General features: G+C 41.7%; 4 protein-coding genes across 4 annotated transcripts; 2 read left to right on the top strand and 2 right to left on the bottom strand.

The window, feature by feature from the left end:
* Positions 1-27,596: 27,596 nt before the first annotated feature.
* LOC306894230 (CCN family member 1) lies at positions 27,597-32,646 on the top strand. Its single transcript, XM_079456594.1, has 5 exons — positions 27,597-27,732; positions 28,414-28,627; positions 29,492-29,896; positions 30,300-30,478; positions 31,052-32,646. The coding sequence occupies exons 1-5, from the start codon at positions 27,682-27,684 to the stop codon at positions 31,355-31,357; spliced, it is 1,155 nt and encodes a 384-aa protein (XP_079312720.1). The 5' UTR covers positions 27,597-27,681; the 3' UTR covers positions 31,358-32,646.
* Positions 32,647-32,763: 117 nt separating this feature from the next.
* On the bottom strand, positions 32,764-36,431 carry ddx39ab (DEAD (Asp-Glu-Ala-Asp) box polypeptide 39Ab). Its single transcript, XM_079457144.1, has 9 exons — positions 36,313-36,431; positions 35,303-35,511; positions 35,095-35,222; positions 34,679-34,955; positions 34,471-34,589; positions 34,191-34,322; positions 33,756-34,010; positions 33,526-33,673; positions 32,764-33,436 (listed from the first exon to the last, which is right to left on the bottom strand). The coding sequence occupies exons 2-9, from the start codon at positions 35,508-35,510 to the stop codon at positions 33,420-33,422; spliced, it is 1,284 nt and encodes a 427-aa protein (XP_079313270.1). The 5' UTR covers position 35,511; positions 36,313-36,431; the 3' UTR covers positions 32,764-33,419.
* Positions 36,432-36,648: 217 nt separating this feature from the next.
* Positions 36,649-42,592, bottom strand: LOC306894515 (volume-regulated anion channel subunit LRRC8D). The gene is made up of 6 exons (XM_079457143.1): positions 42,483-42,592; positions 41,352-42,200; positions 40,500-40,750; positions 39,759-40,136; positions 37,946-39,196; positions 36,649-36,976 (listed from the first exon to the last, which is right to left on the bottom strand). Exons 2-5 carry the CDS (start codon positions 42,195-42,197, stop codon positions 38,092-38,094), a joined length of 2,580 nt encoding a protein of 859 aa, XP_079313269.1. The 5' UTR covers positions 42,198-42,200; positions 42,483-42,592; the 3' UTR covers positions 36,649-36,976; positions 37,946-38,091.
* A 6,085-nt stretch (positions 42,593-48,677) lies between these two features.
* Positions 48,678-53,702, top strand: LOC306893588 (uncharacterized protein). Its single transcript, XM_079455519.1, has 7 exons — positions 48,678-48,780; positions 49,170-49,294; positions 50,128-50,345; positions 50,417-50,565; positions 50,882-51,019; positions 52,182-52,347; positions 52,851-53,702. The coding sequence occupies exons 3-7, from the start codon at positions 50,144-50,146 to the stop codon at positions 53,060-53,062; spliced, it is 867 nt and encodes a 288-aa protein (XP_079311645.1). The 5' UTR covers positions 48,678-48,780; positions 49,170-49,294; positions 50,128-50,143; the 3' UTR covers positions 53,063-53,702.
* The last annotated feature ends 18,120 nt before the right edge of the window (positions 53,703-71,822 follow it).

Below are 71,822 nucleotides of genomic sequence, written 5' to 3'. Positions count from 1 at the left end.
GTCAATCACTGTTGGTGTGAACTGGAGATGTTAGAGAAGGATTCAGATGAGTCTTTATCCAGGAGCGGAGGCGCCATTTTAAAAGATACTGTCACACATACACACGTATATTTACTTTAAGGAAACAAGGTTTTGCTGATGTTGCTGTTTCAGCAGGACATTGAGACTTTAATTCACCAGATTACAATGTATAGTCGAGATATTTATGAGAAATAACATTCAAATGTATTATTGCTCTTAGATTTGAACTGCTGTGCTAAACAGACGTGTTTCAATGACACACACAGATATTCAAACGTTCTTTTGAAGCACAATATTCGCGTCTATTCTTGTCATAGAGGTCAGGGTTCAGGGTTGATGACGTTAAAAATCCTTACGTCAAATACTTTAAATAACAGAGGGAAACCTCATGACACGGGACATGCCAATGCCTGGAGCGTCACTTCCGGGTCTGTACCGCGGGACATCGAAAACGTTCAATTATAATATTACATGTAATATTCGTGCACGCGCATGAATCATCCGTTCCTCTCAGAGCTTCAACTGCAGTGATCGCGAGCTCTGAACTTTTCTCCTGTAAACGCCGTTACTTCCGCATACTCGAATCACACATGATCGACACCACAGCAGCTTGTTTTTAACGCGTATATATGGTCCATACCTTTCATCTGTGCCCATAGGACCCGACTTCAGTTGCGCTACAACACAATACAACAGCCGCTGTTCCCGCTCATTAGTTTGAACAACAGATTCGCCTCGTAGGTTAACACTCACTTGTGATTGGCTGAATGTGACTTCACTCAAATCTATGTAACAAACCAGAGAACGTGGGCGGGAATATGGCGGTGTGTCGAATCTGCACTGGTGAGTCCTGGTAAGTAATAACTCTGCGAATGAATCCGCATCTACGTTTTAAAGGAGAAATTATTTCGCTGTTTTTGAAGCTTTGAGTATGTTTTGGGGTGTTTGACTTTATATAAAAACGCTTTATATTTCAAGTCTATTTTAGACATAAGACCTCGTCAGCTTAACCAATCAGAGCGTTTCGGAAGGAGGACTTTACATAGACCCGAAGAAATCCAGTTGTTTCGTTAGAAGAGTGAAATGTAAAGCTTTTATTTGATTAGAAACATGAACATCCATTGTTAAACACCCAAAACATATTAGCCTATATCGGTTTAAACATTCAACTGCATTATGCTTAGTGTTTATTTCTAACTTTAACTGTCATTGAACGCAGGGATGGACTGTAATGAATCTTTAGGTAGTTTATTCAATTTGAACCAACAAGTTTTCAATTCGATTAAAAACTGATCTCAGAATGAATCAGTTCTGTTCGGTTCACAATAAAAATCGATTTCATTCAAAATAACTCGGTTTAACAACTCAATTCAGTAATTTCCAGATTTCACCAATTACAACTAAGCACAAACCTATTTCAAGTCATCAGAATGAGCACAAAAACTGAGGTTTACCTTTTAATGTAATTGAATGGTGCGTTTTAAATGACAAATACTAATTCTGCATTTATCTCACATCTGTTTTGTGAGGACATTTGCATGAGAGTTGAAGATATCAGCATAATGAAGGAGGTGAAATGAGAACTATGGGTCTGGAATAATGACAGCTGTTAACACATAGCGTCTTTATGCACAGTTTGACAATTAAGCTTAATAAGATGAACTGTCTAGCGGTTAGGATTCCTGGTTTTCACCCAGGTGGCCTGGGTTCGACTCCCGGTATGGGAAACCACCATTTCATTTACCATAGCAATGGGAGCACAGATGATGCAGTGTCTATGGCGCTGCACTCCGTGCTCACACATCTGGACAATAAGGACACTTGTGCACGCATGCTGTTTGTAGACTTCAGCTCTGCATTCAATATCGTCATCCCTTCCAAGCTAATCATCTAACTTGGAAACCTAGGCATTAACAACTCTACCTGCAACTGGATTATGGATTTCTTGAGGAACAGGCCTCAGCTTTTGACAAATAGGCCACATCTGCTCCGCCACCATCACCCTCAACACTGGTGTACCACAGGGCTGCATACTGAGCCCCTTTCTCTACTCCCTTTTCACACTCGACTGCAGGCCTGTGAACGGATCTAACTCCATCAAGTTTGCAGACGATACAACAGTGATTGGTCTCATCAGCAACAACGATGAGACTGCATACAGGGAGGAGGTCCGGCACCTGGTCACATGGTGCTCAGACAACAACCTGCTCCTTAACACCCTCCAAGACAAAGGAGATCATCGTGGACTTCAGGAAGGTGAAAGGAGGCACACACACGACCCCATCCACATTAATGGGATGTCTGTTGAACGTGTTTCCAGTTTTAAGTTCCTGGGGACTCATATTTCGGAGGACCTGTCCTGGACCACCAACACCTCAAGAAGGCTCACCTGTGTCCCTTCTTTCTGTGTCGAGCTTGCAGCATTCTCAAGGACTCCTCTCACTCCGCTCATAGACTGTTTACTGTCCTGCCTTCCGGTAGGCGCTTCCGGTGCCTCCGAACCAGCAGACTAAGAAACAGCCTTTTTCCCAGAGCGGTTTCATTATTGAACTCTGCTCCCCACTGATTCCACTACCCCTCATACCTTTAACTTCAATGCTGCTATAACATTGTTTACATTGCACTACAGGGCTGCCATGCATGACTGAACTGTACACACCAGTTCTTCATGTTATCTGCTCTACCGGACTGTTTACATACACACAGCATCATTTGCACTCTATACTGCTCACGTGCACACCAGAAATACTATACTGAATGCTCATTTGCACTAATGGACCACTTTCATAACTGCACTAACTTATCTACTGCACTGTAACTTCGATAACTGCATTAACTTATCTACTGCACTGTAACTTCAATAACTGCATTAACTTATCTACTGCACTGTAACTTCAATAACTGCATTAACTTATCTACTGCACTGTAACTTCAGTAACTGCACTAACTTATCTACTGCACTGTAACTTCAATTACTGCATTAACTTATCTACTGCACTGTAACTTCAATAACTGCATTCACTTATCTACTGCACTGTAACTTCAATAACTGCATTCACTTATCTACTGCACTGTAACTTCAATAACTGCATTAACTTATCTACTGCACTGTAACTTCAATAACTGCACTAACTTATCTACTGCACTGTAACTTCAATAACTGCATTAACTTATCTACTGCACTGTAACTTCAATAACTGCATCAACTTATCTACTGCACTGTAACTTCAATAACTGCATTAACTTATCTACTGCACTGTAACTTCAATAACTGCATTAACTTATCTACTGCACTGTAACTTCAGTAACTGCATTAACTTATCTACTGCACTGTAACTTCAATAACTGCATTAACTTATCTACTGCACTGTAACTTCAATAACTGCACTAACTTATCTACTGCACTGTAACTTCAATAACTGCATTGACTTATCTACTGCACTGTAACTTCAATAACTGCATTCACTTATCTACTGCACTGTAACTTCAATAACTGCACTAACTTATCTACTGCACTGTAACTTCAATAACGGCATTCACTTATCTGCTGCACTGTAACTTCAATAACTGCATTAACTTATCTACTGCACTGTAACTTCAATAACTGCATTGACTTATCTACTGCACTGTAACTTCAATAACTGCATTGACTTATCTACTGCACTGTAACTTCAGTAACTGCATTAACTTATCTACTGCACTGTAACTTCAATAACTGCATTGACTTATCTACTGCACTGTAACTTCAATAACTGCATTCACTTATCTACTGCACTGTAACTTCAGTAACTGCACTAACTTATCTACTGCACTGTAACTTCAATAACTGCATTAACTTATCTACTGCACTGTAACTTCAATAACTGCATCAACTTATCTACTGCACTGTAACTTCAATAACTGCATTAACTTATCTACTGCACTGTAACTTCAATAACTGCATTAACTTATCTACTGCACTGTAACTTCAGTAACTGCATTAACTTATCTACTGCACTGTAACTTCAATAACTGCATTAACTTATCTACTGCACTGTAACTTCAATAACTGCATTAACTTATCTACTGCACTGTAACTTCAATAACTGCACTAACTTATCTACTGCACTGTAACTTCAATAACTGCATTGACTTATCTACTGCACTGTAACTTCAATAACTGCATTCACTTATCTACTGCACTGTAACTTCAGTAACTGCACTAACTTATCTACTGCACTGTAACTTCAATAACGGCATTCACTTATCTACTGCACTGTAACTTCAATAACTGCATTAAATGATCTACTGCACTGTAACTTCAGTAACTGCACTAACTTATCTACTGCACTGTAACTTCAATAACGGCATTCACTTATCTACTGCACTGTAACTTCAGTAACTGCACTAACTTATCTACTGCACTGTAACTTCAATAACGGCATTCACTTATCTACTGCACTGTAACTTCAATAACGGCATTCACTTATCTGCTGCACTGTAACTTCAATAACTGCATTCACTTATCTACTGCACTGTAACTTCAGTAACTGCACTAACTTATCTACTGCACTGTAACTTCAATAACGGCATTCACTTATCTACTGCACTGTAACTTCAATAACTGCATTAAATGATCTACTGCACTGTAACTTCAATAACTGCATTGACTTATCTACTGCACTGTAACTTCAATAACTGCATTAACTTATCTACTGCACTGTAACTTCAGTAACTGCATTAACTTATCTACTGCACTGTAACTTCAGTAACTGCATTAACTTATCTACTGCACTGTAACTTCAATAACTGCATTAACTTATCTACTGCACTGTAACTTCAATAACTGCACTAACTTATCTACTGCACTGTAACTTCAATAACTGCATTGACTTATCTACTGCACTGTAACTTCAATAACTGCATTCACTTATCTACTGCACTGTAACTTCAGTAACTGCACTAACTTATCTACTGCACTGTAACTTCAATAACGGCATTCACTTATCTACTGCACTGTAACTTCAATAACTGCATTAAATGATCTACTGCACTGTAACTTCAGTAACTGCACTAACTTATCTACTGCACTGTAACTTCAATAACGGCATTCACTTATCTACTGCACTGTAACTTCAGTAACTGCACTAACTTATCTACTGCACTGTAACTTCAATAACGGCATTCACTTATCTACTGCACTGTAACTTCAATAACGGCATTCACTTATCTGCTGCACTGTAACTTCAATAACTGCATTCACTTATCTACTGCACTGTAACTTCAGTAACTGCACTAACTTATCTACTGCACTGTAACTTCAATAACGGCATTCACTTATCTACTGCACTGTAACTTCAATAACTGCATTAAATGATCTACTGCACTGTAACTTCAGTAACTGCACTAACTTATCTACTGCACTGTAACTTCAATAACTGCATTAACTTATCTACTGCACTGTAACTTCAATAACTGCATTCACTTATCTACTGCACTGTAACTTCAATAACTGCATTAACTTATCTACTGCACTGTAACTTCAGTAACTGCACTAACTTATCTACTCCACTGTAACTTCAATAACTGCATTCACTTATCTACTGCACTGTAACTTCAATAACTGCATTCACTTATCTACTGCACTGTAACTTCAGTAACTGCACTAACTTATCTACTGCACTATAACATTATTAACTGCATCTACTCCTCTATTGCACTATAACTTGTCTCGTCTATTGCACTCACCTATTGCACTGCAACTTTAATAGCTAATGTCTATAACTTATGCACACTTAAGTCACTTGCGCTATTGTTTAGTATAAATTATTATCTGTTCAAAGCCACCTGTACATTAATGTTCATAGTATATAGTCATCTGTATATATTGTTCATAGTGCATACCTACTGTTATATTTTCATAAGTACATACCTACTGTTAAGTATTTTCATTTGTCAATGCCCACTGTATAATATTTCCCTAATATTGTATTCTGTATTTATCCACTGTATCCTCCACTTCCTAATTGCACTGTACAAGGAGGGAGCCCAAAAATATAAATATAGGTTCCCATGAGATATAAATACATTCACATTAATTTAATAAACCCATGGCTGGAGTAATTTTCAATTTCTCTATCAATTTATTGTAAATAATGTAAAGATCATTCCGCTTGAGTTTAGCAGGAGTGTGCTTACATAAACATTGAATGATGTCTATCTGTAATGTGGAGTCAGAGACGTTCGGATCCTTATGCAGTATTTTATTAAAAAGAATGGTCAAACGGGCAGAGGTCAGAGAACAGCGCCAGGTATGTCAGGGGATATCCAAAAACACTAACAAGCAGAGGTCAGGGCAGGTCATCACAGTCGGTTTAAGCAATCCGAGATCAAAAACAACAGGGACCACTCTGAAATGTCAGACAGGCTTAACAAGACTTTACGTTGATTCATTCTCTCCTTTGCTTACTACAGCTTTAATCCTCTAAGTAGCATGGCCTTGAAAACTAACGGTACTGTTTCACGAGTTCGCCCTCGCCAATAAACAGCTCCTTGTTGGGATAGATGGTAAAGCATGGGAATGCAGGTTATGCGTATTTGGTGTGTTGTACAGGGAGTGGGCTCCGAGCTCGCCGGATCTATCCGAACCCGGAGCACTCTACCCTGCTCAGAGCAAGTGCTCCGGTTTCGAAACCGGCTCGAGCCCAGAACACACCCCCCCCCCCCCCCGAGGGTCCTGCGGGACTTTAGAGAAAATGAGATGAGCTGGGGTGGAAGAGGGATTGTTGGAAGCTCGGGCCCCTGCGGGGGCGGTCGCTGCTGCGATACTGGCTTCATTGCTGGTGGTGCCTGCTGCTACAGAGCACTTGTTGGAAGCTCGGGCCCCTGCGGGGGCCGGTTGCTGCTGCGGTACTGTCTCCATGGCGAGTGGTGCAGTCTTCGAGACTTTGAGAACAACGTCGTGAGATGGAAGCGCTGGCTGCCTTGTTAACAAACTGTATTGTGGTGCCGCCTTCAGCAAAGAAGACTGGCTCAGCCGAGCCCCAGATGTGAGAACCATCTCCTCCGAAGGCGTTCCTGGGTGACAAAGCTGGACAACTGCGACACCTGCTTGAGTCGATTGGTCCGAAGGTGATGCGATCTTCAGGGAGTCATGCGTCAAAGTGGCTGAGGTTTGAACTAACATCCGAGACTATCAGATGATACGGGAAAGGAGTGTTTGCTGGGCTTCCCTGAGGAGCGACAGGTCTGTCCGGATGAAGCTTCTAAAAGCCTCAGATGACCATCGGCCTAGGGCTTGGATCTGCGGCTGGGATAGGCCCTTTTGGGCGGCTGTGGTAGCTGCGCCTATGCGGAAGGAGTGACCGGAAAAGTTGTCTGCTGGGATGCCAGATTGGAGCAGGACGGCTTTGAGGTGCTTCTGAAACCAGTCGATGAAGAGGGGATCCGATAAGGCCGCTGACCGGGGTTGTCTGTAGCGAAGGTAGGCTAGGAGGGTTCGATACGGCTGAATCGGTGAATTGATGTTGAAAACGTAGACGAAATGGCCTCTCCTGGTCTGGTCAGTCTTACTTTGCTTAATCGAGTAAGAAATCGTCTCCGAATCCAGCACCTGGAGGTCATTCATGGTGGGGTGAACTAAAGGGTTGAATTTGGATGTGGTGGTGATCTCTGAGCATCGTAGAAAGCCGAACAACGCCAATGTGAACATGGCGTCAAGTGTGCGGGCAACATGTGTGGAGTGATATCCCTTGCGGAGGATGGAGATGCATTTGGTGAGAAACTCCAAGGTAATGTGCCTCCTAGCGTCCTGACGGGCGGGTTGGGATCTTCGTATGCCTTGGATAACCATTGATGTTTGGGAGTTTGCTATGGCCGGTGACGGGGAGTTGAAAATCAATTTATGGAAGAACTGGAGTCCGCTGAGGTAACCTCTGATGGAGCTGGCCTGAAGGTTTTTTGCAGTGTTGAGAAATGAGATGTATGAGGTAATTGTGAGGAGAGAACATTCTGGGAAGGGAATGCTGAAAGCCTGGTGAAACGATCTGAAGCTTCTCCACGCCGTGAGGTATGATTGCAGGGTCCTGGGGGAAACTGCCTTAGTTATGGAATTGAGATTAGATTAGATTCAACTTTGAGAGAGGCATCGAGAGGCGTTTGCAGTGGGTGATTCACTGGAAGATCAACTCCGGATAAGGTTGTACAGGAATAGGCCTGGGGTCCGCTTCGAGCGCCAGCAGCCTGGACTTCTGCCAAAATCTGCGCTCTGATGTTGCTGGAGACTGGTGGAGGTTCCATCACATGCGCGTGTGGAGGCGCTGGCATCGCAGCGGCTGTGGCCAATGAAAACGTGGGGCGTGTCTGTTGAAGAGAGAGAATGGCAGCCGTTTACGCGTTATGCGGCGACAAGCTCGTGCTAGCGTTGGCAGTGGCGCCGAAGATATGAGGCCCAGGGACTGAGGCCTGTGACTCTAACGGAGGCAGCCTCACGCTAGAAATCAATTCCGGCGCCGCGGGCCAAGATCCAGGGGCGGGAAAAGCGAATCTAATGGCGGCCGCTTGTGCGTCTAACGGAGATAGGCTTGTGGTAGCGGTGGCAGCAGTGTCAAGGAATTGTGGTACGGAGACCAGCGCTTGTGTCCCCAGCGGAGGCAGCCTCGCACTGGGGAGCCAAGAGCCCGGGCGGGCAAGGCGAATCTAATGTCGGGCGTTTGTGCGTGTAACGGAGACATGCTTGCGCTAGCGGCGGCGCCAAAGAATTGTCCAGAGACCAGCGGTTGTATCCCCACCGGAGGCAGCCTCACGCCTGAGACGTATGGGTGAGCCAGGGCTCCTGAGAGTTGCCGGCCAGCCTGGACGGAGGTGCTCGATCGGGATATCCGTGGCTTCTAGCATGACCTGAGCGCTTCCAAGACTTGCCGAAGGCTTGCTGCGTCGGCTTGAGTGAGGGAGGCCATGCCGAGCCGCGGAGGTAGATTGCCCGTGCCTGGAATGGACGGGACCCCGAGCCTGGCTCGTTATTGACAGCCGATCGTGCCAACCTCATCGAGGGGACGTCAGCCTGGGACGACACGTAGAGGGTGTAGAGCTCTAGTTTCGACATCCGCCTGCTGAACGTCCGCGTTGGCAAGGGCCAGACGAAGGCTCTGGATCGTCCACTTGCTGCATGCAGATATCTTGGGGAGCGCAGAGGCGTATGATGACTCCGGTGAATGAGGTGGCGATCGTGCCGGTGGGAGCGATGACAAACCCTTCCTTTTAGATGCATGCCGCTCAGAGCGGCGGGGATGGCGGCCCCGCGAAGAAAGCTTGGGAATAGTCCGTATAATCCGACCCTGAGCTGGAAAGCAGTGGTGCGCATGATGGCACTGAAGGATCTGGAACGTTTGCTACTTTAGAGACCACGGGAGACTCTGACATAGTGGCGAAACTTGACGATGCTTATCTGGCAAGATGCAACAGGTAATATTTTTTGTCTATTTATTATAGAGCTTGCAGGAGCTGATAGGGTAGATACGGTGATTGCTGATGGTGAACCAGCCTAGATCATTAAGTAGAGATAGCGTGCTCGGCTGATAGGTGATTGCTGATGGTGAACCAGCCTAAATCATTAAGTAGAGATAGCGTGCTCGGCTGATAGGTGATTGCTGCTGATGGAACATCGGGCTGATTTATATGCTTAGGTTCCTCCCGAACTTTGTTAATAAAACATCATTTAGCGTGATGACAAAATGTTGACTACTTGTAAATTGGTAATGTAAATGTGACCATGCCCTTAATTATGCAGCACTTTAAGGCTTAATATAATGGAAACAGATGAGTTCACCCCCTAACAGCTGAATTATAACAAAATTAAATAGATAGGTCACCAGAACCTCTTTTTGTACCAAACTATAAAGGTGGGTTTGGATACAGTCTCTACCGACGGTTTGAAGGTGATATAGAAAGAAATTCATTCAGATTACAGATGTTGAGCCGTTTTCTTTCGGTTTGGTCAGAAAGGACGTTCATATGTCATGAACAGGCAATTTTGTTTAATAAGTTGTAAATATCATGTAATATATGTTATTACATTGTGTTATCAGTCATTTGAGCGGTTGTTATTTGGGAATAACCAACCTGCAAATGTCGCGACTGGCCAATCAGAATCAAGCTTTCCAACGAGCTGTGTATTAAATGTGCAGTTAATTTAGCACAATCGTGGTGACAATAATGTTTTAAAAGCAAACCCTAAACTCCCGATAGCGTCAGAAAATCATGGTTGTATCTTGTAATTAGGGCTGGGCGATTTAGCAAAAAAATCTAATCTAGATTTTTTCTGAACATTTGACCGATTCACGATTTAGATTTTTTCGTTTTTGCTTAACTAGTCAACTTAAAACATAACTACAACAATAAAGTACTGAAATAACATTCTCTTTATTAGTAATTTAGAAAAAAAACATAAATAAGGAAAGTTTTTGTATTTTAAAACATTTCTGTATTGTGCCTAGTTGTTTTTTCAGTTAACTTTACAGTGGTCAAGAAGGTGTAGAAGTACAACTTTGCAAAATATATCATTGAATAATAAAAGCAACTATAATTAAATTAAAAAAAGTGAGGCTCATGTATGGCAGAAGAGTACGACTACTCCACAGGTCAGTCGTCGTGGAAAAAAAAGATGCGCTATAAAGCTGTTCCGACACTTTTTCGCGTGTTTCAGTGTACATTCGGGGAATTGCGGCTTCTGTAAAATGTTTGCGGCTTGGTAACTTGTATCTTGGATCAACGGCGTGTAGCATATTTATGAACCCTTGCTTTTCCACGGTGTGCATGGGAACCATGTCCTTTGCAATATGAAATGCCACAGCATTTGTTATTTCTTGCCATCGGTGTGACTTTCTATCATATGGAATGGCGTTGGAAAATGATGCCGCTAATGAAACCTGGCGTTGTGCATTTCGATGTGTATCTGTCGTCTTTGGATGGCTGACTGTGTTGTTTTCATCTCTTAATTTTGTGCATTCGAGCCATTGAGCCTAGTGTCTCTGTCGCAAATGCTGAAACAAATTAGTTGTGCTGCCACTGCCGGTTGCAACTGACTTTCGACATGTCTTGCATTTGACGAAAGTTTGTTTGACGTCTGCCCTCTCAAATCCAAACCATTTCCAAATCACTGAAGTAACATTACTACCTTTCTTTGATACAAGATCATCCTGATGCGAAGAGCCAGGCGTCTCCATGATGTTAGCCGTTAACTTCTACGTTACAGATTTCTCACTGAATGAGCGGTTGAGACGCGTTCAAGCACGCCATCAAGTGGTATTGACAAGTATTTCAAACGTATCTAATTGGATGTCCATGATAAACTTTTTTTTTTAAATCTCGATGTCTCGATTTAACAAAAATTAAATCGTGTTAAAACGTAAACTCGAATTTATCGAAAAAAATCGCCCAGCCCTACTTGTAATGGTTGTAAATGGCCACTTAAAAGAGAAATAAAAGAGCACGACATTTTTTCACAGCATTTGTACTATTTTAATACTCTCTTGCAAAACACACAGACAAACATGAAGAGTGACCAATAATAAGGATTTATATAAAAAAAGGAGCAGCAAAGTTTCATTCCGAAGGTCACAACTTTTTCATTTCTGTTTCGACATTTTTATAGATTATTGTTTGCGTGGTTTGAAATACCATGTTGAAGAAGTTCAATGGCAGCAGATTATAACATTTTCATTGGCTGTAAAGTTTAGGCCTAATAAACACTCAAGTGAAATTAAAAACCAAAGTTCTCAACTGACAAAATAATCGTGATGATCATTTTACCATCATCGTACAGCCCTACGTTTTACTGCACTGATCCATTGGAGGATTCCGCTCGAGTGTGAAGCCTCATGTGTCTCTTAAGGCTACTCGGATCTGTAAAAGTCTTTCCACACTGTAGACATACGTGAGGTTTCTCTCCAGTGTGAATTCTCATGTGTGTCTGAAGGTTTCCTGTTTCTGTAAAAGTCTTTCCACACTGTAGACATGCGTGAGGTTTCTCTCCAGTGTGAATTCTCATGTGTTTCTTAAGGTAACTCGAGACTGTAAAAGTCTTTCCACACTGTAGACATGCGTGAGGTTTCTCTCCAGTGTGAATTCTCATGTGTGTCTGAAGGTTTCCTGTTTGTGTAAAAGTCTTTCCACACTGTAGACATACATGAGGTTTCTCTCTGGTGTGAATTCTCATGTGTGTCTGAAGGGGACCTGTTTGTGTAAAAGTCTTTCCACACTGTAGACATGCGTGAGGTTTCTCTCCAGTGTGAATTCTCATGTGTGTCTGAAGGTTTCCTGTTTCTGTAAAAGTCTTTCCACACTGTAGACATGCGTGAGGTTTCTCTCCAGTGTGAATTCTCATGTGTGCCTGAAGGTTTCCTGTTTGTGTAAAAGTCTTTCCACACTGTAGACATGCGTGAGGTTTCTCTCCAGTGTGAATTCTCATGTGTCTCTGAAGGGGACCTGTTTGTGTAAAAGTCTTTCCACACTGTAGACAAACGTGAGGTTTCTCTCCAGTGTGAATTCTCATATGTGTCTTAAGGTTACTCGTATCTGTAAAACTCTTTCCACACTGTAGACATGCGTGAGGTTTCTCTCCAGTGTGAATTCTCATGTGAATCTGAAGGGGACCTGTTTGTGTAAAACTCTTTCCACACTGTAGACATGCGTGAGGTTTCTCTCCAGTGTGAATTCTCATGTGAATCTTTAGGTGACCTGTTCGTGTAAAACTCTTTCCACACTGTAGACATGCGTGAGGTTTCTCTCTGGTGTGAATTCTCATGTGTGTCTTAAGGTTACTCGTATCTGTAAAACTCTTTCCACACTGTAGACATGCGTGAGGTTTCTCTCCGGTGTGAATTCTCATGTGCTGTTTTTCACTCTTTTTGTCTCCTGTTCTCAGAGCTTCTTCCAGTGAAACTTTCTGGAATCTTTGTGCACGTTGATGTTTCTGATCAGCATTTTTTACTTCATCTTGACTGTCCTTATTCACTTCCATCATATCTGAAGTGAACAAAACTATCTGTTAAACACAGTTTTACAATTGTACAAAACAACAGCAGAAGACAAGATCATGGTTTCATTTTCAGCACAGTCATTCAGTGCACTGAGTATTGCTTTGGATAAAAGTGTTTGCCATATAAGATGATCACATCCTAAGAGAATATTTTAACTTTACTCGGTTTAAATTACAACATAAATGCACTCAGATGTAGCGGGACGCTTTACGGTAATGAGATTTCCAGCAGACAAAAGCAATAGAATTATTATTTCTATGTTAAAATATTATTTGTGTAAGCCAGAGAACAAATTCATGTTTATTTAAAAAAAAAGTTGTGTCATTGAATTATATGTCCTGTAATTAAAATCATCACGTCCGTGTTCTGGTCAGGTAGAAGAACAAATGCATTCATGTTTTTTCCAATAAGACAATAAAAAAATAGACTGATGAAAATGTGCAAAAAGGGTCAAAAAAGCTATTTAAAGACAAAGCAGAAAGGGGGGTCAACCTATGTCCATTATTCTGCTTCTGTGTGAGTGTGTGGTCTTGCCTGATACATTAGTTCGGCAGATAGATAACAGTTTCCCCAAGACAAAGAATGAAGCTTGTGTATCCTTTCAAACTTTACTCAGGAAGCACTGTAAAACTACAAAGATACAAAAATACATCTCAGTATTTAACTAAGACACAGACGAACATGAAATATAAAATATATAAAAGCATTCAGGAACACATGCGTTAGCTTAAGGCTAACTTCTATGAGAAATTCCATTACGATGCTAGCGTGTAGCATACGCGATCAAAATACATATGTAGAATTAACTTAAACTCAATAACAGAGGATTACTTGCATTACTAATATTCAATAACAACATAACTCTGAGTTTGTACTTACAGGCAAACGTTTTTCAGGCCAGAGAGAAAAAATGCGTAACGTTTACTTCACCATAATAGTACAAAATACTCACCATAATAGACTGATAGTACAAAAATAAACATAACGTTACGTGAGAGACACCACTAGAGGTCCCCCTTTCTCGAGATAAACAACAGGACATCACAGCCATATTATTAATGAAGTGTATTTTATTGCTAATTTTCTGCATTTATTGTCCACCGACAATCACTAAATTTATTATGTAGATTTTAAATCCAATCTGTAATAAAGATTTAAAAACAGAAACCAACCTCTGTGTTCTTTAGTCCTCTGAGTTTCTGTTGTGTGTAGTTCTGGATCTCTCGTGTTCTCAAGCTTCTCTTCCACAAACTCCAACAACTGTGTGAAGATTTCAGTTCTTACACCTGAAGTGATTCTTCTGCTTGTTGCTTTCTGGTATTTATTGGTGGTTTGATGTAGGAGGAGCTTTACTGAAGGTGTCAATCACTGTTGGTGTGAACTGGAGATGTTAGAGAAGGATTCAGATGAGTCTTTATCCAGGAGCGGAGGCGCCATTTTAAAAGATACTGTCACACATACACACGTATATTTACTTTAAGGAAACAAGGTTTTGCTGATGTTGCTGTTTCAGCAGGACATTGAGACTTTAATTCACCAGATTACAATGTATAGTCGAGATATTTATGAGAAATAACATTCAAATGTATTATTGCTCTTAGATTTGAACTGCTTTGCTAAACAGACGTGTTTCAATGACACACACAGATATTCAAACGTTCTTTTGAAGCACAATATTCGCGTCTATTCTTGTCATAGAGGTCAGGGTTCAGGGTTGATGACGTTAAAAATCCTTACGTCAAATACTTTAAATAACAGAGGGAAACCTCATGACACGGGACATGCCAATGCCTGGAGCGTCACTTCCGGGTCTGTACCGCGGGACATCGAAAACGTTCAATTATAATATTACATGTAATATTCGTGCACGCGCATGAATCATCCGTTCCTCTCAGAGCTTCAACTGCAGTGATCGCGAGCTCTGAACTTTTCTCCTGTAAACGCCGTTACTTCCGCATACTCGAATCACACATGATCGACACCACAGCAGCTTGTTTTTAACGCGTATATATGGTCCATACCTTTCATCTGTGCCCATAGGACCCGACTTCAGTTGCGCTACAACACAATACAACAGCCGCTGTTCCTTCTTCTTCTTCTTCTTCTTCTTCTTCTTCGGGTTTTAACGGCAGCTTGAATCCTTGACGTTGCATTACTGCCATCTGCTGGTTCTAGTTATTTCCCTTATACTTTAGTCATCATATTCTTGTCATTAATCCTGTTTTGGTCAGAAAGCAACTCAAGTATTTCACTTCTACTGCAGTCCATTATACTCTTTTCTCCATGTCCTGTTAGTCCTAGTTTTCCTGTGTTTTTATCATATCTGCCCTCTTTAGTCCATATTTTGAACAATTAAGCACATGTTCTACAGTCTCAGGTATTTGGCACTGATCACAAAACCCAGTAGGATGTTTCCCCTTTATATGAAGAGTGCTATTTCATTTATTATGCCCTATTCTGGTTACAATAGTCTCTTCTCTTGTTTCCTACCTTATTCTCCACAGTACAAACTCTTTTTTTAATTGAGTATAAATGTCTTCCTTTCTGTTCTTGATCCCACCTCTGTTGCCATTCTTTAATATTTCCCCCCTCACATACTCTTTTCTTCGGATCTTCAAAGACTCATAACTGCTTCTATTCTTTCCTTCTGAAGTGCTTTCTTAGCTATTTTGTCTACATTTTCATTTTCTATAATACCCATATGTGGGACCCACATAACATCATCTCCTTTATTTTTTATTCTTAAATAGGTCGACATAATATCATAAAAAAACCTCCTGATGATTCTTAGCCATACCGCTACGGCGCACGTTTCGTTACACATCAACAAACAATTGAGCGCATGTAGATTATTTCTAACAACATGCTACAGAAACCAAGAACAAGCGTTACTTGGCTAAACGTGTCTCTGTAATATGTTGAATTTAGACTACGATACAAAGCTCAACCACTAGATATCAGTGTACCGTACCGTTTGTTTAAACGCGACCAAACTACAGGACCCAACAAATTCAACAAATTGTCTATTTAATAAAACCAGCATACAAAAAAATTCAACAAATCATTTATTTAATATACAGTAAAATAATAAATGAATATTAAATTAAATAAAATGTAAATAGTTATATTATAAAACACCATCCAAGCACAAACCGGAAGTTAACTGCGGTCCATTTCTCATGTTGGAGTTTTAATGGTCTGATATAAACCTGTGCTCAAGACTCATTCAGAATAAATATAGCTTTTCTGTCTCTTCTGTGTGACGCTGCTCTCAGCTCCAGCAGAGGACGCTCTGTGTGTGTGTGTGTGTGTGTGTGTGCAGAACACACAGCTTCACTTCAGAGGTGTTTCGTGTGTTTACGCTTCTCTCTGATTTACCTGCCAAACAAACACAGGTGCGGAAATAACAGGCATTTCTGGGATTTTTGTGGGGTACCGATGGAAAGAGGGGAGGGGAAAAGAACAAGTTGACTCTCTGTCGCACCCTCGGATGAAGTGTGTGTGTGTGTGTTGGGTTAAACAGATGCAAGAGGTGGTAGCGCTAGGTCACTACTGAGGGTGTGAGTATTAAGTTTTACATGTGAACCTGTCAGTGATGTTCAGGTATGAATGACCTTTGACCCCTGTCATTTGACCTGGAATCGCTGCTGTTAACCCTCAGTATTAAACACACGACCTGTTGAGGAGAGTTGTGATGGAGAGATGGTGGCGCTCTCTCTCTGTCTGACCCCTGAGAGCCACTGTAAAGATGATCAAAACAACATCATGTGACTGAAGTGTGTGTGTGTGTGTGTTTCCGGTGGTGTCAGATGTGTGTGTGTGTATTTGGGGAGTCAACACACCAGTTCCCGTTCAAGGTTAAAAATAACTGAAGGACTAAAATTCTCTCTCTCTGCGTGCTCAGAAATAACGGCTCTTCATTCATTTGCTTGGAAATTTGTTTACTTAATAATTGTTGAAAAGTTGTATTTTGTCTGTATTTGTCCTAGAGAGTGACACTTCCTGAAGTGATCATTGGCTCTTCAGATCAGAGTAAACAGACGGGTTCTTTTCTAAAGAAAATTTAAGCTGTGAAACGTAAACACATGAAAAATTCCTTCGTATAAATGAATATGAATGTCTCTCATTCTCCCTGTGTGTGTGTATGTGTGTGTGTGTGTGTGTGTGTGTGTGTGTGTGTGTGTGTGTGTGTGTGTGTGTGTGCGTGCGTGCGTGCGTGCGTGCGTGCGTGTGTGTGTGTAATTGTACACATTTGCTCAATCTTTCCCGCTGACTCACTTCACTTCTCTCTCTTTCTCTCTCTCTGTGTATCTCTCTCTCTCTCTCTCTCTGTCTCTCTCTCTCTCTCTCTCTCTCTCTCTCTCTCTCTCTGTCTCTCTCTCTCTCTCTCTCTCTGTCTCTCTCTGTCTCTCTCTCTCTCTCTCTCTCTCTCTCTCTCTCTCTCTCTCTCTGTCTCTCTCTCTCTCTCTCTCTCTCTCTCTCTCTCTCTCTCTGTCTCTCTCTCTCTCTCTCTCTCTCTCTCTCTCTCTCTCTCTCTCTCTCTCTCTCTCTCTGTCTCTGTCTCTCTCTCTCTCTCTCTCTCTCTCTCTCTCTCTCTCTCTCTCTCTCTCTGTGTATCTCTCTCTCTCTGTGTCTCTCTCTCTCTTTCTCTCTCTTTCTCTCTCTCTCTCTCTTTCAATTCAAGGGTGCTTTATTGGCATGACAATTGTATTGCCAAAGCATTTATGACATCAACAATAAATCTAGAACAGATAACAATACATTAAATCAAACAATTCACATTTTATAAATAACAGAACAAAAACATTTTCTATGCGTGTGTATATTTGTGAGCGCATTACTGATTGGTCGACTCCTCCCTTTTCTTATGGCAGGCGTCAATGTATTGTGCTGCTAGTAAAATACAATCCTGTTTCTCTCCTAATAAATATTGAAGTCGTGTTTTGTTGTCTAATTTCCTGAAGTCAGGGCAAATTATTCTTAATTTACAGTCTTTCACTGTACTCCGATATTCTGCTGTCGTATAGTTTCTATCAAGGGTCAAATAACATTCAAGTTTACTCTGTTTTCCTGTTGATTCAGTCCAGTAAGTCAGGTCATTTTCTTTTTGTACTTTTATCATTTGGTTGGGTTGAACTTTGTGTATGAGTGTGTCAGTGTCGTGATGCTGAGTGTTGTTAGTTGTGTTAGTTTGGTTTTGTAGCTTTAGGATCGTCTGAATCATTCTACTTTTTTCAGGGTTTAGTTCGTGGTGTTTAAGGGTTTTAAAATGAAACGAGTTGGGGTCACTCACTTTTAGATGTTTCCAAAATGTGATGGTACGTTTCTGAATGCGCATCAGTAGAGGATATTGACCCAGTTCATGAGTTGTTTGTGGTGTTTCTCTGGACTCTGAGGATACTCCTACAGAACTCTGCATGTAAGGTTTCAGTCGGGGTTTTGTCCCATTTGTTAAATTCCTGGTTCAGGAGAGGACCCCACACTTCACTGCCATACAGTGCAGTCGGTTCTAAGACTGATTGAAATATTTTCAGCCAGATTCTAATTGGTATTTCAATTTGGATCGATTTTTTGATGCTGTAAAATGCGCTTCCTGCTTTCTCTTTCAATTCATTCATGGCCAGCTTTAGGTTGCCAGTGGCACTTATTTTCAACCCGAGGTATGTGTAGTTTGTAACGTGATCAATTTTGGTGGCACCAAGGGTGAAATTGTGTGTCTTTCCCTGACTTCTGGGTCTTTTCTGGAATGTTCATATTTTAGTTTTGTTAGTGTTAATAGTCAGGGCCCAGGTCTGACAGAATTTATGCAAAGTGTCTAGGCTTTGCTGAAGCCCTTCTTGAGTTGGAGATAGAAGGACCAGATCATCCGCAAACAGAAGGAACTTTATGTTGGAGTCGTGCAGTGTGAGACCAGGTGCTGAGTTTTGTTCTAGGAGTTTTGCCAATTCATTAATGTAGATATTGAAGAGGGTAGGTGATAGTGGACATCCCTGTCTCACCCCCCTTCCTTGAGGAAAAGATTCAGTGTGTTTGTTCGCGATTTTGGTTGCACATTGATTGTTTAGATATATTGTTTTAATAATGTTGTATACATTACCCCCAATGCCTGATTCTAGAAGTTTAGACAACAGACCTTCATGCCAAATTGAATCAAAGGCTTTTTGGAAGTCTACAAAGCAAGCAAATAATTTTTTGTCTTTTTTTGATGAATGTATTTATCGATCAGGGTATGTAGGGTGAAGATATGGTCTGATGTTCTATAATTTGGTAAAAAAACAATCTGACTTTTGTTAATGACGTTATGTTCTGTAAGGAAGTGTATGAGTCTTGTATTGATGATGCTGCAGAACATTTTCCCCAGATTACTACTCACACAGATCCCTCTGTAATTATTTGGATCTGATTTGTCACCAATCTTAAAAATGGGCGTTATGAGTCCTTTATTCCATATGTCTGGGAAATATCCAACACTTAAAATCAAGTTAAACAGTTTCAGTATGGCCAGTTTGAATTTGTGATTTATATTTTTAATCATTTCATTTAGGATGCCATCTAGTCCACTTGACTTTTTTGCAGTAAGTTTCTGCATTTTATCCATGAGCTCTTTTTCAGTGATTGGGTAGTCTAGTGGATTTGGTATTTGCCAATTATGTTTTCCATCTGGTTTAATTTTTCACATATCTGTGTTTGTTCTGTTTTCATGTTTATTTTACAATAAAGTTGTTCGTAGTGATTTTTCCAGGTGTCTCCGTTTTGAATAGTTATTGGTTCGTGGTTCTTTTTGTTCAAGATATTCCAGTTTTCCCAAAAACTGTTTGAATGGATAGAGTCTTCAATTGTTTCAAGCTGATTTTGAATGTATTGTTCTTTCTTTTTTCTGAGTGTATTCTTATATTTCTTTAGTTCCTCGCAATAACGGAGACGTAAATCTGCACTGTCTGGCTGTCGATGCTTTTGATTTGCAAGATGTCTTCAATTTTTTCGTATACTTTTACAGTCCGAATCAAACCAGTCTTCTCGTTTTTTCTCATGGTTTTTTTTGGTGATTTTAAGGTTGGATATTGTTGCTAAACAATCAAATATGTCATTTATGTTTTCTACTGCCAAATTTAAACCATCAGCATTAGGGGAATATTTTTTTTCTATGAAGTTATCTAATAGTAAATGGATGTATGTTTGTCTTTTCTTCCCTTTTAAAATAAAGAGTAGTTTGGCTGTGATCTGAGAGCGGTGTAATAAGGAGATTCAGAGGGAGGAATATAAAGGGCACATAAATATATATCTTTTGTAGTTTGACTGAGTTGATTATTGATTTTAAGCCAGACATGTGATTCTTCTTTTTTGATTAGTTGTATGTATTTATTAATTTCAAGCTTGTGCCAAATGATTGTGCCGCCTGAATCTCTCCCACGTGTAATTTTGTCGTTTTTTTGAGATGATATTGATATTTCACGATAACCTGGGGGACAAATAGTGACCTCATCAGTTCTGCACAATGTTTCTTGTAATATTATTATGTCTGTGTCTAATACACTTTTCTTAAAGTCTTAAAGTTGATTTTACATCCCAAACTGGATGAGTGTATTCCCTGAATATTCCACAAGGTAATTGTCAATGGTTTCATGTGTTGTTCACAAACAATTTTAACATTCCCCTATAATAAAACCAACCCGACTTAAACCCGATGAATATGTAAATCTTGTAGGCATACAGAAAGGCTACTTTTATCACACTGTAATTACTATTTTGTAGTTTAACTCAGTTTGTTGTCTTTTACTCACGACTTGTCCATCAGCCGCGTGCAGATTAAGTTCAGCATGTCTTTAATTTCTCTTAGATTGGTGCTTTCAGTGTCCTTTTGGCCTTTTAGGGCTGCAGCGTAGTTTAGTAGCTCCGGCCGTTCTGATCTGTGTGGGTTCGGTTGTGGAACGGACATCTGCTCCATCCTCGGGGCTTTTCTCAGAAGTGGCTCATTTTTCTGCTGCTGATGTGGTGGCACCATGTCTTGGTGTTGCTGTCGGTGATATGGAAAAGGGTGATGCGGGTGTGAAGGTCGAAAACGTGGTTGCTGTTGTTCAGGATGTGGGTACAGGGGGACAGGGTGAAAGTTTTGAGACATTGGTTGTTGTTGATGAGGTCTCCAGGGTGCTGTGTGATAGCGTTTATCTGGATTTGGGGAGAAGACGTCGTGTGGTGATGTTTGGAGAAAGCCAGGGGTTCTCCCAAGTGCAACATCTTCAACATCTTCAACATCTAGCCAACACATTCACGCTGTCTTTACGCAAGTGGATGTGGTCATGAAGATTGTCAATGTTCAATGTAGAATGATGTACAAGGTGAACATTTGGTATTCCGGCACATCCACGTGAGATGTCCATGTTGACTCTCTGTATTGTGCGCTGGTGGAAATCAGTTCTGGGCAGTATGGTGTGGGGTTTCTGCTCACTGTCTGGGCATAGCTGAGGCTGCCCGGGGTCTGCTGCGTGTGCTGGGTGATGGGTGTAGGCAGCAGGGATGATGTTCTCATCTGTTGACTGTTGCGATGGTAGGTGGGTGGTTGTGGTCTTTGGGTGTTTGTAGGTACTGGGTGGTTCATCCCTGTTCTAGGTGGATGCTGTCTTGCTCTGTTGTTTGAAGTTGTGGTGTTGGTGCTGCGGTTTAGAGTAACATATTTTAGTCTCTTTGCAAAGACAGGGACAGTTGCTCTGTACAGGTGCACATGGTCATAAAGGCATGTGAGGTCCAGGGTAGGGTGATGTGCCAGGTGCACTTGAGTTTTTAGTGCGCAGGTTCTTGAGAGGGATGTATTTATTCGTTGAATTGTGTCTGAGTGGAAGTCTTTCCGTTGCAGCAGTGTGGACACTGTAATTTGAGCATTTGGGAAGGTGGATGTGGCTTTCTCGATCACTCTCTGTAGTGATGTGGCCACTCTTTCCTGTTGTGCTCTCAGGTCGTTTGTGCCAGTGTGGATTATTATGTGTTTCGGTGATCCTAGTTTTTCCTCATTTAGCAGCTTTAGGGCGCTGTGAGTATTTGGGCACCAGAGTTTGGACACCCTGTGTTTATGGAAGAGCTTCTTTTCATCTATAAACTTCCCATTTGAGTCTATTAGAAGGACAACGTCTGGTTTTGGTGTGTCACCTATTGGTGTTGGGGCGTTGCCTGATTCTTCGGTTGGTTGTGTGCTGGGTATGGGGCTTGGTGGGGGAAGAAGGTTTTGGCTGGGTTGTTCCACTGGGTTTTGAGGGCTGTGCTCAGTTTGAGTGGTGACCTGTTGTAGTGGGTCCTTGGTGGAGTTGAAGTCTTTGGAGTAGGTATCTTTTACTTGCTTCATTTCACCTATCTCCTCCCTTAGAGCAGTTAACTGTGCCCAGTGACTCTCTGTCTGCTGTGAGAGCTGAGATTCCAGTGATGCCAGCTGAACATTTAGTCTCTCCCTCTCTTGCTGCAGCTCTTTGACATTGGCCTGCATCAAATACAGTTCTTTCTTGATGTTGTCTTTTTCTTTTTGTTTGGCTGTGGGGGTGTTGCTGGTTTGTTCTTTACTTTGTGTTGTTTGCAGAGAAAGAGTTATTTCTCTGAGCTGTACCAGCTCCCCCTCCAGGGCTGTGAATCTCTCTCTCATATCCATACAGTAGCAGTGTGAATGGGTGTCGTTAGCTTGTTCTGTGTTGGGGGGGTCTTTTTTCTCCAGCTGCTTGTCTGAAGCTGGGGTTATATCTGGTTCTTCTGGAGTGGTGGGTTGCTCATTGTTGGGTTCTAGTTGAGACCTTTCCTTGATCCTCTGGGAGTTTTCTTCAAATATTCCTTGGAGGCTTTTCACAACCACTATCCCCGTTGTTTTGTATATGTTAGCGTTGATAGTTGTTATGTCATCCTCATTTTTTATTTTTAGCTGGAAACCCCCACAGATGCCTTTTCTTTCGGCATTTGGGAATTCCGAGATGATGGCTTTGTGCCATGTATGAGGTCGGCTGGTGTAGAAAATCAGATTGCTGGTGCTGCCATCTTTATGAAGGTCCGCAAATAAGGTCTCTGGGTTTTCTGTAAGTTTCTTGTTTTTGAAGACTTTCCGACCTGTATCATTTGAAATCTCCTTTGGGTAGAGTAGGGGAATGGCCTTAACGCATTGGAGTTGGGCAGCCATAGTCATATGGGCCATTTGCACCTGTGTGGGTGTTGGTTGGGGATCTCCTTTTGTTTAGGTCCAGTCGTTTTCTCACCTTCCAAATCACCCGTTTAAGGCGTTGATAATGCAGTAAAGCAGGTTTGGTATCTTCAGTAACACTGTTGTCTTCGGGTCCCTGGCAACAGATATTCCTTGACCTTTTTTGTCTGATTTTGGCTTGTTTGTATTGATGGATTCTTTGGTGAGATGCTCTTCTTGGTGTCCTTTTCAGGAGTAATTTCAGGAGTTTTTGTTAAAAGGAGGTTTAGTCCAAGGTTAAGTTATTCCTATAACTGTAGTCTTGTGTATGTCTCCTTGTAGAAATATCCAAGGAATCTTGCGTTGATCCAGTAATAATGTAAATTTGTTGCAGTAGCTCAGATGTGTATGTCGTCTCTCTCTGGTCTCTCTCTCTCTCAGGAGTTTTTGTTAAATTTCAGGATTTTTTGTTAAAATGAGGTTTAGTCCAAGGTTAAGTTATTCCTATAACTGTAGTCTTGTGTATGTCTCCTTGTAGAAATATCCAAGGAATCTTGAGTTAATCCAGTAATAATGTAACTTTGTTGCAGGAGCTCAGATGTGTATGTCGTCTCTCTCTGGTCTCTCAAGATTCAAGATTCAAAAAAGCTTTATTTTTTATTATGATTAAAAGTGTTTTACATTGCCAAAGCAGGAAGATTAAATACAAACATTCTGTATAAAATAAAATAAGAGTATCCTATATAAGAAACAATATGTACACATCAATACAGACATAAAAGTGCGAAGTATTGACAAAAGTTCTTAGTGAAAGTGACATGATCCTGTCATAAGTGTCAGTTTGTGTGTCTTGTGTCAGTGTTGTGTGTGTTGTGTTGTGTCATTGTTGTGTGTGTTGTATCAGTGTTGTGTCAGTGTTGTGTCATTGTTGTGTCATTGTTGTGTGTGTTGTCAAGTCAAGTCAAGTCAGCTTTATTTATATAGCGCTTTTTACAATTTTCATTGTTACAAAGCAGCTGTACAAGAAAAAATGACTATAAGTAAAACATAAAAGGTTATGGAATTCAAAACACAGGTCAAATATCAGACACACAATAAATTCCTATATGCAGTGTTAATTAAATAAGACTACCAAATTCTAGCAGCCCCCCGGCCAGGCAAAACAGTGCAAAACAGTATGCAAACGGTGGCGAGGAACCCAAAACTCCATTGGAGGAGAAAAAAAACCTTGGAGGGAAACCAGGCCTAACCAGGGGATTCCAGTTCCCCTCTGGCAAAAACTGCAGCCTCTGCACAAGCTCAACAGTGCTTGCACAACAAGGCAAAAATAAAAAAAAATTAGATTTAAAATTATCATTAATAATCTAATAGTGGCTGAAGTTTTGTAGGGACGTCACTTCCTTCGTCCAGCATTTGTCAGGTCTAGGAATGGATTGCGCCCTGCCCGCTCCGCTCTTGTAACCTTGGAACAATGAGACAAGACTGGCTGAGAGTAGAGTACTGTTCTGCACTCTTTGATGCAACAAATGCATCAGTTGTTATTGGAAGTGTCCCTGGTTCCGGTTGATCTAACTAGTGCAGCCTAGATCTTTGAAATACATATATTATGATAATGTAGTGTATGCAAGATTAAAAAGATGCGTCTTTAGTCTAGATTTAAACTGACAGAGTGTGTCCGCCTCCCGGACATTGCAGGGAAGACTGTTCCAAAGTTTAGGCGCTAGATAAGAAAAGGATCTGCCGCCTGCACTTAAGAACTCGAGCTGCCGCATTTTGGACCAGTTGGAGTTTTTGTAATAGGCCTGCAGGGCAACCACCTAATAGTGCATTACAGTAATCTAGTCTTGATGTCATAAAGGCATGTATAAGCTTCTCCGCATCTGATGATGACAGCATATGATGTAATTTAGATATATTTTTAAGATGGAAAAACGCAATCTTACAGGTGTTGGCGACCTGGTTCTCAAATGACAGAGTACTATCGAATATAAAGCCAAGATTCTTAGCTAAAGATGAGTGTTTTATGGAACATCCATCAATAGTTAAGCAGTATTCTTGGTTGTTACGTAGGGCGGTTTTTGGTCTGATAAGTAACACCTCAGTTTTGTCCGAGTTCAGTAATAAAAAATTGCTACTCATCCACTTTTTTATATCGACTATGCATTCCACTATTCGATGGAATTGCTGTGTTTCGTTAGGCTTCGAGGAAATATAAAGTTGCGTATCATCAGCATAGCAGTGAAAGCTTATTCCGTGTCGCTTTATTATATCTCCTAGGAGTAACATGTATAATGCGAAGAGCATAGGCCCTAGTACTGAGCCCTGTGGTACACCGTACTGGACTTGCGATTTGCGTGATACCTCATTGTTTATTTTTACATATTGGAAACGGTCGCATAAATAAGATCTAAGCCATTTCAAAGCTATTTCCTTAATACCGACATCATTTTCAAGTCTATGTAGGAGCATGCTGTGGTCAATGGTGTCGAATGCAGCACTAAGATCTAGCAGAACCAATAAGGAGATACAACCTCGGTCAGACGCCATAAGCAGATCATTTGTAACTCTAATCAGAGCAGTCTCTGTACTGTGATGCGCTCTAAATCCAGACTGGAAATCTTCATTAATCTCATTCCTTTGGAGGAAGGAGCATATTTGAATTGAGACTACTTTTTCCAGAACTTTAGATAAGAAAGGTAGATTCGAAATAGGTCTATAGTTAACTAGTTCTCCAGGGTCCAGATGGGGTTTTTTGACAAGGGGCCTTATAACAGCCACCTTATATGCTTTAGGCACATGTCCTAATGTCAGAGATGAGTTAATAATGCTAAGTAGAGGATCTATAATTTCTGGGAGCATCTCTTTCAGAAGATTTGTAGGTATAGGGTCTAGCATGCATGTAGTCGATTTAGATGATCTAATGATTTTCGATAGTTCATCGTGATCTATAGTAGAAAATAAACATAATTTCTCCTAAGGGGTGCTGTAGTTAGTCATATGTTCAGCGGGTATATGTTGTATCAGTGTTGTGTGTGTTGTGTCAGTGTTGTGTGTGTTGTGTCAGTGTTGTGTGTGTTGTGTCAGTGTTGTGTGTGTTGTGTCAGTGTTGTGTGTGTTGTGTCAGTGTTGTGTGTGTTGTGTCAGTGTTGTGTGTGTTGTGTCAGTGTTGTGTTTGTTGTATCAGTGTTGTGTGTGTTGTATCAGTGTTGTGTGTGTTGTGTCAGTGTTGTGTCAGTGTTGTGTGTGTTGTGTCTGTGTTGTGTGTGTTGTGCTGGTTGTTGCTCTTCTGTCGTGACAGGACTTGACGTATCTCGCCGTCAGGTTTGAGCTGATGGGCTTTTCTCCCAGTATGTATGAGATCTTGTCCTGTTGTTGTGTCAGTGTTGTGTGTGTTGTGTCAGTGTTGTGTGTGTTGTGTCAGTGTTGTGTCAGTGTTGTGTGTGTTGTGTCTGTGTTGTGTGTGTTGTGCTGGTTGTTGCTCTTCTGTCGTGACAGGACTTGACGTATCCGGCCGTCAGGTTTGAGCTGATGGGCTTTTCTCCCAGTATGTATGAGATCTTGTCCTGTTGTTGAAACTGGTTGAAGTCTTTGTGGAAGTTTGTGAACTGGGGGAAGAATGTTTCTCTGATGTCCGTATAGTTTGGACACGAGGTTAAGAAGTGCAGCTCTGTTTCCACTTGTCTCTGTGTGCATTCAAGTTTACTTTGCTGAGCTGTTGCTTCTGTCCAGTGTTTGAGATATTTTTCTTTTTGTGTTTTTATCATTTGGTTAATTCTTGCTGGAGTTTGGGGTTCAGTTGGACACGTTTGGGGTTTTAGAGTTAGTTCTGAGATCAGTTGGATGATCTCTCTCTGTCTCTCTCTCTCTCATTCTCTCTCTCTCTCTCTCTCTCTCTCTCTCTCTCTCTCTCAAGATTCAAGATTCAAAAAAGCTTTATTGGCATGATAAAAAGTGTTTTACATTGCCAAAGCAGGAAGATTAAATATAAACATTCTGTACAAAATAAGAAATGTTTCAAAGATTCAAAAAAGCTTTATTGGCATGATAAAAAAAACAATCTGTATAAAATAAAATAAGAGTATCCTATATAAGAAACAATATGTACACATCAATACAGACTCGCTCTCTCTCTCTCTCTCTCTCTCTCTCTCTCTCTCTCTCTCTCTCTCTCTCTCTCTCTCTCTCTCTCTCTCTCTCTCTCTCTCTCTCTGTGGGAGTGTTTTTCTTTACACTTTAAAGCATTCATAATATTTGTATTCACGCAAAAGTATTTTTATGAATGACTGCATTCATCACTGGCCACGCCTCTTTTGGTAGAATGGCTGCACGTCCGCGCTTTGATTGGCGACAGGACATCTAGTGGGCGTGGCTGAACGGAAGCGGTATAAAGACGAGTCGAGGGACGAAAACAAGAGCTGGAAATGTGCGCGCGCACGGGAATAAACGCGTTAAAACCCAATTAAACATCACACTGGAATTTACTGCGTTATTGTGAAGATGAGGGATTTAATGTGTCTGGTGATATTTTTCATAACCAGCTTTAGTTCGGTAAGTTTGCTGTAAATATACGTCGTTTCATTTAGGCTATTATATAATAAAACTGTTTAATAATATTGTCTATTATAATAATCATAGTCATTTTAATCATTTTATATTTAAAATTATAATTTTTGTAATATTTGTAGTCCAGCTTTGTAGACTACACTGTTGGCTCATTGACGTTTGTAAGTCACTTGACAGTAAAGTAAAGGAAAAACAGTAAGTAAGTAAATACATGTAGAGATTCAAATGTCTGAAGGAATTTGAAGGATTCAAAATGATCTTCACACTTTTGAGAGAGTTTCACCCTTCACAGATCCTCTGAGAGCCCTGCTGCTCATAAATAGCCGAGCAACAGGATTAAAATAACCAGTGTGCAACAATTCAGCCTTATACTCCACTCTATTACCCCCGCTCGCCCGCCCGGTCCAAAATCTGCCCCAGTCCCACAGAGTTATGCTTTGATCTCAGCAGCGCTGGACAACATGAATCAGTCTGAATGTCAAGGGGTTAAAGATCTCAGCTCCTGTGATTTTAAGATGCCGGGCGTGCTGGGCGTTCAGATAGAGATGCCAGAGAAACAGGTGCTGCGCTGTCAGAAATGAATGGATCGACATCAGACCGGGAAACCTTCAATCTTCACTTGACATGACACCATTCAATTACAATCTGTCTGTCTGATCTGTGCAGGTGAAAGCAGGGTGTGCCGGCGTGTGCGAGTGCCCGGCGGAGCGTCCCGTGTGCCCGCCGGGTGTGAGCGCTGTACCTGATGGGTGTGGCTGTTGTAAGGTGTGCGCCGCTCAGCTGAACGATGACTGTCATGCGGGACGACCATGTGACCATCACAAAGGTCTGGAGTGTAACTATGGAAACGACGTGACCAGTCTCCACGGAATCTGCAGGGGTGAGCGACAGACAGTTTTATAGTGTGTTACGCAGAGTGTGTGTAAATAACATCAGAAATTGTAGATGGTACTTTAGATTGTAGGGGAAACCCCAAACATCTCTTCACGCAGGTTTCTCACATACAGAGGTTATTTATTTCTATATTGAGGAGGTTGTTAGAGTTCTGAAGAGAGCTTTTTATTGGGTGGCTGGACGACATTGTAAACAAGTCAAAATTCCAGCACCTAAACATAGAGCCTCTCATAAAAGCAAAGGATTGAGTGTCTCTCTCTTTCTCTTTAACCCGTGGCGTGTAGTTTGTGTCTTTATCTCTGACGCTTCCTGTGAATCATGGTCAAGTTGTTCATAGTAATATGTTGCCGTCTAAATAAAAAGCTTTTTGGTGTATTACTATGGTAAATGTATGATGACAACGTTTCTGAGTGTATTTATTCATACAGCTATTCACTTACAGACTACAAAATTAACTTTTAATATCAAACCTTTTGCTTCGCTATGATTCAATTCAGTATTTTACCTTAAAGAGAAAAAGAAGAAAACTCTAAATGCTGCTTTTAGCTTCAGGATGGTGAGTCTGGAACAGGAATTTCTTAAATGAAACACAATGTGAGTTTCTTTCTTCTGCAGAACACAATAGAGGATATTTTGAAGAATGTCAATAATCAAACAACACTGAACTCCATTGACTTCCAGTGTATGAACACAAAACCACTCAGAAATGTATCAAATGTATTTGTGTTCCACTGAAGAAGAGTCACTACAGACTTTCAACCACATGATGAGAATGATGACAGAATTTAGATTTTGGCTGAACTTTCCCTTTAAATAACATGTGACATCTACTATGTCTTTTCTCAAACAGCTAAACATGAAGGGCGCTCGTGTGAATATAACGGTCGGATGTATCAGAACGGTCAGAGCTTCCGTGCCGGCTGTAAACATCAGTGCATCTGTATCGACGGAGCAGTCGGCTGCGCGCCTCTTTGCCCCACTGATATTCCTGTTGCCACGCCCTCCTGCCCTGCCCCCCGGCTGGTCAAAGTGCCCGGCCAGTGCTGCCCCAGTGTGGACTGTCACAGCAAATCCTCCGTCCTGCCGCCCATCTTCATACGGACAGAGCCGCCTCCATACCTGTTCCCAGACCTGCACACCTTCAAGAAGCCCGGACTAAAGCCACACCCCTACAGACCCAAAAACTCACTGAGCAATGAACTGATAGAGGTGGACAAAAAGTGGGAAACACCACGGAGTCGAAAGCACCTGCCAGGTGAGCGTCTTTATCAGCTAAACCAGCACAAGACCTACTAACATTAATATAATTATTATGCCGTTTTTGTATCGACATTTTAAGAACATTTAGCAATTACGGATAATGAATTCTCTTTTAAGGTTACTGCATACATCTTTTGACAACTTTTAGAGAACCTTTAGAGAATGCTAGCCAAAGTTCTGAGACCACTTTTGGTTTTGGTTCAATTAACAATCAGTCCCAATGTGAGCTGTGCCGGCTTCTCCTCCACGTATTTCTGTACCCGCTTGTGTTCTAAAATCCATCAGAGGTTTACCATTAGGTCCTTGTGCACCAGACCCACACACAGTTCATTATGTATGCCTCCCGACTGCTGAATGGTGCCTGTGTACTGACCTACGGTCTCTCTCTCACTCACTAGTATGGAAGCAAGCTGGGCGGCAATGTGTTGTCCAGACGACAAGCTGGACACCTTGTTCTCGCAGCTGTGGAATGGGGGTGTCCTCTCGGGTCACCAATGACAACACTCAGTGTAAACTGATGAAGGAATCCCGACTGTGCAACATTCGGCCCTGCAGCTCCTTGGCTGTGCCCGTGAAGGTGAATCTGTCTCTCTAACTCTCTCTCTTTGAACCGGCAAGTCATGAACCACCTGCTGCATAAAGTTAGACTGAATGACGAGAAAGAAAAAAAACGTAACGTTATAATAGTCCATGAATATGAAACACGCTGTCGGGATTTGGAGAAGATCTGATGGCTCACTGTGTTCAACAACTCGTATTTCACACCCACCCTATAGAATTAGACTCAATATCTCTATTTCTAGTGTTGCTATAATTAGCACGAACACAGTTAAAAACAGACCAAACTAAAGCTTTTACCCATGAGCACCTGTTAAAACCTACTGGTAGCTCCAAAGCCACTGCAGATCTAGACACTATGAACAAACCCAATGCTTGATGCTTTCTTGGTTAATTTAAACCAACCGTTAGATTTGTCCATGTTTTACCCAACCATGGATTGAAACACCCGACTTTTCTTTTAATATTGACTAACTGCAGCAAATGAAGTAAGACTGCGTAGTTTCACTTGAGTCATTCTTGTTTGTGGTATGACCACATCTATTTTTGAATGCAATCATGTTTAACCCTGTGTCTACCCTGTGTTTTACAGAAGGGAAGAAAATGCTCCCGTACCCAAAAGTCTCCGGAACCTCTCCGTCTGCATCACGCTGGCTGCCGGAGTGCTCAGCTCTATCAGCTCAACTACTGTGGCATGTGTGTGGACGGCCGCTGCTGCTCGCCTCGCCGCACGCGGACTGCCCACGTACTCTTCACCTGTCCTCGAGGCGAACGCTTCGAAAGGGCCGTCATGTTTGTGCAGTCCTGCAAATGCAACGACGAATGCGGCCACCTGAACGAATCGGCCCTGCCTCCCCAGCGTTGGCTGTATGGCGACACGCATAAGTTCATCGATTAGCACCTGTTTACTGGAAGCCCCCCGCCCTGCCCCATCCCAGCAGATCCCCAATAGAGTAGCGTTTCTAACTGTAACTGAGTAGACGCTAGACCAGGGCCTTCAACTGGAGTCCACATGGAGAAGGGGCCATTTTGGTATCCAAATCCTTTGGCCAGGAGTGGATAGGAGCTTTAGAATAGACGTCCTTCCTGATGGACATCGCCGAAGGTTGTTGAATCCGGGTCGTGAATATATAGGAATGAATTTTATGATTGGCTAGCCCTCACCGTGAGCAGTGATGCATTTTGCGTCTGCACAGGTGGACACGTGTAAACTTGTGCTGGTCGTCATGTGGATATCAAGCATGTTCTTTGTCATTACTCAACATTGGAGGAACATAAAGGGATTGGAAACACTTGGGACCAACCCTTCATCCTCAAAAATTTAATTTCCTGCAAAATCCAGCAAATGCTGAGGTACAGTACCTTGACAAGTCTCTGGAAGTAATCCAGGGTCTACCAGGGAGATATGGATTTGGCGCAGTTAAATCTAGACTCTACGTTGAGTCCCAAGAGACGTCTTGACTGGATTTGTGCTGTGGGACTCCATCAACTGACTGAGGGACATTGGCCAAGCACCACAGCACCCTGGCGTCAAAACACATCGACTCCCCAACACCAAGCTAATTACAAATCTTGTGCAAGAAAGGAACTCAGTGACCCTCTGGTTGGCAATACAAATATGTTAAAAACACCAGCATCTGATGTAAACATGTAATTTGAAAGTAATGGGTTGGACGTTCTCTCAAACGCTGCTCTGTAATCTACCATGTAATGCCCGTGTCTCGGGCGAATGGTGTTTTATGACCCATCTCTATTTCCGCCTGCTGGCACTGGTACATGAGCTGATGTAGGTTACGTCATCGGAGTCAGATTGAGGGTTTGATCAGACATTGAAACGCAGAAAGCCACGTTGTCTTGGGGTAAAGGTCAAAGACTGATTTTGTTCTAAGATACAAATAAACATTTCTAAAAAATGTAGATCCATTTTGTACATTTTCAAGTCACACGATGAGCCTTGTGTGTGGTTACCATGGTATTACTATACTATATCAGGCTGTTGCATTCTGGTCTAAAAGAGTCAATCCCTCGAACACCAAACTATATACAAATGATGGGTTGGTTTGGTTGTCTCATATGGACAAACCCAAGTGTGGGGTAAACTAACCCTAGAAAAAATTAAAGATGCTTGTTTGGCAGGACAGTCGCCATACAAAACTGCATCGTGTCATATAAAAACCATAAAACCTCAAATCAGAGTTCTGTAGTGCTGTCAATCAAAAGTCTTACGTATACAGGAAATGACATGAGCTAAGCAAGTTCCAGATTTAATCTGGTTTTAAAGTAGTCAGACCTCTATTAGTGCTGAAGAAAACCCCTCAGTACAGATTAAATGTGTCAAACTTTATATGGTCTAGCAAGCATCTTGTGTTTCTGTAATATTCACAAAGCAACTTTACTGCACTTGAACATTTTTAAATGGATGCGAGAAATATTGAATAAGCTACTTTATAAAACACATTCCGTCTAACTTCAAAAATATAAGACTTGCTTCAGTCTTCAGCGGCAGAAAAGCTCAAAAGGAAGACAAAGCTCTGTCAATCATGGTTCTTATGTGCATGCACAGGACAAGTTGTTGGATTGTAAGGAGCACAATTTACGATTTAGTATACAAGGATTGAACAATTCAGATTTATTAAGAGCAAAACCAAAGACCTCCTAAATTTTACAAACAATCATTTCACCAAAATAATTTTTAATGATGCAGGACAGCATTGATCTGGTGGAAATTTAACCATTACAACACTTCAGAAGATCGAAAACACATGACCAAGTCAAGTTGTAGTATAAAAAGATTTAATTTCATTAAAACCCAAAACATAAGTCAGAACAAAAATCATAACAGACATGATCATCGGCCAATCCAGAGACAAGTGAAAAACAAGCGTGGGTTTGAGGTAAAAGGGTTTTAAAATAAGAGGCCGTGACCCAACAGCTGGTGCTTTACTGGCGCTTCAGGACCTTCATCTGGACTGTTCAACTGCACGAGAAAGAAAAGCAGAGAGAAACGTCACATATCTACACAAGACACATAGATTACAGCAAACCATCACACAAGGGGAGACTTACTGTACGTAGAAATGTCAATTTCCTCAGGTAACTCTGCAACGTTGACCTCAAATCGATCCTGCACGTCATTCAAAATTTTGGCATCTGCCTCATCAGACACAAATGTGACTGCTAAACCTTTTGTGCCAAATCGACCTGCACGAGCCACCTGAAATAAGATGAGATTGTTTAAAACCCAGTCCTCAGAGGACGAACAGTGATTCAAGACTAATAAATCAGCATGTCTGTACCCTGTGCAGATATGTGTCTGAATCCTCAGGCATGTCGTAGTTGAAAACGATGTTGACCCTCTCTATGTCCATTCCTCGACCGAACAGGTTTGTAGCCACTAGAATTCTCCTCTGGAAGTCTTTGAACTGCTGATACCGTGACAATCTCTCTTCCTGAGCCATTCCCCTATGGATGGCAATGGCAGGGAAATTCTGCTCCACCAGCAACTGTGAGAGCGCCACGCAACGCTGCACAGACTTCACGAATATCACCACCTGTAGGACGACAAGCATTACAACAACACTGAACTCAAGACAGTTTCCCTCAAATGTGTTCTGTACGTTAACTAATAAACAAAACAATGCAGGATGAGATTGAAGCCGTGGCTTCAGAGCAATGAGAACTACGCAGCGCTATAGGTTAAAGTTTAAGGAGACAGTCTCGCCGTTGCTCACCTGGTTGAACTCCAGGACGTCAAGCAGGTCGAAGAGTTTGCGGTTCTTCTCACTGTCCTTCAGTTTGCAATAGTACTGCTGGAGACCATGAAGGGTCAGTTTCGTCTCATCGTCCACAAACACTTCCATTGGCTGAGGACACAAGTCACACGATTAATCTCTTACAAACACTAGCCGCGGTCACGAACTACTTGAACATTCATTCGCTGTGAATCCACACAATAACAGCCTAAAATAAATGAATGCAGGCAACATTAGATTAGAAAACAGATTCACTCACATCCTGCATGAACTTGCGGCAGACGGGTCGAATCTCTTTACTGAGGGTCGCGCTGAACATCATACACTGTTTCTCATGGGGGGTCATTCTGAAGATATCCTGAACGTCACGTCTCATATCTGACAAACACAAAGGATTTTTAGGATGCCGTTGAATCTCTAGTTTCTGAAATGAACGAGACCAAGTCGAATGGTGATCACATGCTCACCCAGATGCTCTAACATCTTGTCACACTCGTCCAGAACAAAGTGCTTGACGTTCTTCAGATTGAGGGTCTTGTTTCGGACCAGAGCAAGGATTCGCCCAGGCGTGCCCACCACGATGTGAGGGCAGCTCTTCTTCAGAACGTCCTCGTCCTTCTTTATAGACATGCCACCGAAGAACACGGCCACCTTTGCCGTGGGCATGTACTTAGAGAAACGCTCGTACTCCTTACAGATCTGAAACGCCAGTTCACGTGTGTGACACATGACCAGCACAGACACCTGAACAACCACACGTTCAGATTAGTGTCACGTCAAAGTCAAGACTCTTTATAGTGAATGTCATCATTACAGATCACACGTTTATGTATTATAAGTGGACATTTTCATTTCAAGACTTGATTAATAAATTCAAACTGACCTGTCCATCCACAGGCTCGATCTGCTGTAGGGTGGCAAGCACAAACACAGCTGTCTTTCCCATACCAGACTTAGCCTGGCACAAGATGTCCATGCCGAGGATCGCCTGCGGGATGCACTCGTGCTGCACTGAAAACAAAGCGACAATACACGGTTGATATCCAGAAACAAAAATGAAAAGGGAGGCGTGAAAAAACACTCGCTCATACCCTCAGACGGATGCTCAAAACCACAGTCCACAATGGCCCTCAGCAACTCTGGTTTGAGCAGAAAGTCTCTGAAGCCGGAGCTGTGGATGGAGACGTATGACCCCTTCACGTCCTTCTTGCCCACCGGGGTGTCGCTCTCCGGGGCTCCCTGAGGCTCCTCTTCCTCTTCATAATCCAAAAGCTCGTTGTCAACGTCATTCTCGGCCATGCTGGAGTCAGAACACCACACACATTAACACCTCAACAGCTGCGATTCGGCCTAAACTAATACTTCCTGTTAACCAGGATGCACTTGGTTTTGAGGTCTTAGATTAGCATTGAAACCAGTATTGTGAAACAAACGTACGACGCTTGTAATCATAAAATACAACGGTATTGTGACGGTACTTGAGCTAAGAACTCGTTTATCATTAAAGACTCATGATGATGCGGTATTACCACGATACCACACCCCCCCCCCCCCACCACCGGCTTCATACGGGCCTGTGTATATAATATACAGCCATTCAAACGCGTTAGTACTCGTAATGTAGAATCAAATTAAGCTACACATCTGCTATACACGTCTTACTGCGAAGATGGACACGTAATGTTGCTTAGCAACAATAAAACTCGTCCTATTGTAGAACTACACGGAATACAACCATGAACGCGCGCGGACAAAAGAGCGGCTCGAGCAAACGGGCGGATAAATCACGATTACCGCGAAAACTAACACATACCTGCACGCTTGATTTAGATTTACAACATTGACACACTTAATTCCCATAAAACGGCGAAACGCAATCATTCACGTAAAAAAAGAACGAACTAACGCGCGCGCTGTTGTTGGCACGCACCGCTAACATGCTAACGACGACACAAAACAACTGATCCTCCTGAATGACGAAAGACTGATAAATGAAAATAAAAAGTTGAAATAAAAAGCGCACAACGCTTCAGTAAATAATAAACTGTGAAAGAAACCAGTAAGAACTTTATATACACCGAAGTGAATCATTCGTCGTTACCTTCAGGTTACTGTGGACTTCAGTTGTTACTACACGAGCGCTGCTAGCTACCTCCAATCGCACGCGCCAGGCCGCGGCTTATACTTCCGTCCGGATGTCCCGCCCACCGAATAACGCGTACGGTCATTGGTCTTCGTTCACGCCAATTCTGAAACGCATCACAAGACGCAGCGACGTGATTGGATATTAGAGCTGCCATTGTGAGAATCGCGTTTATCCTTTCATTGGGCGGATGAGCGATAGGCGGGACTTTCGTAATTTCACAACTGACCGTGAGATGAAACGAAACACATTTTAAACGGGACATCATGTAAATAACGAACTTGTACTAATGTTCAGTGTGTTTTATTTGTGTTTATTGTTTTATTTGCAGTAGAGCCACGGATATTCTTTGTTCACAAAACCCAAGCTCTACATTAACATTCAGCAAGTGTTAAAAACATTGTTTTTGTCAACAATAAGTGTAGTCTACAAAGCTTCTGTGTGCGTGCAGGAATAGAGTTATAGTTTTATACATCTTTAAGACATTTGAAAGTCATTGTCTCTTTATCTGCCTCCAGTTCCCATGTATGCTAGGTTCCGTATTTATTCTTTCAACTTTTTTTATTTAAACGTCTGACTACTAATGTACACAGAATCTCCCCTCTCATTTTGAGATTATTTGCTGGAACGCATAGGCGGAGTTTGACATTCGAGCCAGGGGGGGCAAAAAAAAAATTCATTGTAGCAGCTGGCCTGGGCTATCAATTGGGGAACACAGCACTAACACATATGGACACAACAAACATGCTAAATAAACACATATATTTATTTTTAACCCAAAGAAGAAGAAAAAACAGGACAACAATACAAACATTCTATTAGTAAACAGGTAAGCCACTTGACTTTGCATCGCATCTTCGGACACAATTAGGATCACGCAGTAAAATGCGGACCACTTTTGTTAAAATATTATCTTCAACCAAAACGAAAAGATTTTTAAAGTTTTTCTTTCCTTTTTTCAAAACACATTGTGGCAATGAGAGCGATTAAAAAACAAGTTATATTTCGTATTTTGTTGTACTTCATGAAACATTTAAAACATTTTGAGACAAGGGGAAAAAATAAAAAAGACGCCATGTGAGAGGCTACAGTATGCATAGATACAAAATTGCCTTTCTCTTATAAGTGTGACAAGACGGAACGTTTTCAAAAGACAGTCACACAATACTCCGCACTTTTAATTTTTATATCAGTGGGACCCCCGTCCCCATCCCTCAAAAGACAGCATATTGAAAGCAGTGTGTTGAGTTTAAAGCAGTTATTTGGCAGAGAAATCAAATTTACAGACCTAGACATTGTCCAGACTAGTGCAACAGTAATTTTCGTTTTTTGCGTCCAGCATATGCGTCGATAATGGTCTCATGAGAGCTTGGCCGTAATGTCGCTTTCGATGTGAAGGATCGCAAGAGAGGAAAACCTGGCTGCTCCCATCGTCAACCGCAGCCAGTTCCTTATCCTTATTTAATATATTTATAATATATACTTTTTTTAAAGAATGCAATTATTTTTTTTGTTGAAACAATGCAATTACCCGTTTCATCCGCCAGGGGGGGCAATGCTCCCCCTGCCCCCCCGCAAACTCCGCGCATGCTGGAACGTCATAAAAAATCCAGCTGTGATTACAATTCTCTTGGTTAGCAGTATATTCACGACTACGTGTCTACGTGGATGTTAAAGAGATTTATTTTAGCAAGAATAGTTCAGTTCGGTTTACATGGCCAGATAAAATCTGAGGTTTTATATCCGAGACTCCAGCGCTGAGTGAAAGCTCCACTGCGCTGTGGTAAACGCAGGGAAGCAGTCGGAATTGGGTCTGGATGGAGATTCTGAGGAAGGACAGGACAAGACGTCTCTGATCTGTCGAGGTAACGTGTGCATCAGCCAGCTTTCCACTAACAGACCTCCTCCACGAAGCCCAACACAACCTCCCAGAGCCACGGGCAGCTCCTCCAGACAGTTTCCCCGCACGTCCAGTCGAGAGAGCAGACGCAGACCGCCCAAACCAGGACCCAAAGACACCAGCGAGTTATTAGACACGTTCAAGTTGCGCAGTTCCACGCAGTAAGCGAACAGCTCCTCGGGTAGATGTTCCAGCCGGTTCCCCATCAGATCAAGTTCAGCGAGGAGTTTCAGAGCTCTCACCTCCGCCGGCAGCTCCTCCAGGAGGTTTCCAGCCAGCAGGAGGCGTCGCAGCCGATGCAGCGTGCAGAGAGCCGACGGAAGATTCTGCAGCTGGTTGTGAGACAAATCCAGGAGCTCCAGCGAGCGCAGAACTCCAACGCTGACGGGCAGTGCCAACACGTTATTGTGTGCCAACCGCAGACACGACAGATGGTGCAGGTGTTGCAGTCCCAGCAACTCCTCCAGCGTGCGCAGGCCGTTGTGTCGCAGGTCCAAACTGCGCAGACCCGTCAGTGCTAGCAGTGCAGACGGCAGCCGTTCCAGCTGGCAGCCCTGCAACTGCACTTCAGCGAGTCCGGTCAGACGTCTCAGTCCGGTCAACACCAGCAGTCTGGTGCCCTCGTTGTGTATCTCCAGTCTCATCAAACTGTCCGACACCTCGCTCAGCTCCCCGGGGATCTTCTGCAGCGTCCCGCGCAGCACCAGGACACGCAGGTGACGCAGCTGTCTCAAGCTGCCGAGGGCCCAGCCGCGTCCCATCCCGCCCTCGCTGCTCATCCTGCCGGTGAGGTGCAGCTCCTGCAGGCCGCGGAGCGAGTACATCCACAGCGGGATGTCAGTGGGTTGGGTGAAGGTGACATGCAGCGTCTCCAGGTGCTCCTGCAGGTGTCGCAGTGCTCCGGGCTCCACTGATGCTGAGCAGTGATACAGATGCATCTCTCTGATGAAAGAAGAATCAACAGCTACTGTCTAAATATAATCAGAATGTAAATAAGGATGTTTTTTATGGATTTTTCTGCTGCTGACATGTGTTTAAAACAATATGCACCGATCTTTCAATTAAAGCTGAAATGAAATTGAAGTCTGAGTCTTAAATTAAAGTCATATTTTCTTTTTACCTATTTTTTGTCATTCTATTTGATCGAAAAAAAATACAATTTAAATTTCATTAAAATGTTTGATTCACAGCATGTATATATATATATATATATATATATGTATATGTATATTCATTTAAAACATACTACTAGTTAAGGGTCCCTTTACTGAAATGTTTCTCATGATTGAACCTTTATTTAATAAAATGTTTTTTTTTTAAATAAAGACAAAAACATGTTTTTGAAATGGATGAATTGCGCCCGAATATTGTCATCTCAAGGTCAGACCCGCCAAAAATCTATTACTAATACTTTTTGTGGATTTTTCTCATCTCTCCTAAAGCTTTCTGAAAAACTCAGAAGCACGTGAAATGTGTGTAAATGTGTCTACGTCATGTGTCACACCTGAGAGCAGTCATGTTGGATATCTGCGTTGTGAGTTTGGCGTCTGGGATCAGCTCTAACTTCAGCACCTGAAGCTGGTTGAGTGTGAAGAGAGCGGGCGGAAGATGTGGAAGAGCCACGAGCTGAAGAAGAGAACGACCCTCAGGGTCACATGTGATCATTGACCTCAGACGTTCAGATCCCCAGCGACGCTCCACGCTTTCCTCCAGCAGTCGAGTCTCGCTGACCGGTGACAGAAACACAGACAGACGCTGAGACAGAAGTGGATCGTACTGATCGGCCATGTGTAACAGAAACGCCAAATCATTGTGAAGATCCGGCACATCTAACATAGATCCTGTCTCACGCGGCCTCTGGAAGGAATACTGCCTCAAAGACCTGAGAAATCCAGAAATAAAGTCAAGAGGTTTCTTTTTCATAGCTCAGAAGATTTAGTTAATAGAGTTGTCTCAGTTGTTTCCATTTAAACAGCTCAGGAAACGTAAAAAGAGAATGAAACGAGAGTGGAATTGTGTAAACACATGAAGAGGATGGAGGTGTAAAATGAAAGAAAATCTGGATTTGACTCCATTTGATGAGAAATGTTTGAGTTCATATTGAGATCTTCAATAACATTGACTTTTGATTGCAGACAAAGCAAACCTGAGCTCAGTTTGACAAAAGTTTGCTCTCCATTTAATCTCACTGATGTCTAGGAGAAATAACTGATATTCTAAGCAATGATATGAGGAAACATCATACTTGTGACAGATCCACAGGAGCGTGTAGACGGCGATGATGCCGAACAGGACGAGCAGTGAGATGTACGTCTGCATGAGTTTGCGCAGGATGGAGGAGAGCGAGTGACTGCACTGGTATGTGTTGTATCCGGTCAGCGCGTGTGTCTGCGGTCTGCAGACGTGACTGAAGGTGATGGAGTTCAGCAGCGGAGTCACGTAACTCACGATCAGAATGAACTTCAGCACTTTAAACACAGTCTGAGCGGTGTACACCTGCACACAAACAACATCTCACAGTCATGCATGCCATGAAATATTCATGTTGTTGCAGCGCTGCTAAATGATTGCTAGGCTGTTATGGGTCATTATTGAGCTGTTGTTGCTTGGGTTTTAAAACAGCCCAATGGTTTTAAAATGATGACTGGTTGAAATACTAACAAACCCAACTGTTTGGTTATGAATAAATCTGTGATGGGTGGAAACATCCCAGCAAGCTGTAGCTGGAACGTTGCTAGATGGTTACTAAAGGGGTTCTCACTATGTTTCTGGTTGCCGTGTCATTACTATGTGGTCTAATGTGTTGTTATCTGTCAGCTTTATAATTTCTTAAATTGTGTGGCTGTTTGCCAGTATGTTGTTGCTAGGCTGGTTGTCATGGCATTGCTAAGTTATTAGGCTATTGCTTGGCTATATTGGTCCGTTACAGTTGCTAGGGTGTTCTGAATGGTTGCTAAGTAAGAGAGGCCTGTGTGCTTTGGTGGGTTGCAAGTGTGTTGTTATGCAGTTGCTATGGGGTTCTGGTTGGTTTCCAGGATATTATAATGCAGTTGCTATAGTGGTTTCAGTAGTTGACAAGTGAAATGAATTAGGTCACCTTATAGATAACATCTGAGCTCTCGCAATGTGCACGGAACCTGCGGACTCTCTCGAACAGCGCTCGCGCCTGTTCACGATCGCTACGATCTAACGGTGCCGCCGCCCGAGAACCTTCCAGTGGAACCTGTGACGTCTGCGGGGGCATCACACCCTCCACCGTTGACAGACCAGAGAGTGCAGAGCAGCGAGAGCCAGCAGAAGGGCACGGGGACGGTTGAGTAGATCCGCTATCAGCCGCTGCCAGCAGGGGGCTGTCAGTCCCAGAGTCCACGCTTGACCTGTGTGTTTTAGAGGAGCATGATGCCTGACCTCTGGGTGGCACCGTCTGTTCCGTCTCTGAGAAGCGGGTCGTGTCCAGTCTGGCCGTGTGGGACAGAGCCCGGGTCGTCCAGGGCGATTCGCAGCATTTGGCGAGGAGAGACAGAAAGTGCTCGATTCGGGCTGACGTCAGAGGAAAATGAAACCAGAAGCAACCGCTGACCAGCAGAATCAACGTGTGCAGCAGCGTGACGTACGGCAGAAAGCGCGAGTACCACGGTAAAGCCTCGTGATAACACACGTGACTGATGTAGACGTACTGCTGGAAGTCCAGGTTGGTACGTCGACCCCTCGCCAGACTGGTGAAGAGTGGGTCGGGCTCTGTGGAGGAGCTGGAGTTACCGGAGGAGGAACTCACGGGAACACACACAACACCGTCACGTGACAGCAGCAGAGTCCCTGCGAGGACGGACACCATCAGCATCAGCACCAGCAGATGATCCATGAACACCTCCCACCACGGCTTTAACAGCTTATAACTGCCCTGACGCTCACCCACCGACCACAGCTCAGAGAGAGAGAACATCACCTGACATCACGGAGAGACAGAGAGAGAGAGAGAGAGAGAGAGAGAGAGAAGGCGTTAACCGATGTCTCTGCAAATCAAGTCCAACCAAGCTATTTCAACATTTGATGATTTGTTTGTCTAGGAGGTGATTTTTGTCCATTTTTACATTCACTTTTAGAATAAACTTTGAGAAAAACACACGTTAAGCTCTGAACGGTTTATAAAATACAAATACTGTTAAAGATTTAAGTCATACCATCTGTTGCGCCATTCAAATCTCAAATATGTTAAAAAAGTACTTACTCTGATGTGACCGTCCACTATTGTACAACTTCAGAGTGTTCAGTCCAGTGCAGACCGGTTTCTCCAACAATACCTCTCAAACTTCACTAACTTTCCCCTGTTTTCAGAGAGAGAGAGAGAGAGAGACCCTCACACAGCTTTGAGATCACCATGGCCACCTGCACACAATAGCTGCATTCACATCACGTAATCCAGCGCAGAAATTAAGTGATTTAACTGTTACAATTTAAACATACATGCTCACTTTTCATATAACTGTTTCCCTATATTCAAACATATTAATTTCATAAAACATAACAATTAATTAAAAACGATTACAATATGTTTGTATCATAAATCTACATTTCTTCTGGGGCTTCTTCAGAGTTGGCATGTTGTTTGGATCATGGCTCTGCTCATTCAATGATGATGCACAAGGACTTTCTGTTTGTCCTTTAATATCTACTTGAACTCTTTTGTTTCTAAAAACAACTAGGCTAAATATTCTGAAAGTAAGGCGCTGCTAAAACAACACATTTCAGACATTTCAGAGAGATCAATGTTTTTAGAAATAATATGAATGTGTGTAATGTAGTTGAACAGCAGGTGTCAGTAAAAGCTTGGTTCACATCAATGAAAACTCCACGGCACCCTTCTTCAAACACAAATCTGATGTAGTCTGGTAACCCAGCCGTCTTAAAACTCACAGTTAGTTCAACATAAAGATGTGTTTGAAGCTAAATTGTTATGTTAACTTATATCTTTACGTTGAATCAACTAAACATTTTACGCAGCCGAGTTAAACCAAAAAAAAAATCTGCTGAATCCATATTTATAATTATTAAGAGATCACCCCAAAAATGAAGAGATTCTGTCATCGTTTATTCTCCTCTTGTGTTTGTAAATGTGACTCTTTCTTCAGACCCTAACCCACACAAAAGAAGATATTTTGAGAAATGTCTCAGTGGTTTTGTGTTCACTCAATGGAAGTCAATGGAGTTCAGTGTTGTTTATCGACATTCTTCAAAATATCTTCTGTTGTGTTCTGCAGAAGAGAGAAACTTACACAGGTTTGATTTGACACAAATGATGAGAATTCTTATTTTTTTGCAAACGCCTTTTAAACAGGCGTTCACTTTGGCCCTCAATTTAGTTTTTCAACACTTTTTATTCAATCTTGAAGTGTTCACAAACTACAGAACAATGCTGTTAGTATCTGTAGAGATGATAACATGACAATGAATGTTTGATAGTGTGCAAGAAACCCCCCCATTCATAAAGCAACACCTTTAGTTCTCGTGTGATGGGGATTTACAGCAAACCCACACATCAGATTACTTCACAACACTTACAGATAACAACAACAACTGCTGAAATCTGACGATGACAAATCATCTTTATCTTTTATTTATGACACCACCACACTTTAAAAGCTTAACAATTTAGTTTCAACGTAGTCTCAGATGTTTCTCTCAGTTGAGATAATAGAAAATGTAATAAGAGTGTCATTGTTCACACACATGAAGAGTCTGGAGGTGTAAATGAATGCAGATTGTAGGGGTGAAATATTCTGAATTTGAGTAAATGTGAAGAGAAATGATTGTTTTCTCTGGAAAATAATTGTGATTTTCCTTTCTTGTGAGTTACAGCAAGTTATATTTAAAGTGACAGTTCACCCAAAACTGAAAATTCTGGCAGGACATTTTAAGAAAGCTGGTAACGGCGATACCCATTGACTTCTACTGTGCAAACAAAATCCACGCAAGTCAATGGGTGCTTCTGATGTTCGGTCACTATCCATCTTCAAAATATCTTTTGCGTTCTGCTGAACAAAGAAAGACGTGAGCATGAACAAATGATGACAGATTTTGTGGGTGAACTGTCCCTTTAATGACCACAATGAACCTGAACAGACAAACATGTGATCCACACAAATCAATAATCTGCAAATGCACACAATGTGTAAGAGTAATGCGTGTGTGTGCTTTTTGTGCTTGGATACATTAGTGTGTGTGTGCGTGTGTGTGCGTGTGTGTGTGTGTGCGTGTGTGTGTGTGTGTGTGTGTGTGTGTGTGTGTGTGTGTGTGTGTGTGTGTGTGTGTGTGTGTGTGTGCGCATCTCCTGTATGGACGTGTGGTTTCACACCTCTGGTTCTTCTACAGGGTGGAGTGTGAGAGTTTACAGAGCTTCACGCCCTCCAGAATAATTCCTCTCTTCTATTTATAGTGAAGAATTATGATGCTGCAGAAGTGTGCTAGGCTTTAATTGACTAGTTTTGATGCACTTATGTTTTTTGTTGCCTATGTTGTTATAATTCCTTTTTAATGTAATAATTCATTTAGCAAAAGAGCCATTACTATTATACACATAAATATACAGTATATACATTTCAATGACTTCAATATTAATAACTTGATTTTTGTCCACAGACCAGACCACAGTCTCACTTATGGTCCCTGTGGGGATCACTTGTTCTTTTCCTTCGATAAGATAACATGTCCACAGACAATTCAAAAACACACGTCTGGAGCTCCATTATATCTAACATACAACAACTTAAAACTGGCACGTTCCTGTAGTACTGACAAGGGTGTAACTTGGCTTTGAGATGTGGGGGGGACACAAATGGGGGATTTGTTTTTATTTGAATCCCATTTCCTGCATTTACATACATTAATGGACCACGGTGACACAAAATCCATGTAATAATGGATCTTCTGCATGAAGTCCATAAAGTGCGGATGGAGGGAAGCAAGTGATTTTCTCCAAAGGGAATTCACCATCACAAACTCACTCAATGTCATGCATCGTTTGGATCGTTCAAATGGATTAAGCCATGAATCCACACAGGGTTTTTATTGTGTAGTAAAGGTTGATGTTTATGAAGGGGGGGAAATGGGAGTATTGACTGAGAAACAGAGTTTGTAATGGTTTGTAAACCCGAATCTGCGGTCGGAGGAGATGAGCCGGATGACTTTCTAAAACACAGCTTAACAAAGAATAGGGAAGCCCACATTTCGGTCAAGCTGAAATAATGAATATAAATGTGAATAGTTAATTTATTAGACACTAGCCATACACAAACCAGAGGTTAACTGCGGGTAAGGCATATGTGCAGGGCATGTCTTGTGATATCTGTAGTTTCTGAAGGAGGAATCTAAAGACCTGAAATTTCCTTTGAGTTCTTTCTTGTGATGATAGCGACAGTGAGTCTGTCAAATGTTCTGCATGAGTCTGATGATATCATACAGTGAAACTGTGAGTATTTTGAGTATATCACAGCAGAGCCATTCCCACACCCACTGAAGAGCTCACTGGAAATCAAGAAGACAATCACACAGATGGTGTGAAAACTGACCTTCAGCTCATGAGATTTCAGAACATTGTAAAGACATCGCGTGGGCTTTTCTGAGACGATGTAATCTTGCTATAAGTCATCATCCTTCACTATCTGCCTACAACTGTCAAACATTTCATCTGCTGACACGTTTCAAATCATTGACAGGCGTCAGAACACCACCATTATTTCTTCAAGACATCAAGGAGATTAAATACAGAGCAAATGGAAACTTAAGTTTGAATCTCATCCAATATTGAGAAAAACAGTCAAAATCCGATGAACGTCTCTGTCATCATTAGAGATTGAGAAGAGACGTCAACAATGTGTCACGTCTCCAATCAAAAGTCAATATTATTGAAGATCTCAAAATGAACTTTTCTCATCAAATTTACCCACATACTTAATTCTCATCAAATGTCGTCTGTTATTCTCCATCCTGTGGTTGTAAACCTGTGTGTGAGTCTTTCTTCAGTAGAACGCAAAAGAAGATATTTCCAGAAATGCCTCAGTGGTTTTGTGTTCACACAATGGAAAACACTCGAAAGTGTTATCAAAATGTAAAAGCCTTTATTGACACCTGGCCTTAGGTGACATATCACGAACACGCATTGCGGCTAACATGATGGGATGGCTGACAAACGAGGAGGAATAAATGATGAAAGAATTCTCATCTTGGGGAGAAACTATTCCTTTAAGAATCGTCTTGGCGCATGTTTTGCATGAGAAGTATAGCAGATCTTTCTTTAAATCAACCCGAGTGTGGTCAAAGTGTCCAGATACTCTATTGTGGTCACTGTGTGATGTGTTTGTGTGTGTGTTATGTAAAGAGCAGGATATGTTTGCGGGTCCATATAAAGAGGGACAGAAGGTGTGTCGTGAGAAAGTCACACATTTGTTTGTCACTCACTCATCTTGTTTTATCACTATAACCACAAATGCATGCCGATGTGACCTACTGACAGATAATGGACATCATGCCGTGAAGCTCTCACAAAACTCATCTTATCGACAACTTACATCACGAAATCTGTCGATACTCGTCAAAATGTAAAACCTGTGGTGTGATATCACATCACAATAAACCTTTACACGTGAGCTTCATTTACATCTGTAGCACAAACACGCTCAAGTTTATTCCTTTATCATTAAAATCATTCAACACGTTGATGTGTTCATATGAAATCATATCATTATAGATTCAAGGTTCAGATTTAAGATAGTAAGATAAAAAATACTTATTTTTATTTTATAAGAACAGTAATAATGATTTTTTTAAAATATGTTTTTAGTTTAAAGTGCGTTTTTGCTCATTGAAGCACAGATGTAAAGCAGTGTGTGAGAGGCACACACACGTGCACACACGCACACACACAATCATGCGCGCATGAACACACGCAAACACACACGCACAAGCACGCAAACACAAACACATGTGGATAGACAAACACACGCGCACACACAATCATGCGCGCATGCGCACACGCAAACACACACGCACAAGCATGCAAACACATGTAGATACACAAACACACGCGCACACACAATCATGCGCGCATGCGCACACGCAAACACACACGCACAAGCATGCAAACACATGTAGATACACAAACACATGCGCACACACAATCATGCGTGCATGCACACGCACAAGCACGCAAAGACACACAAACACATGTGGATACACAAACACACGCGCGCATGCACACCCACAAACACACAAGCACGCAAACACACACAAACACATGTGGATACACAAACACACTCGCGTACACACACACAAACACACACACAGGTGGGGAAATCTGGTGAGAATGAACATGTTCAATCCCCCCACCACAAAGCCAGCAGGCCTCAGAGACTGGTGATTGTTATCGAGAGCACGTCTCTGTGTTTCAGGAGCGCTGGTACTGTGGTAAACGTGGTAAAGGGCTGTATGTCTGCAGATGGAGCAGGTGAATCATGGGGCTTGTGGGTAAGATCGAGCAGGAGCTTTAGGGGGAGATGGAGGGTCTGGTGGGCTTTTTTGTTTTGCCTTCATCTCCCCGTTTTTTAGCTTCGTCTTTTTGAACGTGTCTTTCTAGGAACTGGAAACACAACACACGGCACTTTCTCGTAAGTTGCTTTGGTTAGAGAAAGTGTCTTTCAGTCACAATGAATAGAATAAAGTGAGGTGGGGGGTGTTGCAGAAACACCAGAAACACATTTCTCCCGATATTCAGAGTCAAATTCAGTCACAAACTTGTTTTAACCCCGTGTTGGGTCAAATATAAACATTTTCTGGGTTCATTTACATAACGGGATTCTTCATCCCAAAAATGTCACGTTGTTTCAGATCTGTATACTCGTCTTTGCTCCGATGAACACAGAGAAAAAGAATGTGAGCAATTTTTGGCACAGTAGGAAAACAATTATGTATTATTTGTTCTGTTGAACACAAAATTAAATCTTTTGAATAATTTTGAAAACAAACCGTTCTGGGGAACCTTTTACTACCATTTAATTTTCCTACTACTGAAAATCATCGTTCTTCCAAATATCTCTGTGATCAGAACAAAGATATTTATGACGGTATGAAATTACACGAGAGAGAGTAAACGTTTTCATTTTGGGGTGAACTATCCCTTTAATCCAACAGGTTTAAAATAATGCAGTGTTTCCAGAGAACACGTGATCTCTGTGTGAAGCTGTACAAACTACACGAATCTGCACAAGTCACAAACTAACTTTCTCTCAGGTTTGTAGTTTGTAAGTTCAGAGTTTTCTTTAAGTATTCCGATAAAAAACTACGACTTTAACTTCTGTGCGGCTGTGAAATCACAAACCATAGCAGTGGAGAAATCACACGTGTGTGTGTGTGTGTGGGCGCTCTGCGGTCTGTATGTAGTTTAATACACCGTACGGGTCTGTAGTGTTCTGATGATCATTATTCACTGTGTTGAATGGGGAGGTTTTGGATCTTACTGATGTTCTGAAGATCTGGTAAGACATCGATTCACTCACATGAGCTCCGGTTTTACTCCTCAGACGTTATTGTATCAGAGACGTTTTTCCTAAAATTGAAAATGAAAACGTTTTTTAAACTGCTGACACAGTAATAGTGTGAAACGAATGTAGACGCCATCAGCTCAGATCATTTGACGAGTCTGAGAGACTGTCCAGGTCTCTTCTAACACGTGAAATAACTGTGATGTTTATCGTATTCGTCACAACCAAACATTGTTCAACATATTTGGCATTGTTCAGCACTTAAACTGTTTTAATGTAACTGTATTAGAAATCAACTCTGAATTTGTTCTTTGACTTCTGAAACATTAGATGTGGGAGATGTGAGATATGAAATGACACTGACAGTGTTTTTTGACCATCAGGTTTAGTGAACAGAATCTCTGGTGTGTTTCACAAAACTCACACACTTCCTCTTAACCCCCAACCCACCCGCTTCACGAGGAACACTCGCAGACGCAGAAGAACATCCACAGCGGCCGTCCGACGGGTGAGTCTGTTGAGAGATAAACATACCAATATAAGATATAAAGACGAGACAAGCTGCTATTCTCCTTTTGATTTTTCTTGTTGAAAAATGATTTCCATTATTTAAATTAACTCATAGTTTTACCACCGATAAAATAAAATAAAAATACAGCTTCTATAGTCAAATCCGGGAAACCACAAATGAATCATGGTTTTAGAGTAAAACTGAGGTCTTTAAACGTGATCATACGGCAAAAAATCTACAAATGTTATGAAAATAAAATTACGATTTTTCTATAGCGCAGGATGCAGCTGAATGTTGTTTAGTTTTTTTGACAAACAAAATATTATTATGTCTATTAAAGGATTTGAAAATAAATACATATAATTAAAATAGTTTTAAATGATTTACATCACGATGTACATTTTAAAACGACACAGAATATGTTTTCAGAATGTTAAAGTGCCTGTGAGCTTTAAAAGAAAACAAATGAATTCAAATGAAAGTAATTCAATGACAATGTAAAATGATTGTTTCAGTAACGTCGAGTGATGTGATGAGAGATGGCGCAGGTGTTGAGCGCTGGTTTACTCTCTTAACCTCACATTCACATGTAATAACTGAATTCACTCTTTAACAGGTGTCAACCAACCACATTCTGCACACGTGCACAACGCTACATATTTCTTATACAATAATTATTCACGACAATACATTCTGGAAAATGTTGTTTTAAAAATGTTGGTTGGGATAACAGAATAAATGTCAGAGCATTACAATATTATTAAATAAATCACATTTTAATAACCATGATGAATAAATCCAACCTGAACTTTGTTGTGATTTAATTTCAGATTTTCAATCGAGAAAATGCCACGGTCCTTTCTCGTGAAAAGTAAGAGGGCGGGGCATCACTCCTCACGCTCCGCCCACTCTCAGCATCACTTGAATGACGGACGGGTGTCCAGTAATGACTCACAGACATCACTGACTTCAGAGCCGCTGTCCTGTAGAACCGACAGAAGCGAGCCGTCATCAGAGACTACACAACACTGGTGTTCTTCTACAGCAGGTACACAACACACATCTGTCAACACACAATAAGCAATAATCACACGATGAGAATAATGTTGTGTGTGACAGTGAAGCAGATGGACGCTCAGACAAACCTGTCGTCCTTCACCTCACTGGAGAGAGAGACAGATGTGATGCGTCTGCTTCAAGTGTTCCTCGCTCACCATCAGCTGATGAACGTCCAGACGTCTCTGTGTGAGTGTTTGCTCTGTGAGAAGGTGAGACCAGCGCTCTTAGTCTTCTTTTTTTCAGAAAATGAGATGAAGTTTTCATTGTCGTTGCACAAATATATAGATATGAGTCACTACATCAAATTATTAGGAGATCTAATAAGGTCAGGCTGAATTTGATGTTCTGGAAAACCACATGAATTTTACACACGTCATCCTCATGTCACATGTAATCCACGTGATACTTGAACAAACGTGAAGAAAACATGAAACAGGATGACTCAATATACTGTAGTTTTTACTTCTGCTATCAGTACTGATAAGTAATCTAACTCGTGATCTAATGACGGATGTTTTCTGTCAGCTCCTGTCGTCTGCGGTGGGTTTGGCATCTCACTTGAGTGAGTCACATGTCAATGGAGCTGCTCTCCCATTGGACGGATCCCTGGGTCACGCTCAGCAACACTATGAGTACAGACCAACAGAAAGTCTCAGAGTGAAGGTACAACACATACTTACATACTGCATAGTAAACTGTGAGTAAAGCCCAACTTACAGGAGTATTGATAGTGTGTTTGAAGAAGTGTGATGTAGTCAAGTGTTCATGTTGTATATTTTTAATTCATCTATCAGTGGAAACAGAAGGTTAAGTTGACTGCAGTGCATTGTGGGATGTGTCTCTGGTTACTTGGCTGTAACCCTGTTCCCTGAAAAAAAAAAACGCAATGGAAGAACAGTCTTTGTTCGACCGGTTGTGAAGCACGTGTGTCAAATATGCCAACTTTGGCTTTAAATAACCTCGGCAGGTGACATGGCTAATTGCACCAGCAGCTGCAGGTTATAAATACGCGTGGCGCGAACGCGTCTTCAGGTTCCAACTTTGTCTGAAAGGACCTACAATGCGGCATTGATGCGCAGCATCTCGTTCCCGCTTTTTCAGGGAACAGGGTTACAGCCATGTAACCCAAGCTGTTCCCTATCAAAAGCTACTCTTGATGCTGCGTTTCAAACGCTATGGAATGAGAATACCAACCCGCACTGGAGGTGTCTGTGTAACGGAGGACAGCTAGTGAAGAGCTGTAAGTAAAGCCTCACTCCCCGACCAACAGAGACGCTCTAGCGATAGACGCTAGTAACTGTGGTTTTTAGGCTCTCCCATTCGGACCGACGTCGGTTTGAAACCTGCGCAGAACGCGGGGCGAGTAGAACCGGTTACATCTGGACACCCAAGGTTGTGTGGTATGTGTGCATAAGCCAAGAAATCTGACAAATGTGTGCGGAGAGGACCAGCCTGCGGCATCACACACTTGCTGCAAACCCCCTTGTTGAATGAGCTTTGACACCTAGAGGTGAAGCTTAACCGCAGGCTTCATAGGCCAGAGCGATAGCATCCCTCACCCAATGTGACATTGTTTGCCTGGTGGCAGCCACCCGTTGTTGCGGCTCTCATAACATATGAAAAGCTGCTCCGATTTATGCCACTGGCTAGTGCGGTGGATGTAATTCTGAAGAGCACGTACTGGACACAGAAGGTATAATCCTTCCTTCTCTGACGAACGCATCAAGAACAACCGGATGCACGGTGGAGAAGGGAACTTGAGGCGAAAATTAATTAGTATGTTATTGTGTGTGTGTGTGTGTGTGTGTGTGTGTGTGTGTTTCAGGAAAGGAGTTTTGGTTGTAAGATTTGTGGGAAAGTGTTTAAGAGATCATCGACGCTCTCCACACACCTGCTCATCCACTCAGACACTCGACCGTTTCCCTGTCCATACTGCGGCAAGAGATTCCACCAGAAATCTGACATGAAGAAACACACCTTCATACACACCGGTGAGACACACACGCGCACGCATGCGCGCACACACACACACACACACAGGTGAGACAAACACACACTCAGGTGAGACACACACGCGCACACACACACACACACACACAGGTGAGACAAACACACACTCAGGTGAGACACACACGCGCACGCATGGACACACACACACACACTCAGGTGAGACAAACACACACTCAGGTGAGACACACACACACACTAGTGAGACACACACACACACACACACACACACACAGGTGAAACACACACACTAGTGAGACACACACAACAGTGAGACATACACAAACACGGGTGAGACACTAACACACAGGTGATACACACACACACACACACACACACTGGTGAGACACACACACATACAGGTGAGACACACACACACACACACACATAGGTGAGACACAGACGAATAGGCGAGTGTGTGTTTCAAGCGAGATGTGTCACGTGTGTGTGATGATGTGTCTCATGTGTGTGTTTGTGTGTGTTTTAGGTGAGAAGCCTCACGTGTGTGTGGTGTGCAGTAAAGCGTTCAGTCAGAGCTCTAATCTGATCACACACAGCAAGAAACACAACAGTTATCATCCCTTCAGCTGTCCTCACTGTACGCTCAGCTTTCAAAGGAGACTGGAGCTACAGCGACACCTACAGACACACACTGACAACAACAACACCAGCGGACACCACCTGTACCACAGGACCTGAGAGAAAACAGCTGATAACTGTCTGATAACACTCACTGACAATAATCTGTTTAATCTGTCTACACCTAGCGTTCACTGCACCCCCGTGGCACAAACACCATTCCAAAGAGATCTTAGTAATGCTGATAATGAAGTCATTCTCTTACATAAGCAGAATAATATATTACAGAAGCAAATAACTGAACACTGCAGATCTTTTTTATTCTGTTATGATGAACTAAACTCATATGCGACCATGTGTAATGACTCTTACAAAAATGTTTTTAATACCAAACACATCAGCGGCAGAATTTTGTTGCATAAATGTCATGATTCTGCCTCCTTTGGTCATGAGTTTCTAGTGTAATGGTAGGATCACGACAGACCCACGTGTTTATTGTGGGGAGAGACGTGGAATTGTTTGTTTATTTCCGCCCCTTCGTTTATTTCCCCTCAGTGTTTCATTAACTACACCTGCATATTGTTAATTATAGACGCCCTTGTGTGCTGCCATGTGCTGTTGGATTTGCCCTGCCTAGTTCTTGTTAAGAAGCCTACCCCCACGCGGGAAGTCTTTGGTGTGTCATTTACATTGTTCAGGTTGTTGGTTTTCCCCTATTGTGGGTTTTTGTTTTGAATAAATAAAGTTTGAGTTTATTTGCACCACTGCCTGCTTGTGCATTCTTCCTCGTTCCTGACACATAATAGTAAAAGATTTTCCCAACCCATACATTTGTTCGATTAACCCAGAGAATGGTTAAAACGACCCAGCATAGGTTCATTCATCAGCCAACGGTTGGGTTCATCCGTTGGCTGATAACATGGGCTACATGGATACATGGGGAGTGGCTACACTGTGTCAGACATACGTCACGTTCTCACAGCTGATTGGTCCAGTTCTGGTTTACGAACTCTAACTCAGAATAAGTGGTGTAGGCTTAGTTACCATGGCGACGAAACCCTCTCAAACCCGATCCACTTTCTTGAGCACGAAGACTCCGAGCATGCTCAAACTAATTTACGCGAACTTACCTGGGTAAAAACCCAAACCGGCTCTACAGGCCACCGAGAGTGGATTTCCAAGCTTGATTGTGCAATTTAGGATTTCCTAACTAGAGAAAAGATAAGATTTGGTAAGATAGGATAGGAATCCCAAATCAAGTAAAAATTTGCTTCTGTAAATTAACTTTGTGAAAAATCCTAATAATCATATCTTAAGACCTAAGGTAAGAAACGTTCTGTAATATGCCCCCTAATGTATAACTCCATTAATACTTGGAGTTCTTTTTGCAGGCTGTTCAAAAGTATGATGTTCCCTCTCGTGTCTCAGATGTGACCATGGGGGCAAAAACAACTCCATCTGTGCATTTATGGAGCTCTACAGAGGTTTGAGAAGAAGCAGTGCTATAAGGGGAAGAAGCACACACAACCAACAAATAGAGAGACTTTGGGGGGACCTTTGGAAGGGGATTACAAACACATACTATAATTTTTCCTGTAGCTCAGTGGTAAGAGCATTGCTTGAACACGCCAAGGTCGTGGGTTCGATCCCACAGGATTGCACATACTTAGAAACCAATGTATAGGATAATGCAATGTAAGCCGCTTTGGATAAAAGTGTCTGCCAAATACCTAAATGTACATTTGTTTTCATTCCTTGAGGAACTGAACATTGTTGACCTAAATAATGAGATGCACCTCTGGGCTTTACACTTTATAAAGTCAAGCGTGACTTTTTCAACGTTATTATGTAATACGTGAAGTCGTGAACGCGCTTTGCAGAACAGAGCAAGGTGAGCATTCGTTTTTAAAAAGCATATACTTTTTTTTGGTAGAAATAGAACGATCGTTTCGCTAGATAAGACCTTTATTCTTCATCTGGTATCGTTTAAAGTCCTTTGAAGCTGCAGTGAAACTGTACCATTTGGAGTCCATTGAAGTCCACTGTATCGAGAATAATCCTGGAATGTTTTTGTGGTGAGGAAGGCGGGACGAGAGCCGTGACGCGGGGCCGGTGGCGTGAGTGATAAGTGGAAGCAGCTGTGCGCGCACCGGTCCCGCATCTTATCACGGAGGAGATTGGGAGCTACTTTTTTGTAGGCTCTACAAAGATGCTATGTTCTATAACCCTGTTGAAAAAACAGCATATGCTGGTAAGGTAGGTTCTAAAGCACGGTAGCTGGTTGTGTTAAGCTGGCAATGGTTAAGCTTGTTTAAAGTTTAGGGAAAGTAAAACGTCTCGGTTACGTCTGTAACGTTGTGTTGAGAGACTGACTGGGGTTTGATCTTGAGAACCTACCTTCTCCGAGATAATTAATTATAAAATGCCAATGGGCTTGGCGAATGGCACGTGCACGCCAGTCTCCGCCCCGTACATACGGGTATAAAGGAAGATGGTGGCGGTCATTCACTCACCCTTTGTACTGAGGAACCTGAGAGGGCACTCCCGGTCACTACAGTGGTTCGGCGCAGCGTTGTGGCATGAAGACACAACGTCTCGTTCCCTCCATCAGGGAACGGAGGTTACAGAGACTGACTGGGGATCTATCTAAATTTTACATTTACATTTATTCATTTGGCAGACGCTTTTATCCAAAGCGACTTACAAGTAGTTTTTTATACAGTGGCACATTACTGCAGAGCAATCAGGGGTTTTTCATGATTTTCATCACGCAGGTCTGCAAATGACTCATCTGTTCTTCTGGTGGCATGTGTTTCAGGATTTTCCGTGCCACATATGATCCCTCCTGTGTGCAACGATCGCAACCACTGTAGCCTCCATGCCCCTTTGTTTGCTTTATGAATGATCGTGCAGGAGCATCGCAAATAAAGCAGTCCAGGGACAAATGAAACTTCCTCTCACCCGCAGTAAATCCTTGTTCCAAAGAAGAAACTTCCACAACAAATTATTGTAGAAATTGGTTGGGATTGTGTGGTTTGCTTTTTCCAAAAAAGACCCCTATTACAAGTGGATCTCTCTCAAAAGGTAATTTCCCTAAAATTGGCCAAAGTTGCTTCAGAGAACTTTTGAATAATGGAAGTCCATCTATTTTGACCTGTAGTTTAATAGTGTCAGTTTGTGACAGAAGTCCATCTTTATTACGGAGCAAATGTTCCGATATGCCAAAATGCACATACTCCCCACCGTCAATTATTTTCAAATCATGTGGTAGTGATGTTTTCATCAAAGTTCTTATACATTTTGGGAGTGCGGGGATGTATTTGTTTAACATTTTTAGTAGGCTGTCTGCTGCATTTTGTGTTACACCAGACTCTACCACCCACTGGCACAGATCGTTTGGCAGGTCATCAAAGTTGCCGGTGTCATCTGTGTCACTGAAAAAATGATCTTCCTCACTGAAGTTGCTCAGACAGTCAGTGAATCTGTCATCATCATCATCATCCATATCACTGTAATTTCCAAAATCATTGTTAAAGTCAATGTTGTTGTCTGTGTTGTTTTCAGGTATTGAAATGACTGAATTGTCACAAGTGATGTCCTCATAACATGATGCTTCATAATTTGACAGAAGAGATTCCTGGGGACTTGTCACTTGGGTGTCTGTGTCATTTTCATGTGGAGCTTAAAGCTCATGAAGTATCTTCTTCATACGCCTCCATTTGGTAACAGAACTCGCAGCTCCAAATTGTTCCATGTTTCTCCAAAATGTAAGCAACATTCCTAAATCCTCATCTGTTCTTCAGGCTTTCTTTATTGGACATACCATTTAAGTATTGGACGGAACACACTTCTGGGTAGAATACCCTAATGCTAGCACTTTTTAGACTGTATTGAGTTATTTAGTTCTATTGTTCTTGTACTTTTCCATTAAAGTCTGGTTGAAGAATGTTCTCATCTAGGGCTGGGCGATAATTCGATCTCGATACGGGATCGCGAGAAAAATTTTAACGATTTCGATAATATGCTTGGGACATATTATTCGATATCACATGAAAAAGTAAGCGCAACAACTAGTCCGCCGGCTGCGGTATACCGGTAGTACACGCCCACTTCTCAGCGAGCCGCGTGGCTACAGTAAACAGAAGGAGACCGAGAGAGTGAAAAAAAAGTTGGAAAAAGGAGAAAAAATGAGCGACACTGAAGTTGAGGACAGCGAAAATAATGCCGAACGTGAAGGTGACATCACTACATCACTCGAGACCAATGACATTGTTGAAAAAAAAGGTAACACGACATCAATTGTGTGGACGTGGTTTGGATATGGCAAAAGTGACCAGGAGCAGGCGAAGCCGGTCTGCAAAATTTGCCGGCGGTTGGTACCAGCCAGGACGGGGAATACAACAAATCTTTTCCATCACCTGAGACGGCACCACCCCAGTAATTACTCTGAGAGTGTGACTCTGCGAGCTCAAACTGGCACGACACCACACACACAGCCAAGCAAGACCACTACGTCGCCTGTTAGCATTGCTAGCGGGAGCGGCTATGTTAAACAACAATCCATCCAGTCGTGCTTTGCAGGCATTTCCCCGTATGAAAAAAAATCAAAGCGGTGCAAAAATATAAAAATAAGTTGTTGTTTACAAATTAAAAAAAGTAAAATATATTGAAAAGTGACCACTGACCAGTCACTTACTAGTTTGCACTTGTTTGAAAGCATATAAAACTCTGTTTGAGCGAAAGAGCGCTGCTCTAAATTTTATTTTGCCAGTTGTAGGCCAATGCTCTCTTGACCAATGGAAAGATTCATACAATGTGGGTGTGTAATGTGAATTCTTTGTCTGCATGAAGACCTTAACAAAAATATGTTGTGCTCATTATTGGAAGGGTAAGGCATATTGATATTGTTGAATTTGTTATTAAACTTTTAACTTAAAAGTTTCAGTGAATCTCTTGTTTTTTCAAGCTTCAGGATGTCCCTTACACTGGCAGCATCTGCAAAAACGACATATCGTGAAAATAATCGAGATCGATCAATATGGAAAAACATATCGTGATAAAAAAAAATCCATATCGCCCAGCCCTATTCTCATCAGCTGCTTAATTTATTGAACTTATATATATATATACACATATTTTACAGTTGAAGTCAAAAGTTTACACCCCCCTTGCAGAATCTGGAAAATGCTAAACATTTTGGGAGAAATAAGAGGAATTAAGAAAATTTTGTAAGTCCTGCCTTTAGCAAGTTATTTCACAAAATACATGTTAACTTAAAGTTTACACCAAAATATAATAAGATAATTTCTTATCTTAAAATACAGGGACGTGCACAGGGGGGTTGCTCAGGTTGCCCGGGCAACTGCCCATAGGCCTATGCCCTTCTCGACTCACGTTGCCCTCCCGAGGTGGAAAATAAATAAATAAATCACACAATGAATGCAGAATTTCAAATACGTCTCTATAAAAAAACGCCTCATTCACCTCCGTATTCGGGCAACGAAAGTGAAAGTCCGAAGGGGAAGGGCAAACTCTGCCTACATGGCTGCAGCGCTGCACGTGACCGGCACCTGAGCTGAGCCTGCATGAGCGGCCCTAGAAGGAGATTGTCGCGGTTATCGGGTGATACGACTCATCGACATACGTCTGGATTTCGGCCGGACAGTCCGGATTTTAAGCCCCCTGTCATGCGTCCGTGGCAGCCTCAAACCGGACACTCGTTTGTCCTTCTTTTGTGCTGAATCGGCCTAAACAAAACCCGCTTTAGAACATTTATTGGGATGCAGCAGCATACCGTCTGACACCGTAAGATCTCCGGTCAAACAAATGATTTGCTGAATGAGATGTCAAATAAATATCTGATATATCATTGGTTAAAAACGTAAACAAGCCTCCACGATGTGGAAGTGGAGTCCACGTGCTGGCTTCGTCACATCATAACGGTAATGTGCTGAAACGTCAGACCTCATTTATTCCGGAATGGACAAAAGAGCACAACTTTATATAAAAAGGCTGTAGAGACACTTTTCGTGAATGTCGCTTTCAAGTGGACGTTAGTAGTCAAGGGACATGCGACATGCCAGCACAGAAAAACAAAAGTAACCGACGAGCTGCAGGTACATCTTCCCTTAAGCTTAGGTCAAATATTCATTGCCAGACAATTTTTGAAAAAATAGAGTAGACTGTTTCAGAATCACTGTATCATGAGACCATCGATATGATGCACACAATTGTATTGTAGTTGCGAGTACACCAGAGTCCTATGCTATTATTCTTGCCTCACTTAATGCTGCAAAGTGTCCTCCTATTTGGTGTTATGGAAATGGCCACTATTGCGTTGTCAGAAAAGGTGAGTTTGTGATGTATACCAAACAAACGATCATCATCATCAAGTTTTATGAAATGTATTCAAATCTTCATAAATCCAGGCTGAGTTTGCCACGTTTAGCCTAAATAATAAGACCGATAGATTGCAGACAAGCAGCCTGCTACTATTTGTTTGGTAGGTAGGCATTAGGCAAACTAAGCTACATGTCTGCTGATAGTTAGTTTCTCACATTTCGTTTTAGCAAGAAGAATGAATGATGGAAGCTATGCATCACATTAATTATTTTATTCTAAATGGTTAAATGCCTAAATCCTATCACTATTTTGGGTATTGTTTGAAGCCAAGATGCCCACTGAAGAGAGGCGGATTCAGGAGAGATATTTCAGGGAGTTATCTTTTTCTGTGTTATTATTAGTACTAGTTAAGGTGAATTAGTGTTGTATTTCAGTGTTTTACTTCTTTATATATATATTTTAATAAATACCCTGTTATTCTCAGTCCTTCATATAGCCTGTGAGGTTTTTTTGGGGGGTGGGGGGTTGCCCTTTTTTCAGGTCAGAGCAACTGCCCCTCAAAATTCCTGTGCACGTCCCTGTTAAAATAGCTGAGGTCACAATTTACACCCCCCTGATACTCAATAGTGTATGAAGTTACCTGAACAATCAATTACAGTTTTTACGTTTTGGTTTAGTTGTTTAAGGGTTTCTTGATTCTTGAGACATTAAACTTTCCACTGATATTCAGAAAAATCATCATGGTCCTCCAAAATCTTAGCTTTTTCATTATTTCTGTATATTTGACTTATATCTAGCAGTAACTGTATGATGTTGAGATTCATATTATTACAATAAGGACAATTAAGAGACTTATACACAACTATAACAATAGTCACATTATAGATAGAAACAGTCAGTGATGCTCATGAAGTAAACTGTCATGATCGGTGCAGGAACATGAACAAGAGGACCCAAGTGCAGACAGCGGGTAAGGGGTCAACAGACTTTAATAACATGACAAAACAAACACCCACGAGGGGGTAAAACAACAGGGCAAGGGTAACAGGAACAAGACTTACTACACTAGACTAAATTCAACACTAACATAACTACAACTAACTAAACTTACATACTATGACAAGACGGGTAGCACCACACACAATGATCCAGTACAAGACAGAAAACACAAGGGCATTAAATAAGGGAACAAATCAAAGAGGGGAACAGGTGTTGGGCATGAAACAATAACGAGGAGGCGAGAGTGTATGGAAGGCCATAATTGCCTCGCTCCACATTAAACATGATGTTCTGTCATGATCCTGCCACTAAACCAAGAGCAACCTGACATGATGCGGCAGAATCATGACAGAAGCCCCTCCTTAAGGAGCAGCAACCTGATGCTCCTCAAGGAACAAACAAGACAGGACAAACTGTGACAAAAACAAGGCAACATGATAATTAGAAAAACCAAAACGGGGAAACACAAGAGTCCAAGGGAAGGGGAACACAAGAGTCCAAACAAGGGCAGTTCAAACAAGGGCAAAACAGGGGAACACAAGTCCAAACAGCTGACACGGACACGAAAGCCGGCATGACACGGACTGGATTACCGGCATTACACGGACTGGATTGCCAGCAGGACAGCCGGCAGACACGGACAGGGTAGCCGGCAGGAGACGGACAGGATAGCCGGGGCTGGAATGGCCACATACACCGGGCTGGAATGGCCGCATGCACCGGGCTGGAATGGCCGCATGCACCGGGCTGGAATGGCCGCATGCACCGGGCTGGAATGGCCGCATGCACCGGGCTGCAATGGCCGCATGCACCGGGCTGCAATGGCCGCATGCACCGGGCTGCAATGGCCGCATGCACCGGGCTGCAATGGCCGCATGCACCGGGCTGCAATGGCCGCATGCACCGGGCTGGAATGGCCGCATGCACCGGGCTGGAATGGCCGCATGCACCTGCACCAACCGGGAATGCCCGGCTGCACCGACCTGGAATGCCCGGCTGCACCGACCTGGAACGCCCAGCTGGGGATCTGATGCGGTCACAGGATTCCGGCGACTTCAACCCTGGAGGGGAGAGCGTCAGCCTCGCCCTGAGCAGGAACACGGCAGTCTCGACCCTGGAAGGGAGTCCGGCGGCCCCGACTCTGGAATGGAGTCTGACGTTCTCGTCCCTGGAAGGGAGTCTGGCAGCCTCAACCCTGGAAGGGAACCCATGAGCCTCGACTGCTGCCACAACGATCCCTCTGTCTGCTGGTCCTGTGATGGCTGGTTCATTCTGTCATGATTCTCGAGTGGTGAGACAAGGACAGAGGACCCAGGTGCAGACAGCGGGTAAGGGGTTAACATATATTTAATTAATAATAAAACAAAGACCGACGTGGAGGTAACATAACAAAACATGACATGGGTACAATAACAAGACAGGACTAAAACTAACTACACTTAAACAAGACTAAAATAAACTTTAAACATTAACTACAAATAACTAAACTAACAGGACACACGAACTCACCACACAAACCACAATGAACCAGCACAAGACAGAAGACACAAGGGCATTAAATAAGGGAATAAAGTAAATGATATTCGATTAAATTCTGATTCAGGCAAGATATACATACACACACTGCATCATCTGCACTACAGAACTGTGTACTGGTACTGCATTAACTCATCTACTGCACTGTAACTGTAATAACTGCATCTATTAACTTTATGAGAATGTGGATCCCGTAATGCATTTGTGGATCCCGTGACGCGCGTTCATACATCCTGTTCGGTTCATTTGGATTTTGAGACTTTCTTTACGCGGTTTTGCATTGGACAATCCACACACACGCAACTGCAGATCCATGCACAACCGTGCAGAAAATAAGAACTACCACTAGATGGCAGGCTTACGGAAACCATAGGTGCTGGTCATATCATTAGAATATCATCAAAAAGTTGCTGACTGCCATTCTGAAATTATTTATCTTCTCAAGGAAAAAAGTTGCCAACTTATCATCAGAGCATTTAGAAGGGGACTTGACTTGGGGGTTTGTTAGTCTCTCTACAGTAGCAAAAAGCATATGACTGTTGTTGCAGTTAATAGAAATAATGTCTAGCATTGCCTAATTCGATATTAAAGGCATGCAGGCTGTCTTTCTAGATATTATAGTAAACTTCAAGTTTGGTTTTTCGCCAAATATGTTCAGCATAAGTTTTTTTTCAGTTTGGACAGTTATTTTATTTATTTTAGGAAATGATTTCAGAATGGCAGTCAGCAAAGCCCTACATGGCACTCAGGTCAGTATGCCTTTATTACAACAATCTAAGAAATTAGTAAAGTTTGATCAGAAAACTTTGGCATCTTAAGTCCTCAACATGCAACCTGGACACACTCCCCACATTCTTTTTCAAAAAAGTGTTTAACTGTTTAGAAGCAGATCTTTTAAAAATAGTAAATACTTTATTTCTCTCAGGAACTTTCCCAGAGTCCCTAAAAACTGCATTTGTCAAGCCTTTTCTAAAATAAGAGCAATCTAGACAAAAACTTACTGTCTAACTACAGACCAACAAATCTTCCTTCATAGGCAAGATCATTGAAAAGGTTGTCTTCAATCAGCTGAACAAATTCCTAAACTCAAATGGCAATCTGGACAATTATCAGTCTGGTTTCCGTCAGCATCACAGCACAGACAAAGTAAATGATAGTCGATTAAATTCTGATTCAGGCAAGATATACATACACACACTGCATCATCTGCACTACAGAACTGTGTACTGGTACTGCATTAACTCATCTACTGCACTGTAACTGTAATAACTGCATTAATTCATCTACTGCACTGTAACTTTAATAACTGCATTAACTCATCTACTGCACTGTAACTTCAATAACTGCATTAACTTATCTACTGCACTGTAACTTTAATAACTGCATTAACTCATCTACTGCACTGTAACTTTAATAACTGCATTAACTCATCTATTGCACTGTAACTTTAATCACTGTATTGACTCATCTACTGCACTGTAACTTTAATAACTGCATTAACTCATCTACTGCACTGTAACTTCAATAACTGCATTAACTTATCTACTGCACTGTAACTTTAATAACTGCATTAACTCATCTACTGCACTGTAACTTCAATAACTGCATTAACTCATCTATTGCACTGTAACTTTAATCACTGTATTGACTCATCTACTGCACTGTAACTTCAATAACTGCATTAACTCATCTACTGCACTGTAACTTCAATAACTGCATTAACTCATCTACTGCACTGTAACTGTAATAACTGCATTAACTCATCTACTGCACTGTAACTTCAATAACTGCATTAACTCATCTACTGCACTGTAACTGTAATAACTGCATTAACTCATCTACTGCACTGTAACTTCAATAACTGCATTAACTCATCTATTGCACTGTAACTGTAATAACTGCATTAACTCATCTACTGCACTGTAACTTCAATAACCGCATTAACTCATCTACTGCACTGTAACTTCAATAACTGCATTAACTCATCTACTGCACTGTAACTTTAATAACTGCATTAACTCATCTACTGCACTGTAACTTCAATAACTGCATTAACTCATCTACTGCGCTGTAACTTTAATAACCGCATTAACTCATCTACTGCACTGTAACTTTAATAACTGCATTAACTCATCTACTGCACTGTAACTTTAATAACTGCATTAACTCATCTACTGCACTGTAACTTCAATAACTGCATTAACTCATCTACTGCACTGTAACTGTAATAACTGCATTAACTCATCTACTGCACTGTAACTTTAATAACTGCATTAACTCATCTACTGCACTGTAACTTCAATAACTGCATTAACTCATCTACTGCACTGTAACTTCAATAACTGCATTAACTCATCTACTGCACTGTAACTTCAATAACTGCATTAACTCATCTACTGCACTGTAACTGTAATAACTGCATTAACTCATCTACTGCACTGTAACTTTAATAACTGCATTAACTCATCTACTGCACTGTAACTTCAATAACTGCATTAACTCATCTACTGCACTGTAACTTCAATAACTGCATTAACTCATCTACTGCACTGTAACTGTAATAACTGCATTAACTCATCTACTGCACTGTAACTTCAATAACTGCATTAACTCATCTATTGCACTGTAACTGTAATAACTGCATTAACTCATCTATTGCACTGTAACTGTAATAACTGCATTAACTCATCTACTGCACTGTAACTTCAATAACTGCATTAACTCATCTACTGCACTGTAACTTTAATAACTGCATTAACTCATCTACTGCACTGTAACTTTAATAACTGCATTAACTTATCTACTGCACTGTAACTGTGATAACTGCATCTATTAACTTTATGAGAAAATGCTTTGTCTTTGAGATTAAAACGCCTTATCAATTTGGTATTTTAATTAGTCGTCAGTTATAATCATCACAATTAAAATAAATAAACATTTGAAATATATCAGTCTGCGTGTAATGAATTTATATAATTCACAAGTTTCACTTTTTTAATGGAAATAGTGAAATGCGTCAACTTTTTGATGATATTCTAATGATATGACCAGCACCTATGGTTTCCGTAAGCCTGCCATCTAGTGGTAGTTCTTATTTTCTGCACGGTTGCGCATGGATCTGCAGTTGCGTTTGTGTGGATTGTCCAATGCAAAACCGCGTAAAGAAAGTCTCAGAATCCAAATGAACCGAACAGGATGTATGAACGCGCGTCACAGTATCCACAAATGCACAACTTCTCATTGGTATGCGCAAAATCAATATACATGAACACAAAATAAAACATTGCAATCACAAATCTGCCTCTATTTGTACAAATCGCTTCGTGTTTATTCAAATCTAAATTTCACAGAATCAAATCATAAGGCATTTTTTTGTGAATCGTAAAATACAAATGAAACGTGTATCACGTTCACGGATGACTGTGCGTGCATTTGTTAATCATTTTGAGTCGAAATTCATCCCATAGTCTGTCATGACCCAAGAAGAGACCAAGTCACTATATTAAACCTGTAAAGAAGATGACTTCTAGGGAAAACCAGTTCGGTTCAATGGTTCGGTTCAATTGCAGACGGGCTCTGGGCTCAACTGTTTCTCCTATCCTGGGTAGCCCGGATGTTACCATGTGAATATTTAACTTGAATTTTTCGATCTGAATTTGAGCAGTCGAATTAGACCAGTGGTGTGCGGTGGACTTAAAAAATGAGGAGGCAGATTTCTACCCATGTCATTTTTGTTCATCTCTGCACTATTAACAAGTGCGTTTGTCAGTCGTTTCAGTGTTTATGTGTGAAAAATTCCTTTTAATTACTACAAGTTCATTACAGTATGTACTTCTGATTTTTTTAGTTTTTGATTTTCCCTGCTTTGGGAAAAGGTACATCAACCAGGGGCGTTTCCTCCGAGGAGGCAAGGGAGGCAGTGTCTCCCCTCCCCCTCGAAAATAATCGAATGAGAATATTACTAACAGTTCAGAAATAGAATAGGACAGCGGATATAACGTATTGAGCTAAATATGAGATCAATCAGCGTATAAAACAGTGTGAAACAGCGACCCCGCTCGAAAGAAATCCAAAGGGAGGCAGCGTTTCTCTTGCCTCCTCTAAGCTCATTGACTTTACATATACCCGCTAAAGCGTGCCGTGAGTTTGAGTGGGGGTAATTGCAAAGAATGGAGAAAAGTCACGTGAGAGGAGGCAAGAGAAACGCTGCCTCCCTTTGGATTTCTTTCGAGCGGGGTCGCTGTTTCACACTGTTGTACACGCTGATTTATCTCATATTTAGCTCAATACGTTATATCCGCTGTCCTATTCTATTTCTGAACTGTTAGTAATATTCTCATTCGATTATTTTCGAGGGGGAGGGGAGACACTGCCTCCCTTGCCTCCTCGGAGAAAATGCCCCTGAATTAGACATATTTTCTTTGAAAAATATTAACTTGAAATTTGAGATCTGAATAAGAGCAATCAAATTTGATCAACCTGAATGTATTTTATCTGAAATTCTGTAAGTTGATTTTTTTTTTGTATCTAAATTTGTGAGCATTAAATTCAGGTTTTTAAAATGGAAATCAAGAATTTTCATATTTAAATTTCATAGAGGTAAATTCGAAACAAATAAATTCAGATACATGGTTTCCAAAGTAAAATAATTCAAAATCAAGTATTCATTGGCTGTTAAATTTCAAAACATTATGTCTCTTATTTGCTTCCATAGATACAACATGAGTTGCATTTCAAAATAGTGTTAGTGCATTAAAGTAACTAAAAAGGCTACTAATTTGGCAAACTTTAGCGATAAAACCCTGTCATTATAAATCACATCTACAGATCGCGTGAAGAGTTCTTTAAAGATATATATGACTGAAACACATAAGATCATGATTCAGTCTGAACCCTGAAAGTTATAATAAACTGAAAACAAGACATTTTGTTCTGATATTACCTCAAACATTGAAGAGAAAACAGTCCGCTTTTGTTAGCGCTGCTTCTGCGTTGTTGCTGATATTACCGTAAACACAGTGAAACTGCCGCATACGCTTCAGCAGACACGATATTACCGTAATGATTATTATACACGCGCACGCCACAATCAATCCGAATATTAAAAACGTTAGACAAAATAAATGGGCAACAGTGCCATAAAGAAAGTTCAAATAATGGGCAAAAATTACACTAGTTACCTTAATTAAATCCTTATTTTACATAATTTCAAAGTGTTTAGTGTGAAAATGAAATGATTTCTATGCTGTCCACAGTGAAGGCCAAGACAAGTGCAAAACTAAGTAAGAACTCCGCTTCGCGTCGTGCCTAACAACGCCCCTTAGCTGTTATAAAATGCACTGTAACCCACAGCTTCTTGGGGCTTATTGCTTTATTATAGGGGAACACGCAGCGGAAAAATCTTATGGACTGGAAATTGCTTTGCTGTTGCACATACATGACCTGAAACGTTGAACTATTTTAACTGTATTATTACTATTTGCACTCCATTTTGTGTTATTGTTTTTATCTTTGAGTCTGTAAAAAGGAAGTAAAGTGAAAAAATAAAACTGAAGCTTTATGTTAAGTAATTTGTTTTGTAGTCTTTCATAACATTTTATGTAATTGGTAGCATATCAAAAAGTATCGTTCAGGAACCGGTACCGAAGTCAAGGTATTGACATGGGTATCGACATGGGTATCGATTTTTCTTTTTTTAACAATACCCAGCCCTAGGTGACGGCAACCAAAATGACTTTTTCATTGGCCTCTGTAATCTCAGACGGCGGTAACAGTTCACTCTGGTCTATGTGTGCACACAGTGATGAGCCGATACAATGATTTGCCATTTGTATGCAATTTGAAGATCATGAATCACGGGCAGTTCTGCCAATAACATATTAATCTTGAGTGCCTATACTATAGGGATGCACCAATACTACAACACTAGCATCCCTTCGTTTTTTTTGTACATTATGCCAGTACATTCCGATTGCTAACAAAACACAGGCGTATGACTTAGTTTTACTTACCGCGTGCAGTTCATTAGCAATGCGACTGCACCATCTATCAGTAACAAACAATCTTTAAATCCAGCGTTATATCCACCCTTTATGTAATGTAGGAAACTTGTTCAGTTGTCGAAGAAGAGACCAGGAGACGTTGGGATATCTTTCATAAGGAAGTTACTCTTCATTGAGGACTCGCTGTGAGTTTCTGCAGTCATCCAAGTCTGACTATAGCTCAGCACAGTAGAGCTTATACCTTTCAAGGGGGAGGGATACATAGAGGTGGAGACGATTTAAACAAAGCATGCAAACGCAGTCCAGGGGTCCGGGACCCGTTTCAATAAGGAGGTTCAAGCAACACTGAGTTAAAATATGAACTCTGAGTTGATTTACTCAGATAATCGCTACTCTGAGTTTTCTGTTTCAGAACAGCTGGTTTCAATCAGTTCAATCCACTCTGAGTAAGTTTACTCGAGGTTACGCGTGTTCACCGCGGCTTTAAAAAGCCATCATCAATTGAGCGAAGATAACACGATTCACCATGACAACGCCACGTGACAAAAAGCGTTCCGTTTATTTCTCGCAGTCGAATTGGAGGCACTATATATATGTGTATATATACACATTTACATGTAAGATATACATACATATAAACACATATATACCTTCGATTTTTGTCATGTAGGTGCAATCCTTCTGCAATAAAAAGAACATGGCAGCAGCTGAAAATAAAATATAAAAACATCATTCAGTCCGGTGAGTTTAAATGCTCTTGCTTGTAGGATGCCTGACTGGGAAATGCTTGATATATTTAATAAACTGGCTTTGAAAGTTATGAGGATATGAGAACCGAGCACTGTGGCTATAGAAGACAGAAAACTGGCCATGCTTGCCCCTGATCCAGCTGTGTTTAACGGAGTGAAGAGCTGTGCAGTGTGTAACCGGCACTCCCCGACCAACAGACAGAGACGCTCTACGGCTCATCGTTAGAGAGCCCGTCTCCAATTCGGGCCAACGTCGGATCGAAGACCGCGCGAGTGGGACCTTTTAAATGTGCACCCAATCACATTGGGAAATCCTAAAGGGTATTTGAATTATTAGCTACTTCCAGAGGTGGCAGCAATACTACATTAATTTGATCAGCTTAATTCAGAAAGACGTTCACCATTCACCTGCAATCCTATGAAACTCCTCTTTGATGGCTCTCACAGGCAGGGCTGGACTGAGACAAAAGAAGGGCCCTGGCATTTTTACTCAGACCGGCCCACCACAATGGGTCGGACACAACCAACCAGTACACCATCCTTGCGGTCCCTGTAGATATGCATATCTACTGTTCCATTCCCCCAAAAACCTACAAAGCTGAGAACTAAGTGCCATGGACCAGTGTACTCACTCTCTCTTGACTGACTCCCTGGTGATAGACCTATACCTACTTGTGGTGTGATTCGCGCAAATTGAGCGTTAGTAAGGGAAGCCAAACAATCCAATAGTGGGATGAGACAGCAGGGTATTACAGAGCTCGCGCCGTGCTGACATGTCATCTGCGCGATTCAATTTCCTATCGCCAACCGATGGGCAGCGTGGCACCAACCAATCCGCTGCACTGACCACTTAAAACATATACAATGTTCATTTGGCGCCACTCATTTACATTTTACCCATAAACCTCTGCTATTATTAACATAAAGAGTTGAGGTAAAATGGCTAGGCGCAAAACGTACTACAATAATAAAATAAATTACCTGAACATGTAAACTGTCCTATATAATTTCCAGGAGGTTGGCGTGCTCCTCAAGACTACGATATTGGAAGTCATTGAAGTTTCTGCTTTGTACAGGTCTTTCCGTAGCCTCTATAGTCTATACATATGTGCAGTTCTTCAAAGTATCGATGCAAAACAATACCGTTTACTTTTACACAATTAAAGATAATAATGTGTAAATGTAAACAAATGTAAATGTTTTTAAGGAATGAGGGGTTTCTTTATTGTACATTTGAGTGTACGGTTTGCGCTGTTTAAATAACGTGTGTGCTGACGAGGAATCGGCTGGCTGGGCGATTGAATCGCGCAAATGACATGTCAGCGCGGCGCAAGCTCTGTAATACCCGCTGTCTCGTCCAACTTTTGGATTATTTGGCTTCCCATAGTTCGCGCGATTTAAAAAATATGAACTTTGGCGAAAAATTCGCGCCGCATTTACGAACCAGGAGCTTGCTCTAGTAGGGACGTGATTATGACATAGCGAGCGGAGGCAGGAATCCGAAATAACAATGAAGGAACTGCGCCTCTGAAGGATTTGATGGACCCAGACATGGCACCGAACGAGTCTACGTCGTTCTTCAGCCTTCCATAGCACATAATGCGCAGCTATCCTCTCAAATAAATCCATGTCCGCCATTTCGCAATTAGACGGGCGCCGCCTGACAGAAGCCCCTCCATGACGCGAATGAAGCGAGTAAAAGCAAAATGTTCAAGCGTCCAACTAGACGCTAAAAGCACGATTTACTGCGTTTGGTGTGAACACTCTATAAGACACTGACTGCATCTGACACGAGAAACTGGGGGGGGGTGGAGTCTGTTAAGAGATGATTGGGCCAGCCCAGTGTCAGTATGGAAAATGAACCAATGGGCCGCTGTCCCTGCTTTATGGGCCAGTCGTTGGCAGATTAAAAAAAAATAACATTATATTATATCGGCCCCCAAGTGCGTCGGCCCACCGGGCATTTGCCCGGTATGCCAGATTACCAGTCCAGCACTGCTCACAGGAAGCTTAACACAAATGTATAAAAAGAGCTTGAGAGCGATTCACACTTTTCTTACTGCTCTGCCTACAGTTGCCTTGCTAACGTGTTCTGCATCCCCCGTGTTATATAGAAAGCTTCCGTTAGCAAAGAAACGTGACCATAAAAATAATCTGCTCAGATGTAAGAGCGCGGCCACGACGAGTGAGGTTTGTGATGTAAGGATGAAGCAGATTATGAATATATTTAATGGACTGTAAAGAAAAACTGTATCGCTCAAATAAAGAATCCTCCGGATATGATAAAACATCCAAACGGGGCTTCACCATATATTCTCTCCCGACGTAAATTTAACTCTCTCCAAATGAATGCAGCTTCCTCATCTACGGGTTACTGAATAAACGGACATTTAATGTCTGTGTTACGAACTTGTGCGCGATTAAGGAAAACGAATGAAAAAACAAACGGCGAAGGCAATTCCAACACCGCTTGCGCTTCTAAAAGGGGCGGAGATTTATGAAATAAAATCACTGTCAAAAATAAATGTACGTAACTGAAAGAATTTGTGTGTAATATTATTTTATTCGTGCGTAATTTTAAAAATTGTATGTAATTCAACTTTTTGTGAGACTTTGATTTCAAAATCTTCGGCCACAACAGTTTACAAGTACGACAATTTGTTTTATTTGTTAGATTACAACTTCAAATTCTACGACTATGACATTTTACAGACACAACCGCAACTCCGTTACGTGCACGAAGTGCGAATTACGAACACGAAGCACTGTGTGCGAAGAGACTGTCAAAAATACGTCATCAGCTCACAGGCATTACTATCCGAAGGAAGATTGATCGATTCCACGACGTAGTGCGCATGCGCCCCCGCTTAAACAACTAGCGCCAAAATGACAGCTCAACAGCCAAGCGCTCACTCATCGTCTCAAGTTTTAATTCGGACACTGTTATGTATTCATGAAGCAGACAACCAAATGCTATCGAACATGCTTTACTGCAAGCATAGGAATTAGGGTGGCCATACGTCCGGCTTTTGGCCGGACAGTCCGGATTTTAAGCCCCCTGTCTGGCGTCCGGCGCAGCCTCAAGCCGGACACTCATTTGTCCTCCTTTTCGGAGTTGCGCTGAATCGGCCTTAAAAAACGCGCTGTAAAACCTTTATTGGGACGCAGCAGCATCGCGTCTGACACCGTAAGATCTCCTGTCAAACAGATGATTGGCTGAAAGAGATGTCAAATAAATATCTGATATATAAT

This window comes from Barbatula barbatula, assembly GCF_947034865.1.
Source record: "Barbatula barbatula genome assembly, chromosome: 5".
NCBI classification, from domain to species: Eukaryota; Metazoa; Chordata; class Actinopteri; order Cypriniformes; family Nemacheilidae; genus Barbatula; species Barbatula barbatula.
The sequence above is the reverse complement of the archived record's forward strand: the minus strand, read 5'-3'. Positions and strand labels throughout refer to the sequence as shown.

Bases quoted from the DNA above. Each gene is read 5' to 3' on its own strand.
- LOC306894230 (XM_079456594.1), top strand. From the start codon at position 27,682: ATGAGGGATTTAATGTGTCTGGTGATATTTTTCATAACCAGCTTTAGT. The intron at 27,733-28,413 runs GTAAGTTTGCTG...TGATCTGTGCAG, and splicing joins TCATAACCAGCTTTAGTTCG to GTGAAAGCAGGGTGTGCCGG. The intron at 29,897-30,299 runs GTGAGCGTCTTT...CTCACTCACTAG, and splicing joins GAGTCGAAAGCACCTGCCAG to TATGGAAGCAAGCTGGGCGG.
- ddx39ab (XM_079457144.1), bottom strand. From the start codon at position 35,510: ATGGCCGAGAATGACGTTGACAACGAGCTTTTGGATTATGAAGAGGAA. The intron at 34,590-34,678 runs GTGAGCATGTGA...TGTGTTTGTCAG, and splicing joins CAAGATGTTAGAGCATCTGG to ATATGAGACGTGACGTTCAG. The intron at 34,323-34,470 runs GTGAGTGAATCT...TTGTGTCCTCAG, and splicing joins GCCGCAAGTTCATGCAGGAT to CCAATGGAAGTGTTTGTGGA.
- LOC306894515 (XM_079457143.1), bottom strand. From the start codon at position 42,197: ATGTTCTCTCTCTCTGAGCTGTGGTCGGTGGGTGAGCGTCAGGGCAGT. The intron at 40,751-41,351 runs GTGACCTAATTC...GTTTGTGTGCAG, and splicing joins GCTCAGATGTTATCTATAAG to GTGTACACCGCTCAGACTGT. The intron at 40,137-40,499 runs GTATGATGTTTC...TGGATTTCTCAG, and splicing joins CTCCTGTGGATCTGTCACAA to GTCTTTGAGGCAGTATTCCT.
- LOC306893588 (XM_079455519.1), top strand. From the start codon at position 50,144: ATGCCACGGTCCTTTCTCGTGAAAAGTAAGAGGGCGGGGCATCACTCC. The intron at 50,566-50,881 runs GTGAGACCAGCG...GTTTTCTGTCAG, and splicing joins AGTGTTTGCTCTGTGAGAAG to CTCCTGTCGTCTGCGGTGGG. The intron at 51,020-52,181 runs GTACAACACATA...TGTGTGTTTCAG, and splicing joins CAGAAAGTCTCAGAGTGAAG to GAAAGGAGTTTTGGTTGTAA.